General features: G+C 42.0%; 2 protein-coding genes across 5 annotated transcripts; both read left to right on the top strand.

Annotated features, from left to right (window-relative positions):
• The first annotated feature begins 14,292 nt into the window (after positions 1-14,292).
• Positions 14,293-33,482, top strand: ARHGDIB (Rho GDP dissociation inhibitor beta). 2 transcript variants are annotated; one of them, XM_006044865.4, is made up of 6 exons: positions 14,293-14,445; positions 25,212-25,395; positions 26,225-26,308; positions 28,251-28,327; positions 29,883-29,946; positions 32,818-33,482. In XM_006044865.4, the coding sequence occupies exons 2-6, from the start codon at positions 25,218-25,220 to the stop codon at positions 33,015-33,017; spliced, it is 603 nt and encodes a 200-aa protein (XP_006044927.1). In that variant the 5' UTR covers positions 14,293-14,445; positions 25,212-25,217; the 3' UTR covers positions 33,018-33,482. The 2 variants fall into 2 exon arrangements, with proteins under 2 accessions (XP_006044927.1, XP_006044926.3); XM_006044864.4 differs by lacking the exon at positions 14,293-14,445 and adding an exon at positions 14,501-14,839.
• Positions 33,483-33,928: 446 nt separating this feature from the next.
• Positions 33,929-59,131, top strand: ERP27 (endoplasmic reticulum protein 27). Of its 3 annotated transcripts, none has more exons than XM_044941196.2 (7): positions 34,370-35,500; positions 36,066-36,163; positions 38,384-38,530; positions 51,675-51,791; positions 56,202-56,327; positions 57,915-58,112; positions 59,004-59,131. In XM_044941196.2, the coding sequence occupies exons 1-7, from the start codon at positions 35,320-35,322 to the stop codon at positions 59,049-59,051; spliced, it is 915 nt and encodes a 304-aa protein (XP_044797131.2). In that variant the 5' UTR covers positions 34,370-35,319; the 3' UTR covers positions 59,052-59,131. The 3 variants fall into 3 exon arrangements, with proteins under 3 accessions (XP_044797133.1, XP_044797131.2, XP_006044928.3); XM_006044866.4 differs by having other exon boundaries at positions 34,393-35,500; positions 38,384-38,521; XM_044941198.2 differs by lacking the exon at positions 56,202-56,327 and having other exon boundaries at positions 33,929-35,500.
• The last annotated feature ends 12,746 nt before the right edge of the window (positions 59,132-71,877 follow it).

The following is a 71,877-nucleotide window of genomic DNA, read 5'->3' as shown; positions in this document are numbered from 1 at the left end:
TCTTTCAAAGCAATGAGAGACTACAAACTTTTCTCAAATCTAGAGAGCCTACTAAGCTTAGGATTGCCAGATTTAGCAAATCAAGATACAAGACATCCAGTTAAGTTTGAATTTCAGATAAACAACAAATGATTTTTTTGGTATAAGTATATCCCAAATATATCATGGATTTCACGGGACATACGTAGAAACTAGGATAAGGAAATGGCAACCCACTCCAGTATTCTTGCCTGGAGAATTCCAATGGATGGAGGAGCCTGGTGGGCTGCCTTCTATGGTATCGCACAGAGTCAGACACAACTGAAGCAACTTAGCAGCAGCAACTTAGAAACTGCTGTTGTTGTTTTTCTGAAATTCACATGTAACTGGGCATCTTCTATAATATCTGGCAATTGTAACTGGGGTCCAACCAAGTAAGACCCCAAATCTATAATGTGGCTCGGTGGTAAAGAACCCACCTGCCAATGCAGAGGACACAGGTTCAATCCCTGAGTCAGGAAGATCTCCTAGAGAAGGAAATGGCAATCCATTCCTGAGAAATCCCATGGACAGAGGAGCCTGGTGGGCTGCATCCGTGAGGTTGCATAAGAGTCGGACGGGACTTATCAACAAAATGACAATAGCAAAGGTAACCTTCATCAGCCAAATCACCCTTTGGGGGCAAAACAGTGTAAAGAGTAGATGCCTTTGGATCAAACAGAAATAATTTCAAATTCCTGTTCCACCAAACTGTTTAATATGAACTTGGATAGGTTGCATAACCTCTCTGGATCTCATTCTATCTAAAAATGAATCAATTTTTTTTTCTTTTTAGGGTAATGGGGAAAATAAGAGGAAACTATGTACAGCTTTTGGTGAAAAGTACTCAAAACGGAGTAACTATGTAGTAGACCTTCTGACAGTCAAGGGAACCCTGAAAACAAATTTATGGTTGCAGCACAGGTTCATCTGGATCCACACCCATTCCCCTGGGACTATGAAGAGTCCTTGACAAACACCAGAGAAGTAACTGCTATCTCCACTTCTTGGGTAATTCTCTGCATCATTCAAATACTCTAACTATTCCCCACCTCTGGTCTCAAAATTCCCTCTTAAGCTATCCTTGGATTTCTTTGATACTTCTAACAGTAACCCCAAAGAATTTGAAGTTGATATTTACGTCCCCCTGATTACACTTCCCTCTTTCTCTGGCGAGTTTCTTTTGTATGTTTATCTAATTCTGAAGTTACAACTCTAGGCCGGGACCGAGTTCAGGTCTAATTTTAAGTGCAATGCATTCTGTAAAAGAATTCTCCTCGGAAAGTTATGTAACAGTTGCCTGGCTAATCTCGATCCTCATGGCACTCAAGATTTGCCCTATGAATAACTCTTCTTACATTCATTGAGCATTTCAGGTACAGTATTTCATTTCTGAGTGTGTAGGACTGTCCACCAATCACTAGGGTGTTTCTGTCATAGACTTACCCTCCAATTTTCCCTGTAAAACCCTTGGGAGGAGCAGAACAAATATGACCCTGTCCTGCCTTGGAAGTCAGTCCTGTCAGCCACAGGTATCACCTATGGCTGAACTTATCCTGACCATGTTTTCCTGGGAACTCCAAGGACCTCCATGGAGCTAAATAAACCTGAATCCAGTATCAGACATGATTTTAGCTACAAGCAGACGTTTCACATTTTTGCCTCCAAAGGGTCAAGTAATTCATTCTTTGGGAGGCAGAATGTTTTCCTGTTTTTAAAACAATGTTAGCCCTTCCCCTTTTGAAGATTACAAAGTGTTCTCCTGAAGAGAGAAGTAGATGCAGCAATGTAAGATTTCAAGGCATAGTTTTCCAGGGCACTGAGCTTGGCATTGCCTTAGACCCAAGGCAGTACAGCTCAGTTCTAGGAAGCAAGAGGGTGATGCTCCATAAACTCCAGCTAAATAAGGGCAGTTTCTGAAGATTCTTGAGTCAGGCTCTTGGATGCTATGATTATCATCCTAGACTTCTTTTCCCTCTTTCTTAGCAAAGATATGAGCAGATAACCAATTCTGTTGTTGATGGCCAAGGATGGGGAGAAGACAGGCAGAGGACCCATCTCCTCCACTGATGCCCTTGGACCCAGAGATGTCACCCAGAGTCCTGCTGAGGCAAAGAAAATCAAATAATTCAGAGAGTCAAAGAAGACCCAAACCAAAGCCATGAAAAAACAAAAACAAAAGTCCAGCAAGTACGTTGCTTCAGCTAGGAACAAACAGACACTTTGACCTTGGAAGGAGATGGTTGGGCACACCCTCCTTGCACTGTGGTCATTCCCCGGCTGACTCTGGGCTCCTTACCTTCATCCTCCCACTCCCCTGTCATCCTCTTGATGGCTGGACCAAGTTTCCAAGCACATCCTGGGAGTAAAGGACTGTTTGTTCTGTGGTCATCGAGTGCCCCAGATCCCTCCTTTTCCAGAAAGCTGTTTGCTACAGAGCCGCCAAAAAGGGAGGGTCAGTTTGGGGTTAGTAATCAAGGTTTGCAGTGACCTTGTAAAAATGAAGTTTCACTTACTAGCTTGTTACATAAGGAAGTTTTGATGTGTTTCCTCCATGTTTTCACCCATTTCCATCCCCAACCCTGGTCCAGACCCACAGGTTCAGTGTGTTCTTTTCTTCTATTTCTTGGTTTTAGAGCCAGATTGAACCCCCAAACTCCCACAAAACCCCTTTGATTACATCCTGCTTAAACTCTCCAGAAGTTGAGAAATACTCACAGAGTTAAATGTTTCTCTTATAAGCTGTCCAGCTGCCTTCTTCACAGTAGATGAATAAAGGATCTTTGCATCCTGATTTATCTCTCTGTAATACCCTCATGCTGCCTAATCACATCGTCATAGGCTTAAGAGCATTGGCCTAGGTGCAAAGAAGTTGGAAGAGTGTGGGGTGAGACTAGGGCAGGCTTTGCTGATAATCGGATGCTCTTACAAACTGACTTGGGCTCTCTCCTATCCACTAACAGGTATTGAATTCATAAACACACACAAAGTGTTGATTTCCAAGGGGGAGATTTGCAGATTATAATTCAATACCTTTTTTCCTTCTCCATTGTTACCTTTAGTTTTTACCCCCCACCCTCCCCTTTCTTTGACAAACACACACACTCACACATACTGTTTCTCTCTCTCCTCTCTCTCTCACACGCACATACACACACACATCATCGTCGCATAATTCTTAAGCTGCAAACTGCCTCACTGAGAACTGATTATGTGAACCATGACAATGAAAAATACCAGCATCTCTCCCTAAATCATGTTATATTAATTTTTCTCTGAAAGATGAAACCACAAATCAGGAATAACCTAAGGTCCAGTGATATGTAACTGAGAAGGAGCCCAAGCTATAGCTGGAGACTCTTAACTGAAAACTATATTTGAGAATTGATTACTGGATCTTTTACACCCAAAGGGTCCAGGCTATAATCCCACTCAGTGTAACACTTGACTTCAGTCTTCCAATTGCATTGAGCCACTAGTATGAATTTATATTCACTTTATACAGTTTTGAAAGGACCTTAACTTCTATGGCTGGAGAAGGAAATGGCAACCCACTCCAGTCTTCTTGCCTGGAAAATCCCATGGATGGAGAAAACTGGCAGGTCCCAGTCCATGTGGTCACTAAGAGTCGGACACAACTGAGTGACTAACACACACAGTAACTCATATGTCAGTACCATTAAGCTCTCTTGACAAATTCATCATACAGAAATCAAAAGATTTATTCAAGACTGCACATATAAAAAATAAAAATATTGAAAATTGGACCATAAAGAAGGCTGAGCACCAAAGAATTGATGCTTCCAAACTATGGTGCTGAAGAACACTCTTGAGAGTCTCTTGGACTGCAAGAAGATCAAACCAATCAATCCTAAAGGAAATTAACTGAATATTCATTGGAAGGACTGCTGTTGAAGCTGAAGCTCCAATACTTTGGCCAGTGACCCTGATGCTAGGAAAGATTGAAGGCAGAAGGAGAAGGGGACAACATAGGACAAGATGGTTGGATAGCGCCACCAACTTAATAGACATGCTGCTGCTGCTGCTAAGTCGCCTCAGTCATGTCCGACTCTGTGCAACCCCATGGACTGTGGCCCACCAGGGTCCTCCGTCCATGGGATTTTCCAGGCAAGAGTACTGGAGTGGGTGACATGAGTTTGTGCAAACTCTGGGACATAGTGATGGACAGGGAAGCCTGATGTGCAGCAGTCCGACTCTTTGTGACCCATGGACTGTAGCCCACTAGGATCCTCTGTCCATGGATTCTCCAAGCAAAAATACTGAAGTGGGTTTCCATTTCCTTCTCCAGGAGGTCTTCCCAACCAGGGATTGAACCCAGGTCTCCAGCATTGCAGGCAGATTCTTTACCTACTTAGCCACCAGTGAAGACCATGGGGTTGCAAAGAGTCAGACATGACTGAACACCTGAACAACAATGATGATCTATACTTGAAACCAATATGGTATTTTAAGTCAATTATACGTCAATAAAAAATAAAATATTTTTAAAAGGCTACAATTATGTAAAGTTTAAAAATAAAATAAAATTAAAAAATAAATAAATAAAATAAAATGAGCAATTCATGCTCAAAAAAAAAAAAAAAAAAAAAGGCTGCATATAAAGTTAGAAGGGGAGCCAGGAGTAAGACCCAACCCTGCAAGTATCTTGCATATTCAGCTACCTTTCTACTGTATGAATACAAAGTGAACCTGGACCAAGATTCCTTGTTCTGGTCACTCTTACACGTTGCTGGAAAATTGCAATGTGCTTCTCTAAATCGTCACTTGTAAGAAACGTGTACTCTGTAAGATTATACAGAAAGAAGGTCAATTTATCCTTTCTAGGCAAGAAAAGATTCTTAACCTGCCCACCCAAGCAGATTACATGGGCAGCTAACCAGCTTAAGGGTTCTTTTCAGTAAGCTTTCCCTTGGTAGCTCCCAACATTAGAGGAGTTTTGATGGCAGCAAGCACCTCACAAAGGTGGCAGGGTGTTTTGTCTCTGGATGGGTCCTTCCACTCCCTTCTTTGTCTCCATCATTATTCAGTCGCTCAGTTGTGTCTGACTCTTCGGGACCCCATGGATTGCAGCACAACAGGCTTCCCCATCCTTCCCTCTCTCCATTATTACTCCCATCTTTCTCTCCATCAGACACATGGATGTTTTGATACTTCTCTGCTGAACCCTCCCACCATCTCCATTTTTTTTTTTTTTTTTTTTGTGAAGGACAGAGGATTTCTCGTCAAAAACAATGGGGGCTGGAAGGAAGTGGCAAATTTTTCACATCTCGAAAGAAAAAAAAATGTCAATTTTTGAATTCTATTATCAAGTGAACTGATCCTTCAGGAATGAAGGAGAAATAAAGACATCCTCAGAAAAAGGAAGATTAGAAGAATCTGTCACCCAAATACCTCATAAGAATAATAAAGGAAGCTCTTGAAACAGAAAAAATAAATGACAGAAGGAAATGTTGAACATCTAAAAAGAAACAGCAATGAAAAAAATGATGGGATTTGAGGTGGAGTGTGAAAGACAGGGAATTCAGTCACCCTCAAGAAGGTTATATGGAGAATGAAACATTGTTCAAGACACTGACATTCTAGATTTCCCTGGTTAAAACTCTGCACTTCCACTGCAGAGGGCGTTAAGTTCCATCCCCGGTCAGGGAAGTTCCCTGTGCTGCATGATGCAACCCAAAAAAAAAAAAGTTTTTAATTAAAAGAAAAACACTGCCATTCTAAAGATCTGGTCACCTTGTACTTTCAGGAAGTGCACCCATGTTTTCCTGCTCCAACTGATGCTCTTCCTGCCACTATCTCTACGACTCCTGCTACCACTGAGTCTTAGAGGATGGGAATAGACTGGTCAGTCAGTCAACATGCTCTGGCTTTGTTGGACAGAGTTCTCCTACCATGTCACTTCACTGGTCATTGCCTTGCCTAGTGTGGCATACTTTTGGTCAGTTATCTGTCTCTGATCTTACCAATCAGGTAATAGGGTCACACAGCCTTGTTTAAAGCTGTTTCATCTTGTTTAAGATGATCTATGGCCAAGTAATTTCCTGAAAGAAGTTTGAGTGTGCCTTGATTTCATAGGCAAAAGAAACAAAGCCAGCAGCTTCCCTGGTGCTCTAGTGATTAAGACAACCTGCTTCAAGTGAAGGAGATGTTGATTCGATCCCTGGTCGGGGAACTAAGATTTTACATGCAGCATGTTGTAGCCAAGAAATAAAGGAAGAAAGCCAGTGCAAAAACACTAAAAATGTTTAAAAGAGAGAGAGAAAGAAGAAGCAAAGCCAGCAGGAAACTTGTTGAGTGAGAAGAAAAAGAGAGAACTTATGGACAGATGAAGTGACATAGATGTAATGACATTATTTAATAGATAAATATTAAGCACATTTTTCCAAGTGAAAGAATCAAAGTCAAAGGCTCTATGCTGTCTGATTTTATTTATGATATTCTTGGAAAGGTAAAGCTATAGCATGGACAAACAAATCAGTGATTCCCAGGAGTTGAGAGGAGGAGCTGACTATAAAGGGAAATGAAAGGAATTTTTCAAGGGTAATGAAATGATATTAGAGGTAGATATACAACTCTGTGCACTTGTCAAAACCTATAGAATTGTATACCACATGAGTTTTCCTAAAGCCAGTTTAAACCTAAATATCATAAAATACCTATTTAAAAAAAATCTTTGCTCCCTAGTTCTATAATCCTTGGTTCTTGATCTTTTCCAGTGCATGGGGAAGTGTTATTAATTATATACAGGAAAAAAGTTAAAGGGCAGGTACTAAGTCATTAGAATGTGATTAAAATTTTAGCTATCCTATAAGCTGCTTACACGAATGCTAATCTCTAATCTTTCTTTAGTGTTTCTTAAAATACCAGTGAGTCAGAAGACACATATCAAAGTCACTTCTCTTCCACATTTTGAACCTCCTAGACTGAACTTCTCCCTCTATTAATGCACAGTGGACTCTAGAGAGGAACATTCTAAATGTGAAGGAGGAATGTACAAGGCTGGTCCCTCCTTCCCTTAACACTTTCCATGCTTAGGAATTCTCCAGAACAACATTTTTTTTTTTTTTTTTTACTTTTTATTTTGTATGGGGTATAGCCAATTAACAAACAATGTTGTGACAGTTTCCGGTGAACAGTGAAGGGATTCTGTCATACATATACATGTATTCATTCTCCCCCAAACTCCTCTCCAATCCAGGCTGCCACATAACATTGAGCAGAGTTCCCTGTGCTACACAGTAGGCCCTTGTTGGTCATCCATTTCAAATACAGCAGTGTGTACATGTCCCTCCCAAACTCCCTAACAATCCCTTCCCTGCATCCTTCCCCCTGGCAACCGTAAGTTCATTCTCTAAGTCTATGAGTCCTTTTAGTTCATTTGCATTATTTCTTTTTATATTCCACGTGTAAGGGATATCATACAATATTTCTCCTTCTCTGTCTGACTTACCTCACTCAGTATGACACTCTCTAGGTCTATCCATGCAAAATAACACTCTTAATCTTGAAAAAATAACCTCATTAAAAATACAATATTCTCTTTCAGAAAATAGAAGAGTACACTTCTCAACTCATTTTATGAGACCAGTTTTACCCTCATGGATTTTTAAAATTATTTTCATGTAAGATTCAGGTGGAAGAATTATAGTTTAACATCTGTATACACTACAAAGTGATCACCACCACAGGTCCAGTTACCATATATCACCGTATAGTTGACCCCTTCACCCGTATCTTCATGAAACATTTTGACACCAAAATCAAACAAAAACAGTAAAAAGGAAAAATACAGACCAGTATCTCCTGTGAATTCAGATGTAAAACCCTTAAAATATTACCTTATCTAATACAGTATTATATAAAAATGCTAATACATCAAGACCTAGTGGAGTTTATTCTATATATGCAAGATTTGTTCAATAGCCAAAACTCAGGGAACATAAGGCTTTACATCAACAAACTAAAGAAGAAAAATTGTATGATCATATTAACTGATGCAGGAAGCATTTCACAAAATCCAGCATCTATTAATGATAAAAACTCTCAACAAACTAGAAATGGAGAGAAACTAATAAAAAGCATCTACAGAAACAGCACAATTAATTGTGAAAGCCCGAATGCTTTCTCTCTAAGATAAGGAACAAGTCAAGAATGTCTGCTCTCATCACTCTTACCAACATGGAACCGAAAGCTCTGGCCAGTGCAACCAGGCATAAAATAACAGAAACCACAAAGATTGGAGACAAAGAGAAAAAAAAAAAAAAAAAAAAAAAAAAGCCTGTTTCTAGTCACAGATGACATGATTAGAAAATCCTAAGAAATCTATATTTTAAAATCTCCTAAAGCTTATAAGTGAGCTCAGCAATGGAATATCTCATCCATTTTCATGGTTTAAACAAGGGTTTCTCAAACTTTACAATTTACCTCAGAGTTTTTAGTTTGTTTGTTTTGTTTTTAATTTTATTTTATGTTTAAACTTTACAAAATTGTATTAGTTTTGCCAAATATCAAAATGAATCCGCCAACCCTTGAGATTCTGATACAGTAGGCCTGAAATCAGGCCTAAGGATTTCCATTTCTAAAATTCCTGGGTGCTGATCTGCTGATCCTCAAACCATACTTTGGATAACCTGGTTTAAGTTACTGCCTATAACTTGATGAAGTGTAAATCATCAATTTAGGGTTGAAATTCAGTTTTCTATATCTCACTTACAGTCTGAAATCACTTCCTAGAAAGGACCCAGTGTCTTTCAGACTTGATGCTCAACATCTTCAAACTCAAGTCTTTATCTCCCCCAACACCTCTGTTCCTTCCTCTGTGTTCTCTGTCTCAACTTGTTTTCCTACTGAAGGACAGTTACCTGGCTCAAATAGCCTGGAGTTAAAACCCCCCTCAGGTTCCCTCTACCATTCTATGCAAAACAAAGAACTCTCTCCCCGATTATGCCCAGATCGAACTCTGGCCGATCTCCAGAATTCCTTGCCCCAGCCGTTTAAGAGATAACTACTCCAAACAACCCTGGAGAAGAACAGGCCCCCTTAAGACGGTAGATTTCCACATATATGCCTATATATACTTACTCTTTTCTTGGGTTAGTGCAGCACTCACTAATCTAACTACTGCCCCTTCTCGCCTTATTAAAGCTGATCAGTTCCTGTAAAGTGCCAGTCTCATTCTTTTTGCGCACCTCACCTTCTCTAACTCCCTTACCCTACACCTACCAAGGACCCATTCATTCTAGCAAGAAATCCATAAGTCATCTTTGATTCCTCACTCCTCTTCACCCTCATCCTTCACATCTCATTAACCAACAAGCCAGGCCAATTTCACTTATATATTTCTCAAATCTGCCTCTGTCTCTGAGCGCTGTAGTTCAGGCCTAAACTGTCACGGAGAAGGCGATGGCACCCCACTCCAGTACTCCTGCCTGGAAAATCCCTTGGACAGAGGAGCCCGGTAGGCTGCAGTCCATGGGGTCGCTAAGAGTCGGACACCACTGAGTGACTTCACTTTCACTTTTCACTTTCCTGCATTGGAGAAGGAAATGGCAACCCACTCCAGTGTTCTTGCCTGGAGAATCCCAAGGACGGGGGATCCTGGCGGGCTGCCGTCTATGGGGTCACACAGAGTCGGACACGACTGAAGTGACTTAGCAGCAAACTATCACCAAACAGTTTTTGTTCCCATCAAATTTATCCACACAGCTACCAGAGTAAACTACAGAGGAAAACGTATTCTTTCTTCACTTTCAATGGCTCTGAACCATGGACAGGATCAAAACCAAGCTCCTTGTTTACCAGCATAGGTCATCTACTTCGATCTGTACCTGCACCTGCCCACCTCCAGGCATGCTTCTTTTCCTTGTGTGATGCACATTTTGAGGTCCAGCCACCTTGAGGTGCTTTCTTGTAAGCCCCTGGACATATCATATTATTTAAGGATGCTGCATCTTTGCTCATGCTTCCTCTTTCCTCCTAAGGCTTCCCAGGTGGTGCTAATGGTAAGGAATCTGCCTGCCAATGCAAGAGACACGGGTTCGATCTCAGGGGATGGGAGATCCCCTGGAGGAGGACATGGCAACCCACTTCAGTATTCTTGCCTGGAGAATCCCATGGACAAAGCAGCCTGGCAGGCTACAGTCCATAGGGTCTCAAAGAGTCGGACTCAACTAACGCAACTTTGCACGTATACATGACCCTTTCCTCAAATGCCTTCTCTTCCTGTTCCAGCCCTCCCCATGTCAACTACCTACTATCCTTTGAGACTAAGAGCTGTAGTCACTTCCTCCAGGAAGCCTTCTCTGATATGGTAACAGTGCTCTCATAATACCCCAAGTATATTACTTTTCCTAAACGAACAAAAGTTTTCCATTTGTTTGTTTTCCCCCGTTACATCTTTGGCAACTAGGACTAGCTGCACAGATGTAGGACTGTGTCTTGTTTATCTCTGTACCTGTGCACAAGTCCTGGCCTGGTGTACACTGGGAATGATCAAGGGTTTGTTGACTTAAGAAATGAGTTTTTATGCCAAGGCTATGAAACCCTGAATAGTATAGTTTAAAATGTCATATATATAAAAGACAGGAAGAAAAAGGAAGGTTGGTCTCAGTGACCACTTTCATGCTCATCCTTTCCCGAAGCAATATTCTTACCCCAGAAAAGAGATAGAATTGATGGTAGCATGTAGGTAACTCTAATTTATTTTATTTAATTTCTAAATTTATTTATTTATTTATTTGGCTGTGTCAGGTCTCAGCTGAGGTATGCAAACTCATAGTTACAGCATGCAAGATCTAGATCCCGGATCAGGGATCAAATGAGGCCCTGCATTGAGAGAGCGAAATCTTAGCCACTGGACCTCCAGGGAGGTCCCAATTCTATCTAATTTAGATATACTTCTACTGGTGGTGGTTTAGTCACTAAGTCGTATCTGACTCTTGGGACCCCATGGACTGTAGCCCACCAGGCTCCTCTGTCCATGGGATTTCAAAGGCAAAAATACTAGAGTGGGTAGTTATACCCTCCTCCAGGCGATTTTCCAGACCCAGGGATGGAACCCGCATCTCTTATGTCTCCTGGATAGGCAGATGGGTTCTAAAAAATGAACTACAACAGAAGAAAGTGAGAAATGGTAATTTCAGGTAGACCCCAGCCCTGACAGTGATGCTGAAAGTCATTTTAGAAGAATATGAAATTGTCCTCCAACTTCCTGAAAGTCCACCATTGTATCATCAAGAAGAGACTCTAGGGGCTTACCTGGTGGTCCAGTGGTTGGGATTCCTCACTTTCACTGCAGGGGGCACAGGTTATATCCCTGGTCTGGGAACTGGGATCCTGCATGATGTGCAGTGTGGCCAAAATAAATAAATAAATAAAACTTTTTTAAAAAAGAAAGAAAAGAGGCTATTCATTAGCAACTCTATCCATTTGAGGTCATGAAAATTTGATGAAAGTTAGGAATGCTCTCCCCTCCCCCCCACTCCAGTAAATGCACAGAAACACTGCATATATATATTGATATCACAGACACTTTTAGGGGTTTCCATATCTTCTAATGTCTGTGCCTAAAGCAGCATATTAGGAATAATTTTGACAACACATTGAGCTTAGTAGGAAAAAACACCCTGTTTGACTAATGATGTCTTCCCTAATAGCATAAGAAATGGGTAGTGGCACCCATTGAATCTACCATTCCGGATTCTTCAAGTCCTTCTTGTTCCAAATAATGTATTCTACCTATGTTGTGGTTTTTTTTTATTGAGGTATAGTTGATTTACAGTGTTGTGTTAGTTTTAGTTGTATGGATTCTTCTTCAGATTCTTTTCCATTACAGGTATTACAAGATAATGCTTCCCTGGTGGCTCAGATGGTGAAGAATCCACTTGCAATGCAGAAGACCTGGATTCAGTCCCTGGGTTGAGAATCCCTGGAGGAGGGCATAGCAACCCGCTCCAGTATTTTTGCCTGGAGAATCCCCATGGACAGAGGAGCCTGGCAGGCTACAGTCCACCGTGTTGCACAGAGTCAGACATGACTGAGCGACACACACAGTGAGCACAGCACGAGATACTGAAAAAGTTCCCCATACCACCCAGTAGGATCTTGTTGTATAGTAGTGTTATCTGTTAATCCCAAACTCCTTGGGGTTTCCCCTTTGGTAACTATAAATTTGTTTCCCTTGTCTGGGAGTCTGTTTCTGTTTTGTAAATAAGTTCATTTGTATCATTGTTTTTTGGATTTCACATATAAGCGGTATCATATAATGCTTCTCTCTGTCTGACTTACTTCACTTTAGTATGATGATCTCTAGGTCCATCCACATTGCTGCAAATGGCATTATTTCGTTCTTTTCTTATATCTGAGTAATGTTCTATTGCGTGTGTATATAAATATATAAATATAACATCTACATATGTGTGTGTGTGTGTATACATCACACCTTCTTTATCCATTCATCTATCAATGAACATTTAGGTTGCCTCCATGTCTTGGCTATTGTAAACAGTGCTGCTGTGAATATTGGGATGTGTGTATCTTTTCAGATTAGGGCTTTTGTCTTTTCTGGAAGTGTGCTCAGCAGCGGGATAGCTGGATCATATGGTAACTCTTCCTGTTTTAAAACTCGACCTATTTTTAAATTATCTTCTCCCAGATCATAAATTCCACAAGCCAGCAGAGATTTTGAGATTATGACTGCTGCCTGCAGCTGTATCTTGATACTTTGTATTTGCCGACCCTGTATCTAGATGCAGTGTCTAGAACAAGACCTGGAGGAACTATGTGCTCAAGAAATATTCTTGAAAGAAGAAATATGTCCTCTCTTGAGAGTTCTGTGCTACAAAATTTACTGTCTACTGAGTAAATTAATATTTGCTTCTATTTATAATATGGTCATCCTCTTTGTTTCAAAAGCTCTTTCGTATCTACATCATCCTGAAATTTATAGACTAAATCTGTTTTTTGTTTTCAGCACTTTTACTGTTTTTCTTTTCATATTTTTCTAGATTAATCTCTTTTCTTCCATCAAATAATCACCACTTCCTTGATTACTTTAGTTCCACTGACTAAAGATAAGATTTAGCTGGTGCCATCAATATACAAAATGAAGTAAACAAAATGCATTACATTTCAATGACAACAAAATAAATGTCAGTTTCTTTGAATATATTTGCATAATTAATCAGCTCTAAACATATTGGAACAATGTAAATACTGAATGCATGTGTACTAAGTCACTTCACTCATGTCTGATTATTTGTGATGCTATGGACCATAGTCCATCAGACTCTTCTATCCAAGGGATTCTCCAGGCATGTATACTGGAGTGGGTTGCCATGCCCTCCTCCAGGGGGTCTTCTCCACCCAAGGATCGAACCCACATCTCTTACATATCCTGTATTGGTAGGTGGGTTTTTTACCACTAGCACCACCTGGGAAGCCCCAAAATACTGAATATTTAAATATTAATAATAACCATTTATTATTGGCAGCAGTTGTGGAGATGTCTAATGAAAATGTGGTTTGGGTGCTTTAAAAACTTCCCTCAAATGATTTAAATATGGCCTCTGTAACTTGTTCCCATTCAAATTACTTCACAAGCCATTTCCTCAAATAAGGTACAAAGTCAGTTTTAGCACTTGTTAAATTATAACAAGTTCTGACTTAGAAGACTATGAATTAATGAAGTTTTATTTTGCTATCTGCAATCCTTAGGTTTAATCAAAACAAGGCTTTGACTTTTTAGAAGAAAAATTAGTGAAAACTACAATACATAACATGTGATGATTTGTGCTGGCATACAAGCCACATCTTGAAATTCTGACCAACAAAACTCTAAAAACCAATTTGAGGACCAATGTTAAGATTTAGGGCTAAATACGTGTAGTTAAAATTCATAATTTCTTAGCACCCCTTAGCAGTATTCACTGCCAGCAAACTTGCAACATATCTGGCTGATAAGGGAGCTGGCAGAGACCCCAAAGGAACAGAAGGTAGTCATACAAAGTAAGGCCTATGCGAATTTTCTGCTACTGGTTTTAGACAACTTGCCTCAGAAGTGTATGCACTGAAATGGCTTGATTTTTAGGTGCAGCCACACAATTATTCACAGCACTCACAATGATAGGCTGCAGACCCTTGTCTGAATCCTCAGGCAGCTGTGTGTTCACCTGGGTGGTCATGCTCTAGCCTGCACTATGAATCGTCAAGAGTGCTGCTCAGAGTTGGCTGATCAAGAGATACGCAGCCTGAAGGAACAGGATTTGAGACAGCCCAGGGTTTCCTCTTTGAGTAGGTTTAAAACATTTTTTTTTTTTCTCACAACTTCCTTCCTGTTCTAACTGCCAGTACTCAGAAGTCAGGCTTGAGAGACAGAGGCACCCAGGACGGAGACGTGGACCACTGACAGTAAGTTGAGATCCCTTCGGGGTGGGGAAGGCTGCAGGTGAGCACAGACAAATGCAAGAAATTTCTAAACCTGGCTACCGCCTGTACAGTTTATTTATTTTAAGAGGGGTTGTTCCTCTTTAAAATAAACCATGATAAGAAAGTTATTAAGGAGGCTGCAGAGAAGGGGAAGTCCGGGCAGGGAATGGTAACAGTGACTCAGGGGAGGCTGGTCTATGAGGGAGGGCGTGCACGCCTGCCCAGGAGCCCCATCCTTCATGTCCTGGAGAAGGATTCCAAGGGCACCCGCCAGCAGTGCCTGGCCGGGTTCCTACAAGGTCGAAGCCGGCATCTGGCCAAGCTCAGAAGCAAAAAGACTGTAGAACCAAGCTGTTACGAACCAAGCTGGTGCATGGTAAGTTGGTTGGTGCTGGGGTGGAGATGTGTGGTTTCCTGTTTTTAAGCAGACTTAAAGAGATGGGTTGAAAAGAAAAAAAAAAAAAAAAAAAAAACAACATGAAACTGTTCTCCACGGGAAGAATTTTCTGGGCACATAAAGGAAATATATAATGAAAGCCTCCCCTGGGGTCCAGTGAGATTTAACAATCCAGTGGGGAGCATAGCAGAACGCATGGCTATTGATTCATCATCAGTCTACCGAGATGGCATTTTTACCACTAGCAAAAGCCAGTGAGGTGGGCAGAAAGAGAACTGCTGCTGTTGCCAAGACCAGCTCTTTACATCTGAGAGGGCTAAAAGGAAACCCAGAAGACACCCAACAATTTATTGAGAAATGCACGCTTGGTTGCTCTTTGCTTGCATGCTCTATCTGACTCTTTGAGATCCCATGGACTGTAGCCTGACAGGCTTCTCCCTCCAGGGGTTTTTCAGGCAAGAATACTGGAATGGGTTGCCATTTCTTCCTCCAGGGGATCTTCCCAACCCAGACTGAACCCTGCGTCTTCTGTCTCCTTCATTGCGTGTGGATTCTTTACCTGCTGAGCCATCAGGGAAGCCCCTTATTAAGAGATGCATTCTAGTAAAATTCAAGTAGGCTCAGCTAGGACACCCAGTCAGTGGGCCTTCCAAATGTTGGGGTCTGGTTTTGGCAGTCATGAGAAGTGCTTTAGGTGTGACCTGAAATACTTTCTTCTCTTTTAAAGGATGTTCCAGGTAGCACATGTTACAAACATGGTCTGTACTTCAACTCTGGTGTTTTGTTTAGTTGCTAAGTCCTATCAGGCTCTTTTTGTGACCCCAGAGCACACCGGGCTCCTCTGTCCCTGGCATTTTTCAGGCAAGCATACGGGAGTGGGTTAAACTCTGGACCTAGGGTAATTTGTGGTATAAGTCTGATAAACACTGAGGTGTTCTGTTCAAGGTAGGGGAAGGTAGATGCCCTGACTTGGAGGTCCCATGGTTGTATCTTCATGGAGAGACCAAGAAACACTGGATTCAGAGTTAGCATATTGGATGCTCAAGCAAGGGAAGTCAAGAGGTCTGTGCTGGCGCCCAGGAAGTTCAGTCATAGGCAGTTGCCATTTATTTTCGCCATTGCTTGATTTCATTACATTTATAAAAAAAGGCCCCTCCCATATCTGGATATGACACAAGCACAGTAAGATTGTTTTATTCTTTCCTGATATGTGTGCAATTCTGAAATAAAAGTTCATTCACCACCCATACTACACAGATACAGCCTGTGAGGAATAACCAGGTTATAGCTGAACAAAGGCCAACAACCTCCAGGCACTGGACTATGTTCCTCTCTTATTTGGGAGAGCATGAGCTTGTCCCTCAGGCAGTATGCTCTGAGCAATGAGGTTTTGTTCTCAGCGGAAGCTCAGAATAGCTAAGTCAGTCTGATGGGAACATGAGGGGGCCTTGTCCAATTCACGGGAGCACAATAGAGTCCAACTTCAGCAGGCCGATAGACACCCTGAGGAGTGGGGGTGGGGGGCAGTAAAAGTTAAGAAGATAAAGAGAACCAGCTTATATGGAGGGCCTTCTGTGTGTCAGATCTGGTGTGAGAAACGTATAAAACTGAATCCCATGAGGACGTTGAGAGGACAAGAAGGCTCAGAAGTATGCAATGACTTGACTGAAGTCACACACTGATGCAAAAAACAATCAGTAGCTATGCTGCCTCGGAAGGACATTTTAGGAAATGCCCCATGGCAGAAATGTTCTTTAAGCCCCCATTCTGAACACCCTTGTTCTAGATCAGTATTATTGTCACCCCAGATCTAGTGTTAGAGTCCATACTGGCTCCCCCCACAGATAGGTCTCATGTTCTTTTTGAAACTTCAATATTTATCCACTTAATAAAAGAATTACTGAGTCCCTCCCTACTGGTTTCCACATTCTGGTCCCACTTGGGTTTTCTTAGAAGAGTTAATATTCACCATGTGTGCTTATAAAAATTGTCTTTGGAAAAGTGTCAGTTGCTCAGTTGTGTCTGACTCCTTGTGACCCCATGGACTGTAGCCTGCCAGGCTCCTCTGTCCGTGGGATTCTCCAGGCAAGAATACTAGAGTGGGTTGCCCTTACCTTCTCCAGGCGATCTTCCTAACCCAGGGATGAAATCCTGGTCTCCTCTATTGCAGGTGGATTCTTTACCGTCTGAGCCATAATTTTTCATGTTTAATATAAAACCTCTGTGAGTGGACTGAGTAATTGCAGTGTAGTCTTTTGCCCAATAATGGCTGCCTTTATGCAATTTTCTTTGCAGATTATTTTAAATGAATATTCATGAGAGCACCTAGCACTGTGACTTTACATAGTAGACACTCAGAAAAGCTGAATGCATCCACTGAGTTCGCTCTCCTTTTGCATATGAATCTAGGTGTCCACGGGGCATTGGTTCTAGGACCACACCCGTCCTCCTTGATACCAAAATCCATGGATGCTGCAAGTCCCGTGCTCTTGGTATCAAGAGAGGACCAACCGTACTATGAATGCCCAGGGAGGAATAACGTATTATATCTTGGGAAATAATTACTTCAAGGGAATCACTAAAGAATTCTGCTTCTAAGAATCTGTACCCTGCTCTGGCTTGATCTTATGCATGTAAGAGGACACTGTCCTCTCAGGCACTGGGTTGGTTGCTGTCTTCGGGCTCTGCAGTGGCAGTTGCTTTTGGTGGGGTGGAGGCAGTAGAGAGCAGCTCCTAATTGGAAGCATCAATTTCTCCGGGTCATTAGGGAATAGTGACACACCAGAAAGGAACTTAGAACCGAGACAGCGTGCTGTGTCCTGAGGGTTAAAGTTAGATTTCCCAATGAAGCCAAATCACCAGGCAGCAGAGCAGACCCAAATCCTCCTCAACTGGCTCCGAAACGTCTGTGGTCCTTCAGAGACGGTCCAGCTCACCATGACCTGCTGTAGACCAACGACCTCCAGTATGGGGAAAGTGAGCATATCCTAGACATCAGGAAGTAAAGATGACCGGGTGACATAGAATGCTGAGGCTCACATAGGTACTTCTCTGCTGGAAACCCCCTACTTCTGGCACTTCCCCATTTCTTTCTATCCCTCCCTCAACTCTAACTCTTCTGTCTAATCCTCCTGGCCGGTGCATCAGGTTGTGTGATTAGGCAATTTCGGGGCTTGAGTTAAGTCTCCACTGCCCTTTCCTCCAGAGCCAAAGGAAAATCTCTCTATTTGCTGTGCCTGTGTCTCCTATCATTTCCCATCAGTCCCAGAATGACCTCTGGCTTCACTTAGGAAAAGGAGCAATAAATAGAATCTAAAATTAAATTGCTCTTTAAAGAACTAGAATAGTGACGATTGCATTTTACAGGCTGATTCAGTTCCTAAACAATCCTGGCAGTTCCCAGAACCTCTTGTCTCTTCCATGCTCCTCAAAGAAACCAAATCTATTTTTAAGGAGGAAGGAGAGGACTTTGTCAACATGGCAGAGCCCAAAGAAAGCCTTGGTGTCTGGCAGTCAGGTACCTCGCTGAAGCTGAAACCAGCAAACACGGAGTATCATGAAAAAGGGAGGAGAAGAAGGGAACAGAGGGTAATTGAACATCTACCGTTGGCCAGAATAGTCCTAGAACTTTTCACGTCTTCTCTAACTCTTCAACTCCATCAGAAAAGCTTATGATTCCCACTTTACTGGTAAAAAAAAAAAAAACTCAGGCTCAGTGAGGCTAATAACACCCTTACATCCTGGAACATCAGTCATGGACACACATTTTGAATCTCTAGTCTATCTGACTCAGTGCTCAAGTCCCAAGAGACACAACAAAGGGTCATTGCTTTATGAATTAACCAGGTGGTTTGTTTCGTCTAAATTCAAGAGTTTTACCTTGTCTTTGTCTTCCACTTATTCAGAACTGCATTATGAACCAGAAGAGTGTGCTGCATCCTGAGACTGGTAAATTCTTAGGTGTATGTCACTTCTGGTGTCTTGGAAATTTCACTGAATTTTTAAGCAAAAACACTGATTTGTGCTGCTATACCTGTGCCATGAATACCCACCCTAATTTAATTTGGCATTTTAATTGAGCCTGAGAGGATTAAGTTCCTGCCTCAGCCCATCTAATGCTTGACCCTGTTTCGCTGAGCAGTAAACATGGGTGTGTGAGGGTTCGCTGTGAAAATTCACCTGTATAGGCATCTGTGAAGCAGGAAATAAAGATAACTAGAGAGGTGAGCACATGAAAACAGAAAAGAAAAGTGTATATGCTTTGGGACCTTATTAAATATGTAATTAATAATTCCCCATTTCACTTTAGGGCTTCCCAGGTGTCTCAGAGGTTAAAGTGTCTGCCCGCAATGCGGGAGACCTGGGTTCAATGCCTGGGTCGGGAAGATACCCTGGAGAAGGAAATGGCAACCCACTCCAGTATTCTTGCCTGGAGAATCCCATGGACGGAGGAGCCTGGTGGGCTACAGTCCACGGGGTTGCAAAGAGTTGGACACGACTGAGCGACTTCACTTTCACTTTCATTTCACTTTTACTGTGTAAAAAACTGTAATCAAACACAGCATGAAAACAAGCGACACAGCCCTGCTCTTTGTGGAACAGGGTATAAGCCCCAGAGGGAGGTGAGCACAGCCCAATCTAGAATGTTCTATGCTGATGATCTGGGTTCTCCCCAGCCTCACATCCACTTCCTCTTCCCTTTCTTGGTTTACAACCTTGTTTAAATTAAGGACAGCATTAGAATCATTGAATTATGAAGGAGCCTCAGAGATCTTTCAAGGCATCCGTTTCACTCTGCAGAGGCCAAAACTGGAGCAGAGGTTTAGCAGCTTGCGCAAGGGGACATGGGGTACAGTTGCACCGAAATTCTCTTTAGATGACACTTCCCTGACTTGCTAAAGCTGCCCTGCAGAGTTTTGCAAGGCAGCACTCACCTCTGCCTGTGCAGCATCCCCCATGGAGATTCGCAAGATAACCAATGAGCTTTCTAATTTCATTATTACTTCTTAATAAAGACAGCTGGAGTGACAGAGCTTAGAGCCTGCTGTCAGAAACCTCCCCCCGGGCTCATATTCATGCTGTCACTTACACAGCATGCTTTCTCGGGCAAGTTATTTACTTCAAGTTTGGTTCCCTAATCCGTAGAAGGGATGATGATAACAGCCATCCTTAAGCCTGTGGTGAGGACTAAGTGAGATAATCCTCGGGACAGGGTTTAGCGCTATGTGTGATAGCTGGTAGAATTATTGTTATCAATAACAAAACCAGATGTTCTTCACAGACTTACAGAATGAATTTATGGTTTTGGGGTTGGTGGGTAGTGGGGGGAAGGAATAATTAGGGAGTTTGGGATGGGCATGTACACACTGCTATTCCTAAAATGGATAACCAACAAACACCTACTGTACAGCACAGGGAACTCTACTCAATGTTATGTGGCAGCCTGGATGGGAGAGGAGTTTGGGGTGGAATGGATACATGTGTATGTATGACTGAGTCCCTTCACTGTTCACCTGAAACCTTCACAATGTTGTTAATTGGCTATACTCCAACATACACACACAAGCTGTTCGTTAGATGATGCAATTGGAGAGCAAACTGGCATTTCCCTAAAATTCCTACAAAATGGAAGGATAAAAAGAGAAAAATGAGGGAGTTCCCCAGTGGTCCAGTAGCTAGAACTCTGTGGTTTCACTGCCATGGCCAGGGTTAAATTCCTGGTCAGGAAACTAAGATCCTGCAAGGCACATGGTGCAGCCAAAAAACAAACAAACAAACAACAAGAAAAACAAACAAAACACACACACACACAACACAAACAAAAAAGTTTTAAACTATTTTTAAAAGGAGAAAAATGATACTTGTAGTTCACTATACATACACAGCTTGGGAAACTGTTGTCAAGATATATTAACCAGTTGGGGCCTTGGGAGAATCTGAAATTTCCCGGAAATGAATTGTAAAATTGAAAATGCAGACTCTTTGGGGAATTCACATAAATAAACAATATGAAATAATAAAACAGAGGCAGATAGCCTTTTATGCAGGTGAAATTTTATACAGGTGAAATAAGGTAACTGAAGGACAAGTGAGCTGACACCTGGCTACAGGTAGCAACCTTAGAAAAGGAAGCACCTAGAGATGGTCTCCCCTAACCCGTCACCTCCCAAGATGAGGAAAGGAAGATCACAGTGGTTGGAACATGTGCTCACAGGGTCATAGCTAGTTAGTGGCAAAGCCAGAATGAAAACTCATGCATGATGAGGCCTAGTTCATTGAGGGGATAATTATCCAAAATCAAGTACATTGACCCAGAACTCTTCCCAAACCACAGCTCTTCTGCTGGACTATGGTCATGTTCCCTGAGATCCAGACGTTACTCAGTATCTCCTCCTGCCTCTGCAGGTCCAGGGTTTCAGGTTCACAGACATGATCCTTGGCTTGAGGCTGAGTTGTGTCGTTGGTCTGGCCAGGCTTCGGAGAGAAGCAAAAAGTGAAAAAGAAAGTGAAGTCGCTTAGTTGTGTCCAACTCTTGGCGACCCCATGGAATGTCTGTCCACGCTCCTCTGTCCATGGGATTTTCCAGCCAAGAGTACTGGGATGGGTTGCTGTTTCCTTCTCCAGAGGGTTTTCCCAATCCAGGGATCAAACCTGGGTCTCCCGCATTGTAGGCAGACGCGTTACCATCTGAGCCACCAGGGAAGTCCATGCTTAACACTCAATGCTTTGCTTCACTGTTTCCAAAAGTTATAGTTTCAAGGTCATGTTCTTAATCATGGACTCCAGTAGAGTCTATGAAGGACTTCAGGGCTCCACGAATCCCTGTGCTGCTTGCACAATTTCATGGGCTTTTGCTTTTCTCCTTTTATAAAGACCATGACTCTTACTAGATTTTTAAAGAGACTTGCAATCTCCAGAAAGATTAAGAACCACCAATCAAACCAGCTGGGCATTTTTGGTATGGCTAGATTGCTCATCCCCCAACTTTTTCCACTTTGGAGAATAACTTAGACATCAGTATGTGCTAAAGAACAGTGTCTTGTAAATGCTAGATGCTCTTCAAATATTTGTGACCTTCATTTTGCTTTCAGAAGGGCTTTCCCTAAGAAGTGCTTTGCAGTCCTTTCTTTGTCATTTTATGACATTTTCATCTTTTTTTCTTTTTTCTAATCAGCCTCTCAGAGTGAACTGATTTGGAGTCATCTGACTTCATATCTCTATTTCTTATGCTATATAATTAGACCAAATTATTTTCATGTGGTCCCAAATTTCCTCCTCTTGACTGCCACAATTTCATATCATAATCCCACATTATTCTCTGTTCTTCAATGTCTTTAAATAAATGTGTGGCTCATTTTCATTGAGCAATTATTATATCTGTTTGCAGTGGATCAAGGAAATTTAAAAGTGACATGTCTCTGATTTACCAATTAAAAAATCAAGATCTAGATGACAGATAAATTATGTTGCCAAGTATGACACTATTAAAAGTTAGAAAATACTGTCCTAGATCAGATCTTTCTCTCTCTCTGTCTCTGTTTCCCTCTCCTTTCAAAATTGAGATTTGAGGGTACAGAATTACAATTCCCTGTGTGTGTGCTCAGTCACTCAGTCATGTCCGACTCTTTACAACCCCATGGACTATAGCCTGCCAGGCTCCTCTGTCCATGGAATTTTTCTAGGCAGGAATACTAGAGTGGGTTGTCATTTCCCTACAGATTATTAAAATCACCTTGAGCTAATTAGTGCCTGGATGTGATGTCATCCTCTCATAGTCAAACTTCAAGCACATGACTTGTGAGAACCAAGTAATACATTCCAGAAAGGCCTCTCTACAGTGCTGAGATGTCCTCATATGGTGATAGCTTTGCTGATGCTCTGTCTGCAGTTTTTTTATGTGACCTCTACCCTGGGTATTTGGTCAGGCTCCTGGTGTCACCAGAGGAGAACCTGTCTCATCTAATTAGTCTCATCTGCGTTGTTCTTTATCTGTGGCTTAATGGTTGTCCTTAAACTACCCACAGCCTACAACCTCCACCAACTACATCCTTCATCGTTTTTCCAGCCAGTTTATTCACTTTCCCTGAGTGTTGTTTGGAATAGGACTTGAATTAGTCACTCTGTTTATTGTGCTGTTCTCTAGAGGCTCAGCTCTGAGTGGTTCTGGTTCTTCGGCAGAAGCGAGAGTTGCCATAGCAACAGGCCTACAAGCTTCCTTCCTGCCCAGGAAGTGGACCCAGGCAATGCAACACTGTTTGCAGAGTTGATCAAGGCTCATAGTGTTCAGCTTGTTGTTTTTCTGGAAGAGGATAGATGAGCCAAGAGATATCATTTCTTTTCCTTTCCTTTTTTTTCTCCCTGTTAAAATTGCTTTTGTTTAGCTTCACTTCCAAATTATTTTTCTTCCCATTGCCAATAATAGCAACATTAAATTTGAAACCACAACTGATTTTGGCCACAGATAGCTTCACTCTCAGAGGAACCTTATAGAACTTGGCAGGGTCACTCAAGAGGAGATGTGATAGGTATTGTCTTAGAGTTCTACCACTTCGGAACAGTAAAGCCTTTACCCAAAGCAGGGAAGAGAGTTACCCTGGGAGCAGAATGAAAGGAAACCAGGAAATTATCTCCTTGTCTAAATATCTCCCTTGTTTCCCCCAAATAGCTCCATTTCTGCCAACCCCAGGCCTGAAATTCTTCCTAGAGATTCCTTCCTCTTTATTAGGACAGGGCATCTCATTGAGATACATGAACTTGGGCAATTCTCTTAAGCTCTGGGTTTCAAGTTTCTCAGTGATAAAACGAGGGGAAGGGAATGGCTACCCACTCCGGTATTAGGTGTGAAGAATTCCATGGACAGAGGAGCCTGGTGGGCTATAGTCCATGGGGTCACAAAGAATTGGACACGACTGAGTGACTAGCAAGTTTTTGGACTATGTCACCTTCAAGGTTCATTTCAACTCTGAAAAGCTCTGACTATACCTGCTTTAAGAAAAATAATTTTAAAATTTACAATCAGTCATTAACACTTAAGTGTAAATAATTGTATTAGATCTTCCCTTGATGTTTTAACACAAAACAAGTAAATGTAGATGATGAAGGAAGAAAACAGGGTATGCCCAGGTGAGGTCTTAGAGCATAAGGTCACAGGAGATCTGGAGAAGGGAAGGAGGTACTAAAGGAGAAGTGGAGATGGACAGAAGGGTACTAAAGAGACAGTTGCAATTTGTCCAGAAGTTGGAGTCCTTTATTATTTTGTGTTATTTCAAAAGAACAGAAGCTCATTAGATATAGAACCTATTAACCCAATCAATGAGCACTTATAAAATGACAAGTATTCAAGTGTTTCGGGAGATTCAAGAGACTTTTTGGTGGTCCAGTGTCTAAGACTCTGCGCTCCCAATGCAGGGGCCTTGAGTTTGATCCCTGATTGGGGAACTAGATCCCATATAATGCAGTTAAGACCCAGGGCAGCCAAATAAATTTTTAAAGTGAGAGAGAAACAAAACCCACTAGCTGGCCTCGGGGAATTATTAACAATGTTGGGAGATGGGGGAGGACACTCAGGCAGATATCACAGGGGCCTAAAACTTCTCATGACTGGCTTTTGAGCTCTTGCAGGAGTTCAGGGAAAGATGCAATGAATGGGGAAAAACTAACTTGCTTTACCAAGTACTTGACACCATTATGACTGGGATTGTATTGATACATGCTGAGCACTTTGACACCTGCAAGACTGGCTGGATTTGTAGGACTATGATCATTTCTATAACTCTCTGAACTGGGGCTGTTCGCTCATTATTCAGGACAGCTTGTACTATGTTGCTTCACTTGTTTTATAGAATTCACAAGTGAGTTACTTACTGTCAGTTTCATTGAATGAATAGGAGAGATTCATCACAATATGAAAACATTCAAACATGTCAAAGGAAAACCTAGAATGTGTTATATTCTTATTTTGTGAAATAGAATGAGGCTGAATCAGAGGGAAATCTCCTGTAAAATCATTGACAATTACAGAAGTTTATTAGGGCAAAAATAGCACTAAGAGTGGGCTTCCCTGATGATTCAGTGGTAAAGAATCCACCTGTCAGTGCAGGAGATGTGGGTTCAATCCCTGGGCCGGGAAGATCCCCTGGAGAAGGAAATGACAACCCACTCCAGTATTCTTGTCTGAGAAATCCCATGGACAGAGGAGCCTGGCAGGCTATAGTCCATGGGATCGCAAAGAGTGGGACAGGACTTAGTGACTAAACAACGACAAGACTAAGAGCAGCCCCTCAAGCATAGCTCATATCCACAGACTTTTGGCCAATAGATCATCACTGTCTCTCTTTCTGTCTCCCTCTAGATCAAAATGACTGAAAAGGCCCCAGAACCACACGTGGAGGAGGATGACGATGAGCTGGATGGCAAGCTCAACTACAAGCCCCCCCCACAGAAGTCCCTGAAGGAGCTGCAGGAGATGGACAAAGATGATGAAAGTCTAACTAAGTACAAGAAAACGCTCCTGGGGGATGGTCCTGTGGTAGCAGGTATGTGTATGTGAGGAGACAGAGTGGGGCTGGTCGAGGGGCATAGAAAAGGCAGACATTTGAGCTACTCAAGAGCAGGTGCAAAGGAGAGGGTACCAAGTGCTTCTAAGCTTAAGGGAGTGAGCTGCAGTCTCCATGTGCCAAACCAAGTTATAGATGGATAATTAAGTTTTCTTTGGAGATAAGGGGTACGTTGCCTTGAAATAGGCAAAAATAACACATAGGACAGGTTTAGGAGTTTCAGACTATAACTCGGAATTGGATTCTCTCCATGGTCTCTCACATTCTCTCTTTCTCCTTCTCATTCCTTACCTAACATCCATCATTTCCAATACACAATGGCAGAGTCAGACATGGCCCAAAGATATGGATGCACCCTGCCCAACCAGCAGAGTACTTTACTCCTAGCCACTCGGGAAATGTTTGCTATTGATGAATAAGGTGGGCCTACAAGTACCCAGGTTCGATCCCTGGGTTGGGAAGATCCCCGGGAGAAGGAAATGGCAACCCCCCTCCAGTATCCTTGCCTGGAAAATCTCATGGACAGAGGAGCCTGGTGGGCTCTAGTCCATGGGGTCGCAAAGAGTTGGGCACGACTGAGCGACTAACACACTTACAAGTACCTGAAGCAGAAATAGCTTCACAGGAAGGTCCAAGGTCACTAAGACCAAGCCTGGTGAATCTGCCACTTCCATCTTTATTTCTCCTCTAGAGACAGAGATCCATTTTTCTTTTTCATCTTCTCTCTTTCCTACTTGAAATGGATACACACACACACTGTATGTATATACCTCTTCTCTGTGCTCACAGTGCCTTATAATTTCTGCAGACCCAACAGCCCCCAATGTCACTGTCACCCGCCTGACCCTTGTTTGTGAAAGTGCCCCAGGACCAATCACCATGGACCTCACTGGTAAGTGGTCACAGCTCTTCTGTTTGGTGGGGCCTCATGTCATCATGAGGACAAGGGCATGGTTTTTGTCCCTTGTCCCAGCCAAAAAAAAAAAAAAACCTAGTAAGGTAAACAGCTTCCCAGGTGGCACAGTGGTCAAGAATCCACCTGCCAATGCAGGAGACACAGGAGACTTGGGTTTGATCTTTGGGTTGGGAAGATCCCCTGGAGAAGGAAATGGCAACCCACTCCAGTATTCTTGCCTGGGAAATCCCATGGACAGAGGAGCCTGGCAGGCTACAGTCCATGGAATCACAAGGAGTCAGATATAACTGAGTGCACACACACACACACACAAACACACACACATACAATATAAAGATCAGAGAAAATATTGATCCTGTGTCAGCTATAGAACTCACCTGAAGGCAAGAAATCTAAGACCTCTTGATTAATGCTAGGAAGTCCATTGTGAAATATGCAGGATTTTTTTAGCTTAAAACTCTGATTCTTTGAAAGAAGCAACTTCCCTCACTAAAGATGTACAACTTAACATGTTATTTTCTTTCACTTTATTGCTGCCAAGGTCAAGTCCTTTCCTGAGACTTAGGTCTGGAGGACATGATGAGACACTGGAAAGGTGGCTGATTTGGGGGAAAGTAGGCCACTGGGAGAAATAAGGAAAGGGCCACCAAGCCAGGGGTTGGGAACATCAAAGGCAGGTCTTTAGTGAAAAAAAATATATATATATATTATTATTACCAGATTCATAAAATAGACTCATGAGACAGAACAGAGCATGCCTCTAGAACAGCAAGCTTAGGAGCAAGGTAGTTCCCCTCTCATAAGACAACCACTCTTTACCTTATATGGGCTTTTTGTCAGAGGGAGGAAATTGGAGGCTGAAAAGACACACTTCCTGTTCAACTGAAATCATTAGAGCAGAGTCCCACATTCAACTACCCCCACGTTCTAGCATCTCTCAGAAAGAAATTCTCTCTCTCTCTCACCGGGCCTCAGACCTCTTCCTGTGAGAAATTGTGTAAAGTTAACAGGTACAACCGTCATTTTGCAAGATAAGGTCTGAAGTAGTACTAAGGAAACCTGCTCTGTTCGGAAAGGCTCAATGATCGATCCTGCAGGGAAAACGTGGTCCCTGTCCCTTTTTCCCAGCAACAAGAAAAGCTTGGTTTTCTATCAGCAAAAAAAAAGCCACTGAAGTGAATCCTAGATGTATACAGAGGAGGCTGGTGCCAGCTATATGCATGAAGCATCTGCACAAAACTGTGCAAAACACACACACACACACACACACAGTCACCCCAATTGTCAAATTATACAGGATCACTTTGGGAAAGGAACAAAGACCACCTCTCTAACCAAGGTACAGGAATTAGGGGGCAGATCCCAGTTTTATGGAGCCTGAAGCCTTTAGAACTTAAGTGATAAGTTTTCTTTTCCTTAAGAAAAAAAAAGTATGAAATTGCAAATGCAAAAGCAAAATTAAGTACAAAAGTCTATTTTTTTAATTTTTAAATTTTACATATTTTTTAGAATGATAAAAAGGACCCAAACAAGCACATTTTCTAAAGCTTAGAAAACACAACACACATTAACAAATCTACAAAAACAAAGAGCTGGCATTCTTACATAATATTTTTCTCCTATATATTTGAGGACTGGGGGCAGAGTCTTTAAGCATAAAGTCTTGCGTATTCTTAAGGCTGTAGTCAAACTTGGAGGGAAAGCTCTATCATGTTTCTTTCATATCGGCTATAAGATTTCAGGAATTCCAAATGTGTGTTTGTGCAGCGACTAATCTCAAACATTGTTTGACCTGAGGACCGTAGGGACTGTGTTGCTCTGAGGAGTCCAGAAAATGGCTCAGGAGCTTTGACTTCATTCATCTCCTTGTGAATGTCCTTTCAGTGAGAATTAACTCTTATAAAATTCACTTCTACAGGGGATCTGGAAGCCCTTAAAAAAGAAACCTTTGTCCTAAAGGAAGGTGTTGAATATAGAGTCAAAATTAACTTCAAAGTAAGTATCTGGCCCTGTATGTTTGTATAAAGTTTAAATTCTTCCTGTAATCAGAAGAAGAAAAAAAATCAAATTTATTACATTATCACATTGGCATATGTTTGTTAATTTCTATTTCTCCCTAAATCTGGGCTCTCGGTTTTAGTTCCCAAAGCTTCTTCCTCATGGGGTGGAAGACAATCGGGAAGGGTGGGCAGGCAGAGGCAGGGAATAACAAGGAATATTCACACTTTTCTTTTGTTCATCTCAACCATGTTTATATTAAATGGACGATCTGTGGAGCAGTAGAAAAACAGGAGTCTTTCTTTTTTGAAGTCCTTATTACCACTCCACCACCATTTCCGTCTTTTTTTGGTCTTTTACCCACCAGACCACATCTTCTACTATGCCCAGGAGACCAGCTTAAAGGCTTCTAGAAGGATGTGGGTTTTTTCCCTATATCTATGAGTCACATGCAGAAGTTAGAAGAATTAGAAAGCGGGTTTCATTTTATCACACTTTCTTCAATGAAGCTGTTTTCCTTCTGTCTGCTTTCAATAGCTTTATGCTACAGGTTTTGCTGACTGACTGTTCCAAACCTAAGCAAGAAGTATTCATGGCTATACTACCCCATTGCCAACAAAACAAAATGTATCACTGAGATACTGCTCTAATTGTTCTGTCCAAAATAAAAACAGAGCCCTGGTTATTGTCAAGGAGAAACAATACTCTTTCATTCTTACATGGGTGAACAATTAACCAAGCCATCCAGCTAATGGTGTTGTGCCCACTTTAATTTGCTTGTATAAACATGACCATGGTATAAAATTAACAGACCGGTTCAGCTCTAGATAGAATGAATCATGGAAAAATAAAGTGATCAAGCTGTCTATATTTTCATTCCACTTTAGTAAATTTTCTCTGAAAGGCTTGGGAAAGTGGCAAGATTCCAGACAACATCTGAGAACGACAGCCATCCAAACTATATGCCAGAGGCAAATGGATTTCACCCATTATTTTCATCCGAGGGGGGTGTTTTCCCGTGACTCATCTCATCTCTAGACTCCAATCACAGTTATGTTACAAGCAAAATCATCTTCTAGGTCCAACCTTCCATTACAACTTTTACCCCTGTTTGTTCTTCATATGTTTGGTGGATCATTTCTGAGATTAGGATTTTCAGATATTTACATAATAATTAGTTTCCATTAATGCCTTTGTAACCTAAAAACAAGAAAGGCCTTATGGACAGTCTTCAGGGAGAAGGAGCTCAAGACCCTTCTCTGGGCCATGGAGGAAGGAGAGTAATGTAGACTATTGAGACTGTTTTAATTAACCATCCCCTCCCCCACACCAAAAATCATAGTATTCAACAATTGGAACCAGCTTCGGTAACATTGAGTCTTGTGACTTCCTCTCTTTAATCTCTGCTTCATCGCCAGGCTAAATGATGGTAGTAACTTATTCTGAACTAAATCTTCAGTCCAAGCCTCAGCTAGGTCAGATCAGCATGAAGTATGAGGAAAAATTGAAGACCCTCTTTAATCTGAATCACTTGGCTCCTTCCCACCTACAGGTGAACAAGGATATTGTGTCAGGACTGAAGTATGTTCAACACACCTACCGGACGGGGGTGAAAGGTAAAGTACGCACACTTGCCACTGTACCAAACTCCGCTTCTCAGGGACACGTAAATGTCGGGTTATCAGCGATGTTTAGTCCTAAATTCACTGAAGAATCTGATGACAGCTGTGGACATTCACCCTTGGAGAGGCACACATATACTTATTTCCATGTTAACAGAAACCTAGTTAAGACTGGCTCAGCCACCAACGTTCAGCATTCTACTTCTGAAATCCAATTTTATTACTTATAAAGGGGAAGAATAAGAATTCGATCCCTGGCTCGGGAAGATCCTCCGGAGGAAGGCATGGCAACCGACTCCAATATTCTTGCCTGGAGAATCCCATGGACAGAGGAGCCTGGAGGGCTACAGTCCATAGGGTCGCGAAGAGTCGGACACGACCTAAGCAACATAGCACGCAAGCGAACACAACCAAGTTTGAATTCAAGTACATAAATGTACTCTTGAATTTTTTCAAAAAGCAGTTCACAAGTAAAAAACCTGCTGCTGCTGCTGCTGCTGCTGCTAAGTCGCTTCAGTCGTGTCCGACTCTGTGTGATCCCATAGACGGCAGCCCACCAGGCTCCCCCATCCCTGGGAGTCTCCAGGCAAGAACACTGGAGGGGATTGCCATTTCCTTCTCCAAAAAAAACCTGAGTGTCAGAGAAATCCGAGAGGAAAGACCTACCCAAATGGGAGGTGCTCGTAACATGTGATAGGCAGGTGGCAGGGGAGTGGGGAGCGGTGGGCTGAAGTGCTCAATTTCCTAGCCAAAGAATAGGGGGGAGAAAACAAAACAAAACCAAACCTCTTTCTAGAACTGAGAAAAGCGGCTCAGATGGTAAAGCGTCTGCCTACAATGCAGGAGACCCAGGTTCGATCCCTGTGTAGGAAGATCCTCTGGAGAAGGCAATGGCAACCCACTCCAGTACTCTTGCCTGGAAAATCCCATGGACCGAGGAGCCTGGTAGGCTACAGTCCATGGGGTTGCAAAGAGTCAGACAGGACTGAGCAACTTCACTTTCACTTTGTAACTGAAACAAATATCACATTACTTAATCTACAGTTTCCTTGACAAGCTGCACCTAAACGGTGCATGTTCAGTTGTGTTCTGTTAATGAGAGCAGAGAAAAATGAAAGGTAGAAGGCTGATAAAAGCACTTCCAACTTTTCGTTAACCTAATGGTGTGAAACAGCGTCCCCTAGAGGTGTAAAGCAGTAATGCATAGGTCAGTTCCACCAAATCCATCAATGAGGACTAAGGAAGACAAAGATCAATTAGCATGGAGTAAAGACCCACTTCGGAGAAGGCGATGGCACCCCACTCCAGTACTCTTGCCTGGAAAATCCCATGGAAGGAGGAGCCTGGTAGGCTGCAGTCCATGGGGTCACGAAGAGTCGGACACGACTGAGCGACTTCACTTTCACTTTTCACTTTCATGCGTTGGAGAAGGAAATGGCAACCCACTCCAGTGTTCTTGCCTGGAGAATCCCAGGGATGGGGGAGCCTGGTGGGCTGCCGTCTATGGGGTCGCACAGAGTTGGACACGACTGAAACGACTTAGCAGCAGCAAAGACCCACTTAATGACTCAAATCCCACAGAAGATAGTTAACCTGAAAGATCGTCCTTGCTCTTCCAATACTTAGTCTCACGAAAACATAGTTCAGTTTCCTATTTTCCTTTGGATGTAAAGACTCTGATGTACCACTTGGGCAAAAGGTTGTCAAGAATGTCTGCAGCTATTCCTCCAAACTTATTCAAAATAACAGCCAATTTAAACATCACCTGCCTGCCTGCCCACCTACCTTTACTTAAACTTTCTAGTCCTTATTATTCCTAATATATATCCCAGTTGCTCACCTTTTAATAACTCTGGTTGGCTATTTTTACCATCTGTTTCAGCTTACCACTATTTAAAAAAAAAACAACCCACAAATTATTGGTTTTCCCATTTCATCTTATTCCATCCATGATGTCTGTTCATTCTGATCACCAGCTGTTACCTTATCTCTTGAAACTATCCACAGAATGATAGTTTGTAGATAGAAGATCCTCAAGGTGTATTATATAGAAAAGAAACTGAATCCCCGAAACGTAGATGGTAGCAGGGCTGAGATCAGAACTCTGGTCTCAATTAGTTTCAAGGTTTTTTTAATTGAGATATAATTGGCATATAACACAGTGTTAGTTTTAGGTATACCACATAATGACCTGTACCTGTACATATTGTAAAATAATTACTGTGATTAGTCTAATTAACCCCCATCACCACACAGTTTCCATTTTTTTTCTTGTGATGAGAACTTTTAAGATCAACTCTCTCTGCAACTTTCAAATACACAACATAGTATTGTGAACTATGGTCACCACACTGTACTTTAGGGCTTCCCTGGCTCAGTTGGTAAAGAATCTGCCTGCAATACAGGACACCCACGTTCGATTCCTGGGTTGAGAAGATCCCCTGGACTTACTTATCTTGTAACTGGAAGTGTGTACCTTTGGAGTACCTGGAATTGTTTTTGTTTGTTTGTTTTTTATGATATAATCTGCTACATCTTCATAGAGTCTTGATCCCCATTGATTTAGGGCACTAATTCCTCAGCTTTCCTAAATCTCAGAGTTAAAGACACTGATTCTTGGGACTCCACGATAGTACTAACCATAGATTGAGAGTGGGTCAAAGTATATTACATTATGAAGAGATTCCAACTTTAAAAAATGTTTTTTAAGGAAAAAAAAAAGTTGCTCCAGGTAAATCTGATATTTAGCCAGGCTTGGAAACTATTACTCTTGGCTTTGATCACAGTGAGCTCTGCTCCAAATTGTCACATGCAGCGTTTCCATCTAACAGGCTCTCACCCTAATGAACTTTTCTTTCTTCCCAGTGGATAAAGCAACGTTCATGGTGGGCAGCTACGGGCCTCGGCCAGAGGAATATGAGTTTCTGACTCCAATTGAGGAGGCCCCCAAGGGCATGCTGGCCCGAGGCACTTACCACAACAAGTCCTTCTTCACCGACGACGATAAGCATGACCACCTCACCTGGGAGTGGAACCTGTCCATTAAGAAGGACTGGACAGAATGAGTGCCTTGGCCCTTCGCTCTGCCTATCTTTGCCACCCAGAAGAGCCCTTGGTCCCTCCTCCCTGATCACAGTTGGGCCCCTTCCCCAGCAGCCTCCACCCTCTTAGCACTGCACCTCTCCCACATGGAGTCTCCCAGTGATAGGTGAACAAGATGCTTAAAATTGGGCTTTCATCCTGCCCTCCTTCTGATCATGCCCAGATCTCCCAAGTTCTCTGTCCCATAGACAATCATTTAATATTCCTTCTTTTATTCCCATTTGAGCAACTGGAGATCAGAAAATGGGCAAACTAGCACAGTCCTGTCTCAGGTCCTTGTCTCTCCCTCCCACCCCTGGATTCTCCTGTGGTTACTGCTGGTTCAGTGAAGGTCGATCATCACGTTCCCTGCCAACTGGGGTTTTTCTTTTGTGGGAGACACTGTAAACAGCACAAGAGAACAAGAATAAAGCAGTTATAAGAGCTGACTGAGACCCTCCTTTCTCTGCATTTTCCCTTCAAGCAAATATGGTAATTGGAAGGTTCCCATTCATGCGTTTCCTCAGAAGAGGTGGGCAGAGCTCAGTACAGGAGGTTTTACATCACTGGGAGCAGTTTCACCCCCCTGTTTCAGTGCAAATGCTAGAAAAATCTCAATTTATTTATTTATTTTTTTAATAAGCGTAGTATTCTTCTTCTTCTTCTTTTTTTTAAAATTTGCTTTGCTGTGGCTTCCCTGGTGATTCAGATGTTACCATCTTTACAGAATCTGCCAGCGATGCAGGAGACCTGGGTTTGATCCCTGGTCAGGAAGATCCCCTGGAGAAGGGGATGGCAACCCACTCCAGTATTCTTCCCTGTAGAATTCCATGGACAGAGGAGCCTGGCAGACTACAGTCCAGGGGATGGCGAAGAGTCGGACACGACTTTCACTTGCTGTGGTGGATATTAGTTGCAGCACGCAGGATCTAGTTCCCTGACCAGAGATCGAACAAGGGTCAAATAGAAGCAAGGAGGCTTTTTTTTAATTAATTTTTTTTTAATGTTTGGCCCTGCTGGGTCTTGCTGCACACAGTCTGTCTCTAGTTGTGGTGAACAGGGGCTACTCTTCATCGTGGTGCTCAGGCTTTTCATTGGAGCTGCTTCTCTTATTTCAAAGCACAGGCTCTAAAGTACAGACTCAGTAGTTCCAGCTCCTAGGCTCTAGAGCACGGAGTCAGTAGTTGTGGCTCATGAGCTCAGTTGCTCCAAGGCATGTGGGATCTTTCTGGACCAGAGATGGAATCTGTGTTCCCTTCATCTTCAGGCAGATTCCCATCCACTGCACCACCAGGGAAGTCCTTCAGTGTATTTTATTATCATATAGTGCATGCATGCTAAGTCGCTTCAGTCGTGTCTGACTCTTTGCAAACCATGGATAGAAGTTTCTACTAAGCTTGAGACTTATATATCCCCTGCTTATGAGAATCCCTTGGATTTCCACAGGCACTTGAGCCACATTAGGCATTTTTTCTCTCCTGCTTAAGCTCTTCAGTGGCTTCCCATCACCTGGAAAATATAGCTGAAGCTCCTACACTTAGTATACAAAGTCCCCTGGGATCTGGCCTCAGAATGCCTTTCTGCCCAGATTTATTATTCCATTTTCTGGTAATACTCAATTACTAATAATTCTCTTACTAGTAATTTGCACATCACATTTGCATCTCAGTGCTTTGGCTCTTTACGTGAAACTCCCTTTCCACCTTCATTGCCTGGAAAAGTTTTATTTACCCAGGACTCTGCTTAGGCATGCTTCCCACATGGCGCAGTGGTAAACTGCCTGCCAGCGCAGGAGATGCGGGTTCGATCTGTGTGTGGGGAAGATCCAAGGAGAAGGACACGGCAGCCGATTCCAGTATTCCTCCCTGGAGTCAGACATGACAGAGTCTGCACACACGCACTGCTTGGGCACCCCCTGCAGGAAGACAGCTTTTACCAGACACCATCATTGTCCAAAATGTCCTTAGTTCATCTTCTCCTAGCACCCTATGAGTTTCCCAATTTTTTAATCACGTTCCATTTTACATTTAAATGATCTATTTAATTGCCCATTTTTCATATTAACAATCTAAGCTGGGAGAGGTGATCAGATCACCATTATTGCTACGTCCGTAGTGCCCAAGTCAACACTTGGCATAGAATGTTTTGTTTTATTTAAAGGAACTAGCCTGACTTTCTTCTGATTGGTTTCATTCTGAGGCCCTGTTACCGAATCCTGTCTCTTATCTCAAAAGTTGAAGGTCCCCCTGCCCTGGAGTCAGCTGCAATGTTCCCAGAGCACAAATTATGCCACAATCCATTAACTGCAGAGTGGGCTGCCCTGAGTCAGAGGCTCCAAACACCAAGGCCAGGGCGTGGAGCGAGAGCAGGAAAATGGAAGCCATGCCGTCCAGATGCCTGTTTCTGTTATTTCTCTCCACATGCAAACTGTCCCCGGAAGTTGCTGCAGAAGTTCAGGAATCATCAGGTAAAAGAAAAGAGCACTTGAGTGACCAGGGGGTGAAAGTGTTATTGGGAGAAGGGAAGGGAATATTGGTAGAACTCTGGGTATTTGTTCCCCAAACCTAGGAACTTTTCAGGAAATGCTAGATAAAGATCTGCCTTGCCTAGTAGAGAAGAGGAGAGTCTGACATCCTTCAGAAATGGGCTATCATGGACTTCCCTGGTGGTCCCATGACTTAAGTCTCTGTGCTCCCAATGCTGGGGGCCCCAGGTTCGATCCCTGGTCAGGGAACTAGATCCCACTACTGCAACTGAAGATTCTGCATGCCACAACTAAGATCTGGAGCAGCCAAATAAATAAATAAATATTATTTTTAAATGGGCTATTATGAGAGGAGTCCCCCTTCCACAAGTTAGTAAAGAAAGAAAGCCTTGGAATGACAAATGCACTCCTGACTCTCTTTGGCCTTAAGAAGAGGAAAAATAGAGATGCCCTTGTGATTTAGAGCTGCTTTTTCTCCACTTGGTACCTGCAAACTCTCTGTCTCTCTCTGTCTCTTCCTCCCACCCCTACCCTCATCTCTGTCTAGATGGTCCCGGTGCCCAGGAACCCATGCAGCTCACAGATGTCCAAGCTGCCATGGAATTCATCGCTGCTGCTGAGGTGGCTGTCATAGGCTTCTTCCAGGTTTGTTCAGATATTGCCACCTGCCCTTCTCCCAGTTCAGTTCAGTTCAGTCACTCAGTCGTGTCTGACCCTCTGTGACCAGAAATATGCTACCTTAAGGGAGCCATGCTAGTCACTTGCTGGCCGGATGATACTGCCTTAAAAGTCAAAGGGCAGAGTCTAGTTTTAGCTTGTCAATCAAGATCTCACAATTTCTAGATGTTCCCAGTCTCTGAATCACATCTTTCTCATATTTGTTTTGAGAGTTCTGAGGCTGCTGTCTGGGTCTCCCCATCTGTACATGCTTTGAAGCGTCAGTCAGTATTTTAATTTCCAAGGCAGGGCCCAGAGTAAACCAACTTGTATCAAGCAGGCAACACATTTGTGAGTAGCTGCCTCCAGTCTAGAACCTCTTACCAAGTAAGGAGTCCCCCACTCTTCTTTTGCTTCCCAGGTGGCTCCATGGTAAAGAATCTGCCTGCCAATGCAGGAAACACAGGTTCAATCCCTGGGTCGGGAATATCCCCCGGAGTAGGAAATGGCAACCCACCCCAGTATTCTTGCCTGGGAAATCCCACGGACAGAGGAGCCTGGTGAGTTACAGTCCATGGGGTCGCAAAGAGTCCGACACAACTGTGCAACTGAGCATGCATAAACACTCTTTTTTTTTTCATCTGTTTGCTCTGAAATGTTGAATAAGGATGACATTTTGCATATTGAAGGTCTTAGCCAGTCTTCCAGATTGGCTGCCTGCTAAAAAAAAATCAACCATAAAGGAAAAGGCATTATTCCAGCATTTTTCTTTTTCTCTGGAGGTAACATCTGGTGATTTCACAGCTAATTAATCCCCTACTCTCTCCTCTCAGACCTTGTCTGTTTCTATTCATTAATTCCAAATCACCATCATCTTGTCTTTTCTGCGTACACAGCTGGAAATAAAATCGATGAGATATGAGTAGGGGAGGAAGACGGGAGTGGGGTGGGGAAGTGGGGGTGAGGCCTGGGGGCAAATTTTTCAGTAATGAGAGATCAGACCTGTAGACAAAAACAGCAGCCTACACTCAGGCAGGAGTGGCAAGGAAGTGGAACTGGAGGAGGGTGCGATAACTCAAATGGCCACCAGGTGTCGCTGTTTGCTCCGAGAGCAATTCCATTCTAAGGAGCAGATTTTTTTAAAAAAGATGAAGCCTTGAAGAACAATTGTTCATAACCTAAAATGAACTCCACACGCCCTTTCGGATGAGCAAAGTGCCAACTCCCTCTACTTGACCCCAGCTGCAAGGCTAACCATGATCTTTTCTCTGAACACATTTCCTTCTCTGGCCAGAGAAATGTCAAGGACATGTTCACGACTGTTTATTGCTCAGAGCTTCTGGGGACGAGGGTCCCATGACTGCAGGGAAATAAGGCCAGCTTGCTGTAGAAGGCCTGGAATCATCATTCAGAACAGGCTTCCCTGCTCTGTCTTGCAGGCCTTGGTTCTAGAGTTGGAGCAACGCCTGAACAGTGTCTTCATGGCTTACACACAGTGGAAAGAGCACCCCAACGTCCTACACAGCCTTGTTAATAAAATTTCTAAGCTTCCACTTTAATTTCTCTTATTTTTATTTTCTCTTTTTTGGTTCTTTTGACAGCACCTATTTCTGATTTTTACATTTCTTCTTTCCTCTACAAATTATTCCCCAAATATTTGCCTCCTTTGGTTTATCAATGACTGTGGAGGCCAACTCTTCAAGTCTTTGTGATTTTGAGATCCCACTCAGCTATTAACAAACTAAAAGTTAGTCATTCAGTCATGTCTGACTCTTTGCAACCCCATGGATGGTAGCCCGCCAGGCCCCTGTGTCCATGGAATTCTCCAGGCAAGAAAACTAGAGTGGATAGCCATGCCCTTCTCCAGGGGAATCTTCCTGACCCTGGGTCTCCTGCATTACAGGCAGATTCTTTACCGGCTGATCCACCAGTGAAGCCCAACAAACTACAAGTTCTATGGTAAAGCCAGATAGGTGTTCTAGACTTAGCCACTATGTCATAGTTACCTATTAACCCACCCAGCCTGGAAAATTCAACCATGTCCCTGAGAAGCCAGCCTACATTTTTAGAGGTAAATGTTGTCTCACTGGATGCTTCAATTTGATAAGTATGAGCATATTTCTACTCCCTAGTCTCTTTCCTCCAGAAACAACCTGTGGGTTTTTTTTCTTTTTTTTTTTTTTTTTTTTTTTTCCCTCTTGTCTTTAGGATTTAGAAGTACCGGCAGTGTCCCTAATCCACAGTGTGGTGCAAAATTTCCAAGACGTGTCTTTTGGGATCAGCACTGCCTCCGAGGTTCTGGCTCACTACAACATCACTGGGAACACCATTTCCCTCTTCCGTCTGGTAAGTCAGGTGGGCAGCTCCAGCCTTCTAGTTCTTCCTTGGGTTGTGAATACACAGACTTCTGAGACCAGAAAGGAGTCTAGATCTTGAATCAGAACAGTGATGCCAGCGTCAGGGACCATATGAGGAGGATGGCTCAACTCAAGCTTCCTAAACAGATGCTGTCATGAAATAGGAAGAGGCCTGGACTGAGGGTCAGCACATAAGATTTACAGCACTGCTTTGTCACTGAGCATCCATGTGACTTGGGCAGGTCACCAAACACTTTCTTGGCTTCAATTCTTTCATCTATAAAATAAAAGGGGAGTGGGAGGGAGGCTCAGGAGGGAGGGGATATATGTATACATGTAGCTGATTCATGTTTTACAGCAGAAATTAACACAACATTGTAAAGCAATTATACTCTAATTAAAATAAATAAATTTTTAAAAGAAAAAATACCAAGAAAAAAACTACTGCATACAGCGCCATAATTTGGACATGGCATAGCTTAATTAGCCATTTTCCTATTTATAGATAATTCGGTGTGTGTATTAGTCCCTCAGTCGTGTCTGACTCTTTGCAACCCCATGGACTGTAGCCCATCAGGTTCCTCTGTCCATGGAATTCTCTAGGCGAGAATACTGGAGTGGGTTGTCATTCCCTTCTCCAGGGGATCTTCCCAATCTAGGGATTGAACTCAGGTCTCCTGGTTAGCTCTCTACAGATAATTAGATAATCTCAAATATTTTATATTACTGCAGTTCTATAATAAATGCTTTTACGGGGCTTCCCTGGTGGCTCAGACAGTAAAGAATCTGCCTGCAATGTGGGAGACCTGGGTTTGATCCCTGGGTCAGAGATTTTTATATTTTTATATTTCCATATATATATACTTTTTAATATCTTCATATCTTTGAGAGTTTGCTTACATTTATCAAACATATGTTAACAACTACTGGGTTCTCTATGCAAGGTAATGATCCTTAAAACACATTGAGTATATTCTCCCCTCTCATAGCTCTTAAAATATGGTAGAGATTGTAAACATAACATACAAGTATCTATAATACAAACAGCATTACCATGGGTAAAATATTGTGTGTGTGTGTGTTAGTTGCTCAGTCATGTTCGATTATCTGAGACCCCATGGACCTCCAGGCCCCTATTTGAGCCCTCCAGGATCCTCTGCCCATGGAATTCTTCAGGCAAGAATACTGGAATGGGTAGCCATTTCTTTCTCCAGGTGAAACATTACAAGAGTTTAACTGGTCAAAGCAGGATAGGCACTAAATGACTTGGCCCAAAACATCAGCTTTGTAACCCATGATCCAAGTTCTGGCTGAATGGCCTTAAGAGTTATTCCACATTCTGGACCTTCTGTATTGCCTGCACACATTAAATCCAGAAATGTGCAAAATATAAAATGCCATTTTCTTCCTTTGAGCCATCTCCCAAACCCCTACAGTTTCCCTGTCTCTTTTACAATGAAGAAAATCAACAGTAGGTTAAGAAGATTTCAGTGAGTATTGGAACACAGTTCCTTTGTTCCCTTCTTAAGGACGTTCTCAGTACTGACATCAACACAGTTTCTAATGTTAATGCCATTATCAACAGTGTTAAGGGTAATATATTCTAATAAAAAGAATAAAAAATGGATTAAAAAAAAAAGCAGAGTAGGAATTCTGACCAAAATAAGTTATGAAGGAGACAACTGAACTGGGATTTAAAGAACAGATAAAATTTGGACAACATAAAGGAGAGTTCATGGCCAAAATGGGGGAAAAAAATTAAACTTGGGAAAGAGTGATCAAGCCAACTTGACTGGATCTCAGGGAACATGTTTTGGGCAGATGAATAAAAGAGCAATTTGATTGGAACCATATTGTCGAGAAATTTGAATACCAGCTTAATGAGTTTGCACTTAAGTTGACTGGCGCTGGGCAGCCCCTCAAGCCTTTAGATCAGGGGAATAACATGAACAGAAATGTGTTTGCACAAGATTATTTTGGCAGCAATGAGTCAGATGGATGATTAGGCAAAAAATACAAGAATAAAGAGAACTTTTATTAGGCTGACGAGATAGATCGTGTACTAAGGATCTGCAGCGAAGAGGAAGCAGCAGAAAGTGAAGAAAAGACATCATATTCTCTCTTTCCTTGACCTGGGAGCCTGCTTCTCTGGGTCCATCTCTTCTTTTAGTCTCCTTGAGTTCTTCTCTTTCTCTGTCCACGCTACTGCAAGGATCAGATATCAAATTATGGAAAGGAGGAGAGGTTGGAAGTCACAGTATCTAAGGAGTAGTGAGGTTATAACAGAAGTAGGTATTTCTGAGGCTTTCTTTGGTTGTTGAGTTTATGTTGTTGGTGGAATGTCATAGTGAAGATGACCAGAGTCCACTGGAAATAAGAAACTGAGCAGACATTAAAGTTTCAAAATTTCTGGTCTGAATGTCCTTCCCTCTCCTCTTTATCCTCTCTCTCTCTTACATTCTTCATCCAAATCTCTTTAAAATGTATTTTGTATTGTCTTCAGCTTTCTTTAAGCTCTTAATACATTGTTATCTAATTTGCATATCACTCCATTAAAACTGCTTTCAACCAGGTCACCATGGCTTCCATATCTCCAAACCCAACCAACATTGTTTAGATCTTATTTTACTGACCATTTATGCCATATTTGACATTGTTAGCCACTCTTTTCTCTTTAATATTCTCTCTTTCCTTGATCTAGGAACCTGCTTCTCTCGGTCCACCTCTTCTTTTAATCTCCTTGAGTTCTTCTCTTTCTCTATCCACACCACTGCCTGACCCAGTGCTCTTCCCAATCAAAGTTATAGAATCCATGGAGGCAGAGACTGTCTTATTCACTACTTCAACCACTGAGCATTTAACAGCATCTGTCAGGACTTCCTTGGTCGTCTGGTGGTTAATAATCTGCAATTCCATTACAGGGGCATGGGTTTGATCCCTGATCAGAGAACTAAGGTTCTGCATGGGGTGATCTGTGGCCAAAAATAAACTAAAAATAAATTTAGGTAAGCATCTTAAAAAAAAAAACAAAATAAAAAATAAAAGTGCCTGCCCAGCAGGTACTCATAAGTATTTGTTGAATAAATGAATATGTGCATGAATCATTTTTTTTAATTTTTGAAAAAGGCTTTATTTATTTAGAGCAGTTTCAAATTCAGAGCAGAACTGAGAGTAAAATGCAAAGATTCCCCTTATATCTCCTGCCACACACATCCATGGCCTCCCCCATCAGCAGCATCTCCACCAGAGTGGTAGACTTGTCACAGCCGATTAGGCTACATTGAAATGTCATAACCACCCAAACGCTATAGTTTACATCATAGCTCACTCTTGGTGTTCTACAATGTATGGCTTTGGACAATGAGTAATGGCATAAACCTATTGTTATGGTATTCCAGGATTTTCACTGCCCTTAAATCCCTCTGTGTTCTGCCTGTGAATGAATCAATTAATGAATGAATGAGTAAGTCTTCAGTAACAGGATCTTTTCTTATGTTTGATGGTTATGTGTTTGTTGAGAATTTGGCATGTTTTATCTCTAGCCTAGACCTCTCCATGATTCAGATGCTTGCTGGATATAACCATTTGAATATCCTCATAAATACTGCAGGCCTGGAGTTTGAGCAAGCTCCAGGAGTTGGTGATAGACAGGGAAGCCTGGTGTGCTGCAGTCCATGGGGTTGCAAAGAGTCAGAGATGACTGAGCAACTGAACTGAACTGACTGACTACAGTCTTCACTTAGTCAAAACTGAATTTGTCATCTTCCCTCGCTGTGTCACGTTCTTCCCACGAAAACACTATTTTACTGAATAGCTATGTTCATTCAGTCTCTAGTCTTTGCCGATCATACCTCCCACCCTGTATTTGGAGCCTATGTTCTCCTTCACTCTTCTTTTTACTTTCTATTACATCAGTTTATTCAGGCACCATCAAAATATTTGTAGAGACACAAAAAACACAAGTGATACTTCTGAAGGAAGACAGTAATCAACAATATTGAGTTCATAAATGTAAGGGAAAGGGTTAGTGGCTCAATTATGTCCAACTCTTCAGGACCCTATGAACTGTAGCCCACCAGGCTCCTCTGACCATGCAATTCTCCAGGCAAAAATACTGGAGTGAGTATCCATTCTCTTCTCCAGGGGATCTTCCTGACCCAGGGATTGAACCTAGGTCTCCTTCATTGCAGGCAGATTCTTTACTGTCTAAGCTATGAGGGAGGTCCCTTAACAGCAATGAAAACTCAGTGTTGCCGCTGGTGAGGCTCCGTGATAGAAGTCTGATTTAGCCAGTCCCACAGCCATGGCCATTACACGTTGTTTTATTATCCAGTTAATACTTCCATCTTTATTAAATAGATTGAAGTATTTTCTGTGTCTATAGCTGCCCGAATCTTACTGTTGCTCCTGTATTATTATTATTGATTCAATTAATGTACTGATGGTGTTATGCACAAAATTGACTTTTCCTCTGCTCTTTCTATTTTGTTCCTCACTTAGACTCTTAGCACCTTTGGCATAAACACTTTCAATACCTTCTTAATAGGTTTCCCTTCACTATTTCTTATTCAGTTTCTAGATTGGTATGACAATGATGGATTTAAAATGGACATTTGACCATGACACCTCCTTCTTAAAAAACTCTTCAATATTCCCCCGTATTACAAGAACAAAATCAAGACATTTAAATGTGTAGTTTTTATGACCAGGCCACTACCTGCTTTTCCATTCCCTTTTCTAGCACATTCCCACCCTAGTCTCCACCGTTTCAATACCCAACTATACACAGTATGAGGACATGATTCTATCATGTCACATGGGCTATTTCTCTGCCTAGAATGCCAGCCCCTCTCAGGCCCTTTTCTCTTAGGCTCACCCAACCAACTCCTCCTCATATTCCAGTGAATCAGTTCCAGCAGCTTATACTTCAGAAAGGCTCCCTGGAATCTCCAAATTGTCCTAACTACTCCTCTAAAGCTTCCCAGGTCGCACAGTGGTAAAGAATCTGCCTGCCAATGCAGGAGATGCAGGAGACTCAAGTTTGATCCCTGGGTCAGGAACCCCTGGAGGAGGAAGTGGCAACCCAGTCCAGTAGTCTTGCCTGGAAAATCCCATGGACAGAGGAGCCTGGCAGGCTACAATCCATATGGTCTCAAAGAGTCGGACACGACTAAGCACGGACAGAGTTTCTGCTAAAATCCCTTGTAACTGACCACTTTAGAGTGCATGTCGTGTATTTCTGTGTCTGTCTCACCTTTACCCTACTAGACCATGATCTTATGCAAGGCAGGAACCATGACTCATTCATGTTTGTGTCCCAAAGGTCTACAGTAGGTCTCTGGTACCTTGAAGACACTCGGAAAGTGTTTGAGGAATTTACTCACTCCCAAAACTCTGAAGATGCCTGAGTCCCTTCAGCAGTTCTTCCCCCACCTGGACAGAAGCTGCTGGTTTGCACTGTAAAATAGGATTAAATCAAATCCTTCTGTGAAGAGTTTTGGTGAGAAAGATATAGACTATGTATAAAATAGACCAATAATAAGGTCTTAGTGTATTTCACAGGGAGCTATATTCAATATACTATAATAAACCATAATGGAAAAGAATATGAAAATACACATACATTATATATATAAAATCTAAATTTAATCACTTTGCTGTATACCAGAGACTAACATAATATTGTAAGTTAACTATACTTCAGTTAAAAAAAAAAAAAAGATGCTTTTTTAAAGAAAGATATAGAAGGTTACACTAATGCGTTTCCTGGTACCGTTGAACTATTTGTAGAAACCTGTCCATACAAAAAACTCCAATTAGCTACAGATCCACAAGTACTTCTTTCCCAGTTTGTTGTTTATAGTCTTATGAAAGCCTGATTTAAAAGTCCTAGTTCCACCAAGATACACATTTGGGAAGAAAAACAAGTGCTTGTTGCTTCCAGTGTCTCTGCAGGTTTTACAACCTCTAACGAATGCTTTGTTTACGATTTATTCTCTACAAAGCCCTGTTGATGACTTCCCAGAGCTGCTTGCGCTTCTTTAGAATCTGCTGGTTGTTTCCCACCAGTGACAGACCTACTCCAAATGAACTCTTGGAACCTCTGTGGACAAGGTTATTTATGTGCTATACCGAAAACAAGCACCCTGCTCCATTGGCAGGTCTGTGGCGACAACTCATAGATAAACATGTTTTCCTCAGTTTCAGTTCAGTGGCTCAGTCGTGTCCGACTCTTTGCGACCCCATGAATCACAGCACGCCAGGCCTCCCTGTCCATCACCAACTCCCAGAGTCCACCCAAACCCATGTCCATCGAGTCAGTGGTGCCATCCAACCAGCTCATCCTCCTGTCGTCCCCTTCTCCTCCTGCCCTCAATCTTTCCCAGCATCAGGGTCTTTTCCAATGAGTCAACCCTTCACATCGGGTGGCCAGAGTACTGGAGTTTCAGCTTCAGCATCAGTCCTTCCAATGAACACCCAGGACCCATCTCCTTTAGGATGGACTGGTTGGATCTCCTTGCAGTCCAAGGGACTCTCAAGAGTCTTCTCCAACACCACAGTTCAAAAGCATCAATTCTTCTGCACTCAGCTTTCTTTATAGTCCAACTCTCACATCCACACATGACCACTGGAAAAACCGTAGCCTTGACTAGACGGACCTTTGTTGGCAAAATAATGTCTCTGCTTTTTAATATTCTGTCTAGGATGGTCATAACTTTCCTTCCAAGGAGTAAGCATCTTTTAATTTCATGGCTGCAGTCACCATCTGCAGTGATTTTGGAGCCCTACACTTTCAAAAATTCAGTCCAAATTTTACTAGGATTATTATTCAAGTTTTTGGGATAATTTTTTTAAAAAAGAAAAAGAACATCAACCAAAACTTTTCTCTTTTTTTTAGTGTTTTCTTACATTGAGGTATATTTAAAAGTTTGGCATTAAACAAACTGAGGCTTTTAATATACTTAAAAAAATACCATACAGTGTGACTGTGTCCTTCAGAAGAGGATCCCAGTGTTTAGAAATGATAATCAGTTCCTGTGTCCTGCAGGGGTGGACTGGGAGTGAACAGACATACTTACACAATGGACATGGTCTTCACAGATTCCTGCCCGTTGGTCTCTGTGGCTCTGTGTAGACCCATTAGGAGGCCCTTTTACGTCTGCAGTTAAGACTTCTTGACACTGGGAAATGTGAACCAATTGCAGATCTTCTGATACTTTCTTTTATTTAAGATCTAGAATTTCATCTGTTTGTTTTAGAGCCTAATTTATGATAGGCACTAGAATCTGATGAAATTATTATTATCATCCCTGTGTGCACTTAGTCACTCAGTTGTGTCTGACTCTTTGCAACCCCATAGACTGAAGCCCACCAGGCTCTTCTATCCATGGGATTTTCCAGGCAAGAATACTGGAGTGAGTTGCCATGCCCTCATCCAGGGGATCTTCCTGACCCAGGGATCGAACCCAGGTCTCCATCACTGCAGGGGGATTCTTTACTGTCTGAGTCACCAGGGAAGCCCATTATCGACCCTGCATTATCAATAAAGAAACTAAAGTTCCATGAGCTTGATTCTGATGTCTAGACTCTCAGAACTATAGAGTCACAAACATCTAACTCATATGCAGCATTCTCCAGGCCAGAATACTGGAGTGGGTAGCCTTTCCCTTCTCCAGGAGATCTTCCCAACCCAGGGATCAAACTCAGGTCTCCCGCATTGCAGGAGGATTCTTTACCAGCTGAGCCACAAGGGAAGCCCAAGAATGCTGGAGTGGGTAGGCTATCCCTTCTCCAGCGGATCTTCTCAACCCAGGAATTGAACCGGGTTCTCCTGTGTTGCACGTGGATTCTTTACCAACTGAACTAAGAGGGAAGCCCATATCCAGTATGGCCGACTCCAAAGCTACCTTTTCTACCTTATTATAGTGACTTTCTACAGTATTTAACTCTGAAAAAAGCCTGTTTTTACTCCTATATCCTACCTACTCTAATGCTCCTCATTAAATAAAGCCTTATTAAATAATGCTAAAGAAAACAAAAAATGTTTTCCTAAACAGTTTCTCTCTCCTTAGCACTATTTAATCAAACCCCCATCTTATTTCTCAAGATTTAACCTAGGCATGACATATTTTGGGTTTTCCCAGGTGGTGCGGTAGTGAGAAGGAAAAGGCAACCCGCTCCAGTATTCTTGCCTGGAGAATCTTGCCAGAGACAGAAAAGCCTGGTGGGCTGCTGTCTGTGGGATCACACAGAGTCGGACACAACTGAAGCAACTTAGCAGCAGCAGTAGTGAAGAATTCACCTGCTAGTGTGGGAGGTATAAGAGACGTGGGTTGGATCCCTGGGTCAGGAAGATCCGCTGGAGTAGGAAATGGCAACCTACTCCATTATTCTTGTCTGGGAAATTCCATGGACAAATAAGCCTGGTGTGCTATAGTCCATGGGATCCCAAAGAGTCAGACATGACTGAATGACTGAGCACACACACACACACACACACGTATGACATATTTTGGCAAAGAAATTTCAGAATTAGCCCATACAGCAAATTTCCACTGTAAGAACATGTTTAGAAATAAGCTGAAATAATAAGTGGAAATATGAGTTGACAGTTATATGGGAGAGGAAAGAGTGCAGCATTTGCTATATTTATGGAATGCATCAGTCTGTAAAAATAGTTCAGGCCAACTATTTAAACGTGACTGAGAAAAAATTAAAATGTCGTGTATGACAACTTGTCTGTGTGAGGACACAGCTTGTCTTAGCACTAGTGTGAAGTCCCTCCCCACTCTCCCATCCAAGCACTAACCAGGGCCGACCCTGCTTAGCTTCTGAGATCAAGTGAAATCCAGGGCATTCAGGGTGGTATGGCCATAGACAGCCCCCTACTCTCAATAGGACACACTGTTAACCTAATCCTGTGTTGAATAAACCGTAAGCCTGTCCTAAAATGGAATCTCAGATATTATTTGAATGTGTACCTCATTTTGAGTATTTTCCATCACTTCTATTTGAAGAAATAGAATTAGTTTAACTTTGACCCAACGGGATAGTAATAGAAATAGAGTAGAGGCATCCTTTCACGCCTTTCACAATTATTCCTGGAAACCTGTTATAAGAAATGCACCTAGCCAAGCAGAGAATCAGAGCAGAGTACATAAAAATAAACTGATAAGGAAGGCAATAAATAAGATTTGCCAAATTTTAAAATATTTTTCTAAAGTATATATATATATATATATGTATTTATTTTTGGCTGCACAGGGCCTTCACTGCTGTGCACGGCTTTCTCTAGTTGTGGTGAGCAGGGACTACTCTCTGGTTGCAGCGTGTGGGCTTCTCATTATTGTGGGCTAGAGGGCACGTGGGCTCGGTAATTTCAGCTCACAGGTCCTGGAGTCCAGGCTCAGTGGTTATGGTGCGTGGGCTCTGTCGCTCTGCAGCATGTGGGATCTTCCTGGACCAGGATTAGAACCCATGTCTCCTGCATTGGCAGGCAGATTCCCAAGCATTAGACCACCAGAGAAATCCCAAAGTATATATTTACCAAGTATATGGTAACCAATTAGCTTATAAAAACAAACCCCAGAGACAAGAGGGCATGTACTGAACAAATGATTTCTCCGTGGTAGCCAAGATATTTAATATTGTAGCTGGTGCAAACTAAAACAACTTTAATGTTTTACAAAAAGCTGGGTTGTTAATTACAGGAATCTACCAGAATTAATTCAAAGGAGTATTGCCGAAATACTAACAAACAGCAAAGGAATGATGAAATCCATTGGTATGATACAGTGTCTGACTCATATAATAATCTACATCTGATACTCTTGGGGAACCTCAAAATTATATTGTAAGGTAACAACCCTTCTGGTTTACTGTTTCTGTTTTTCTTCTGGTGCCCCTTTTCTTGAGGAGAAAAATAATATGATTTTTCAAGGAAAATTCTTTCCAAAAACTGGAAAAATATATTAAAAAATATTTTCTCCCACTCCGGGATCCAGGGTCGGATTTTCTTTCCAGGGCATTATGCAAATGCATTCCCTTTACAGAAGGGAGGTTTCCTGTTTAAATGTTTCCAGGAACCCTACACATGAGCGCTCCAGAGTTTGTTGGTTTAAGAAATAGAGAAATAATCAGGTATGCTTCATTTAAAGAGCCATGACCAACTGGAGAGGCTTCGGGAGGATGGCTTTTATGAAAGATCTTCGCTTCTTAGAGAATGTTATCACCACTTCACAAACTCTGCCTCCCATATACTGCATTCCTCAAGTCCAGAGCCACCTGGAGTAGCTGGCATTTCCTGTTCATCCTGTTCTGGGAAATGCGAGGGTTTGCCGGGAAAAGAGAGCAGCGAGGGAGGAGCTCCTGGCTCTGAGCACGGTTCTATCCACTGTGGTGTAGACACCAGGCTTCCAAGTTTCTAGAAAAATAACCAGAAAGTATTTAAACATGTTAAACATAAAAAGGACCCTGGTTGTGATTACAGTAATGATTCTGATGGTTGTGCAATTAGCAAAACCTTAGGAAGGAAACGTACATTGCTAGGTCGCTTCAGTCGTGTCTGACTCTGCAACCCCATGGACTGTAGCCCGCCAGGCTCCTTTGTCCATGGAATTCTCCAGGCACGAATACTGGAGTGGGTTGCCATTTCCTCCTCCATGGGATCTTCCTGACCTGGGGATTGAACTTGTATCTCCTGCCTCTCCTGCATTTGCAGGCAGATTCTTTACCATTAGCACAACCTGGGCATTATGCAGCTTTAAAAGTCCTTTGTGCTCACTTTCTTTTTCCTGGAGGAGAGGGATGGGAGAAGGGTGGGCGAGGCCCCACCTAGGATGACTTTTTCTCCTGCTTTCATAGTTCTCTCCCAGGCTTTCTCTCCAATAGTGTCAATTTTAAAACAATTAAATATGCAAAGGGAACTCACATTTTAAAATATCCTGTAGTTTCGATGATTTTTTTTTTCAAGATTCTTTTTTTAAAGACAAATATTTTCTGTACTTTGGCATTTATGTATTTCATAAGTTTGAGTTGTGGAAAAAAAAAACCACACAATCATAAGGTGAGTAAGTCGCCAGTTGAGTGAATGTCAGCACTTCCGGATCTCAGCACTTTGGTGTAGTCAAAGCATTTTAAACAAAACAAAACAAAAACGCACACTAGTTATAAACAAAAAGGTTGATGACTACATTGAAATTAACTTCTATTCATATGCAGTTACTATTAAAATAGTCCCCAGTGAGAAAAGATATGTAATATAGAACCATAAAGGGCTCATATCCATAATATGTAAAACATCTTCAAATCAACAAGGAAAGGATCAACTCAATAGAAAAATAGGCAAGTGACTTGAACATAAACTTCAAAAAAGATGATATATAACTAGTTAATTGGGGAATTGGAGGTTAAACCACAATGAAATACTACCACATATTCATCAAAATGAATAAAATTAGAAAGGCAGATAATACCAAGTGCTGGCCAGGATGTGAAGCACTGGGATCTTTCAAACAGTACAGATGCAAGTATACATTACTATTCATTTAAGAAAATAGCTTGGCCTTCTCTCCCAAATAAACATCAAAATGCACATCAAAAATATACATATCCTATAATTAAAAATTTCAATCCTAAATACATGCTCAATAGATACAGAGGCATGAGTTCCAAGAGAAATGAACAAGAGAGTTCATTGCAGCATTATTTTAATAACCAGAAACTGGAAACAACCTCAATATCCATCAGTAGTAAAATAAGATTTTGCATATTTATACAATGGGATACTATTACAGCAAGGAAAATTAACATATTACAGCTATATGCAATAATATGGATAACTCTTAAAAACAAAATAATTGAGATACACACAAAAAAACCATTGCCTGTTTCCACTTACATCATTTTTTTTGTGCATCCCCACTGCATGTGGGATCTTAGTTCCCCAGCCGAGAACCAAACCCACACCACCTGCATTAGAAGCACGGAATCTTAACCACTGGACCACCAGGGAAGTCCCTACATAATATTTTTAAAAAGAAACTCAACTGTAATAGAGAGATGCATTTTTAAGCAGTAAAGCTATAAAGAATGAAAATCGTCATTGTAAAAGTCAGGATAATGGTGAACGTTGGCAGAAAAATAACAGATTATAAAATGGACATGAACTTGAGCAAACTCTGGGAGATCATGGAGGACAGGGAAGCCTGGCGTGCTGCAGTCCATGGGGTCGAAAAGAGTCATACACAACTTAGCTACTAAACAACAACAATAGAAAGATCTCAGAGGGCTTCAGACATTCTGGCAATATTCTATGTCTTTCCCTGAGTGGTGGTTCCACAGTTGTTTACTCTGTGACAATTTTCTGAGCTTTATATTTTCCATTTTGTGCTTTTATCTGCATGTGTGTTTTATTTCACATTAGAAATGTATGTAAATAAAACATAAATCTGATCCTCTAAGTGGCTCCCCTTGCCCTCAGGTTAGAATTTAATTACTTATCTTGACCTCAAGGTTCTTTGGGAATTTGCCCTGCCTACCCCATTGCCCTGATGGCTCAGATCCTAAAGAATCTGCCTGCAATGCAGAAGACCTGGGTTTGATCCCTGGGTCAGGAAGATCCCCTGGAGAAGGAAATGGCAACCCACTCCAGTATCCTTGCCTGGGAAATCACAAGGATAGAGGAGTCTGGCCAGCTGCAGTCACTTTCCACCCCGCTGTCCATGTCTCTCTCCTACTGCACTTAACATCCACTGCTATAGTCGAGCTAATCTAACCGCGGCTTCTAGAACGGAACGTCTGTCATCTTTTTGCCTTTTGCAAACACTGTTCGTTATTTAAAACTCCCATCCCATCCTCATTCATCTGACCAAGTCTTAGCCGTTGATTAGGAGCTGTCTCTTCCTGGAAGCATTTCTCCTCTTCCTTAGGTGACATACGGGTCTGTGATGATACTTGTCACCTTCTGTGGGATGTTCCTGTTTACTTCTCCGTGCCCCACAGGACAGTGCATTCCTCGAGGGCCAGAAACCTTTACCTTTCTGTCTTTGGAGCTTGAGTTAGTGCCTGATTTGAGGTTAATAGTTCAGAAACATTTACTGATGACAGAACAGTGACAATTTTATCCTTTCTGTGTGATCCAGGTGGATAACAAACAACTGGATTTAAAGGGTGAAGATTTTGAAAGCATGGATGCCACCAAGTTAAGCCGTTTCATTGAGAGCAACAACCTCCACCTGGTTACAGAGTACAATGCTATAGTAAGTAGCCCCTGTCTCTAGACCCGGAAGTCCTTTTGTCAGGGAGGGTAGTTGCCTTCATAGGAGAAATCTTTTCCTCCAAGCATTCTGATCTTTTAATGAATAATAACGGTTGTTATTGTTGTTTAGTCACTAAGTCATGTCAGGCTCTTTTGGAACCCCATGGACTGTAGCCCACCAGGCGCCTCTGTCCATGGGATTTCCCAAGCAAGAGTACTGGACTGGATTGCCATTTCCTTTTCCAGGGGATCTTCCCAACCCAGGGATCAAACCCAGGTCTCCTGCATTGCAGGTGGAGTCTTTACCAGCTGAGCCACAAGGGAAGCCCAAGAATACTGAAATGGGTAGCCTATCCCTTCTCCAGTGGATCTTCCCAACCCAGGAATCAAACCAGGGTCTCCTGCACTGCAGGCAGATTCTTTACCGACAGAGCTACCAGGGCAGCCCATAATAACAGTAACCACCATTAAATCAACTCGAAATTGTTTATATTGCCATCCCTACTACAACCCTTAAGATTGATAAACTTGTTCCTACCCAGCAAAGAAAGAAAGAGACAAGTGAGATGACACGTTACATGACAAGTAAGAGAGTCAGAATGCAAAGTTGAGGTGACTAATCAAAAACTTCTGAGTTTGGTTGCAAGAGAGTTCAGTGAAGCAACTCTGATGTGACCAGCATTCTAGACCATGCTTCTCAAACAAGATGGCAAGCTTGCCACAATTGCAAAAATGCTGAAGGTCAATTTTTTTTTTTCCTAAAGCATTAGAGACCAATATTTTTATAAAATACAAATGAGCTGTTTAAAAACACTGATCACATATTTGGATGTTGCAGCAATGTAAAATTTCTAAAAAGTTTTTACACATCTATTCCCATTTTCTGTGTCTACCTCCTTGCAGACTCATGACCAGCAGTTCTGTTGGGTACAATTGGCACTTGCCTAGACCCTCCTGGAGTCTCAGGTTTCTTTCTGGGTGTGTTCCTTGGTTGTTGCATTCTGTGTACAACCTGGGTGAAGGTGTTGGTCCACCCGTCCGGATAATCTTCTGGCCTTCTAACACCTACAGCTTATAGAATTACCTTATATGTCCTACCTTTTACCTTCCCGAACTTACATCATTAAGTGATGGAGTGTTGATTTCCAGTGATCTACCTCGGCTCCGAAATGCTGCATATTCTCTCATAACAGTACTTTATATGCATGTCATGCTTTTCAGAACTAACAAAACCCTTTTATGTCACTTTTTCATATAATACTCACATATTTTTTTGAGGTAGAAGAGAGGAGATTATTATGTCCATTTTATAGAGGAGGGCTCTCAAGTTCCAAGCAACATTCAATATTACACAGTAAGTAGAAAAGACATCACTGAAGGCAGAAAATTTGATGATGCATGAAGTCATATTGTCTATTTCCATTTTATAGGAGAGGAAACGGGAGTTCAGAAAAGTGAAGTAACTTCCTCAAGCCCTACAACTTGTCATTTGAAGTTCAGTGACAGCCCTGTCCACTTGACCCAGCATTTTTCACGACTGATCTGTCTGACTGAGTCCTGTGGTTTTTCCATTCCCCCACATAGCCTACAACAGAAAACACCTCTCTTCCTGTTGACTACATTCCTGTCCGCCTCTCACACCATGTTTGTCTCCATAGAATGGTGATCCCATTTCCACTTCTGCTAAGATTGCAAACACATGCATCCCAGGGTCACTGGTAGCAATAATTTAAAAGGCATTGAAAAGTGCCTAGACCATTATCATTCTGGTCATTGTCTATAAGGCTACCAGGAGTGCATTGGGGACCAGAAAAGATGATCCAGTGCCAGACATAAACCAGTGCCTGGTTTATGAGCCAGGGTCCTGGAATTCCACAGGTGAATGAGGGCAGAGGCAAAGACTAGCCTTCCTAAGTTCTGATGATTGCGCCGTCTCTCATCTTAGAGAACAATGACACATTTTGTTAAGTTCTACATTAGAGGTGACACCAACTCATATCAAGAAGAAATTAGGAAAGAATTTCTCCAGAGAACCAAGTTTTATCATGACTTTTTCATTTCCCAAAAGTACCGTTTTTCTCTTATTGAGACCTGCTCACACTACTATGGTTATTTCTCATCTGTTTCTGGTGCAGAGGTTTGTACCACTAGCAACTGGACAGAAATCCCCAGTCCCGTAGTTGACCTCCTGTGCACTGGTAATGCATACACTCAACACTTGGCTTCAAGATGAAAATCGGACTGTGTCTATTAGGATTAAACTCATCATTTCTGCAATGTTCAATCTCTTCCTCTATCCTTTCACTGTATCATTTGACTCTTTAGCTTTGGTTTCTTGACTCTTCCCAAGATTTATCCTCTATCTCTGTTCTAGAAGGGTAGATTGCATTCTATAAATTTAAATAACAAAACAAGAGACAATTATTTAAATTTCTAATCTTCCAAATTTAAAATTGAAGCCCTGTTTTAAACTCCAGGGAGAAAGTTTCTGGAAAGAACTTATTGGATCCTCCTTGCCTACACGTCAGCCAGTAGAGCTGAAAATTCTCTACAGGGTAGTATGTAGCTTCTGCTGCTACTGCTAAGTCACCTCAGTCGTGTCCAACTCTGTGTGACCCCATAGATGGAAGCCCACCAGGCTCCCTGTCCCTGGGATTCTCAAGGCAAAAACTCTGGAGTGGGTTGCCATTTTCCTCTCCAATGCATGAAAGTGAAAAGTGAAAGTGAAGTCGCTCAGTCATGTCTGACTCTTAGGGACCCCATGGACTGCAGCCTACCAGGCTCCTCCTTCCATGGGATTATTTAGTGACTCCAGTTCCCATCATTTTGGGACTTTGTTCATTAACCTACAGCTCTCTCTGTGCACATGCTAGTTTTACAGCAATACTCTCTGTATTTAGAAGGGAGAGGTAAGAAGAAATGGGATTTTGTTTAAAATAGAGACAGTTGCAGCGCTGTTTCTGAAAAGGGAAATGAAGGGGGCTAGAGTCATAGTTTTACAGTCTCCCTTCTCTCCTCCCTCTGCCTCACAGCTGTCTCCTCCTCTCGACCATCCACAGCCTCAGGGGAAATCACCATCTCTAATCAGCAAAGAAGGGCCAAACTTCCCATCTCCTGAAGCAGTTATCTTACGGCTGACCTGAAATGAACTAACTCAACCGCGCTTAGGGCTGAGTTGATTTTGTTGAGGTTTTGCCATCAGCTGAATAGGAGTCTCATGGATAGTCTCATGTATAGAGTCTCTTGTATAGAGTCTGTACTTAAAGAGTACTGTACTTAAAGAGTCTGTACTCTGTAAGTACAGACTCTCAAGTCACTCTGCCTGCTGAGAATTCCAGCTCATCACTTATGTGACTTTTGGAGATCTTGCACCTCAATGTCTTTATTTATAAAACTGGGACTTTGAGGATTAAATTAGTTGTTATACGTAAAGACCTGAAAACACTACCCAGCACATCATCAGCACTCAAAAGTGTACACTACTAAGAAGGATTCAAAATCCTATTTTAAGTGTATCTGGCTTCTCTTGGTTTTTCATTTGTTTTGCTTTGTTTTTTTTTTTGTTTGTTTTTTTTTTTTTTTTTTGCTGTGCTAGGTGGCCTAGCAGGATCTTTGTTCCCTAATCAGGGAATGAACCCACACTTCCAACAGTGAAAGCTTGGAGTCCTAACCACTGGACCACCAGGGAATTCCCAAAATCTGACTGCCCTTGCCACATTTCAAAAGGGGTTGAAAAAAGTGACTAAAATATTCCATGGTATATTTGTTGTCTAATGATGCATAACAGTTTACTCCAAAATGTAACAACTTAGAACAGAAAAATAATTGATTATCTCATACAGTTTCTGTGGGTCAAGTTTGGGAGTGGCTACGGATGGGGGCCTCTGATCCCAGGGGCTCATGTGAGGTTGCAGCCATTGGTCAGGGAGGCAATCACCTGAAAGTTTGATGGGGGCTGGAAGGTTTCTTCCCAGATGATTCAGTCACCTGATTGGCAAGTCAGTGGTGGTTGTTAGCAGGAGAACTTAGTTGCTTCATAGGACCTATGTGAATCTCTTCCCAGGGCTGGTTGAGGGGACAGTATAAGAGAGTAAGTGATACAGGAGAGAACAAAGCAGATGCTACTATGTCTTCTATGACCTAACCTTTGGAGGTCACACTGCATCACTACTGCAGTATCCCTTTGGTTACTCAGCTCCACCCTGTTCAGTGTGGGGATGAGGGATCTACTAAGTTGCATGAAAACTAGGAGAGTGAAACTGATCCAAAGCCATCTTCTAGGAATTGCCATTGGTGTGATGGGTGGACAGCTATCGTTTATGGTCCAATGTACCTAGTCATTGAGTCGCCACTAATATTTTTTCCCCTCCTTTTCTCTTTCATTCTGCTTTAATACATTTCAATTTGCCAGACTGCAATTGGCCTATTCAATAGTATGATTCCAATTCATCTTCTACTGATTATGAACAAGGCCTCCTCAGAGTTTGAAGAAAACTTGCACAGATTTCAGGAGGCAGCTAAGCTCTTCCAGGGGAGGGTAAGTCTGGACGGGGAGATTCCCTTTTGAATAATCAGCTGTAGGACACCAGAAAAAGAGACATGGGGCTAGGGAAGTGAGAGAAATGTGGAAAAAAATTATGGTTAAGAGATAACGAAGGGAGAACTGGAGTATAATAAATCCCATTACTCTGCCTTAAAACTTAAGATGTATTTTAAACTGTTAAAGATGTATTTAATCATATCTTCCATTAGCAGTAAGTCTATTTCTTTTTTATTCATTGATGGTTGGACAAAAAATAGAGATCCAAAGAGACTGAACATAAAAATCACCTGTTAGTCATGATAGCTTCATGTATCTATGCTATGCCAAGCAGCTTCAGTTGTGTCCGACTCCTGGTGACTCTATGGCCTGGTAGCCTGCCAGGCTCCTCGTCCATGGGATTTTCCAGCCAAAAATCCTGGAGTGGGTTGCCATGCCCTCCTCCAGGGGATCTTCCTGACCCAGGGATCAAACCCATGTCTCCTGAATTGCTGGCAGATTCTTTACCACTGAGCCACCAGGGAAGCCCCGTGATTTATTTACTCTTACTATAAACTCTGAAGTTTTAGACCTCAGGGCTTATTTCTCACATAAAACACATATCTTGTACCTACTGCCCACTGGATAAGCAATAAATATTTTTCTTTCCCTTCCCCACTTTGTGCAGTTCTGCTTATGTCACTGAAATAGTAAAACTTCAACTACTTCAAGTCTACTGCATTGAACTAGAGACCTCAATGATGGGCTGTTTGGTAAAAAAAAAAAAAAAAAAATCTTTCTGGTGGTTGTTTCCCTAACACTGGAAGTTTTCAGTGTTACTAAATATAGATAACTCTCTAACTAGACTGTTATCAAGGAGATTTCCTCATTGGGCAGAAGGTTTGATTTAATAATATAAAACAGTTAACAGTTATTTACCGTCTGAGCCACCAGGGAAGCCCTATCAAGCACTTACTATCAGTTCAGTTCAGTTGCTCAGTCGTGTCCGACTCTTTGTGACCCCATGAATCTCAGCACACCAGGCCTCCCTGTCCATCACCAACTCCCGGAGTTCACTCAGACTCATGTCCATCAAGTTGGTGATGCCATCCAGCCATCTCATCCTCTGTCGTCCCCTTCTCCTCCTGCCCCCAATCCCTCCCAGCATCTTACTATATATGCTAAAAACTGTATTAGAAATATTATCTATTCTCTCATTCAATCTCCTCCCAACAAAACCCAATAAGAACACTGAATCTCAGAGAGGCCGAGTAATGCACCCAGAGTCAGACAGCTAGAAAGTACTAGAGGCAACATTTAAAAAGAATTCTCCATGTTTAGCCATTTAGATCATACTTTCTCCCTTAGCTAATCATGAAACTGTCTTCCAATGCTATGTTCTTAAAATTAAATAGACCTGATCCAAAGGGAAAAAACTTAAAACAATGCAAAGTAAAAGAAGAAATTCATTTTAATTCAATGAAGATTTAAATTGTGCAGCACAGACCCTAAGTTCAATCAGTGTAAACTGCAACCATCACCAAGTGTCTCTTTCTTCCAAGGACCTCAGACAGATCTTTCTCTTTCAAATTTCCCCAACTGCAGATTCTTTTTATTCTGGTGGACAGTGGAGTGAAGCAAAATGAAAAGGCGATATCATTTTTCAAACTAAAGATGTCTGAACTGCCTGCTTTAGCAATTTACCAGACTCTGGATGATACGTGGGATACATTGCCTATAACAGAAGTCTTAGTAGAGCAAGTGCAAAATTTTTGTGATGGATTCCTGAAAGGGAAGGGATTGGTAAGTATGAAACTGCAGGTAAAGCAAGTTGAGGTTTTTTTTCCCTTTCAGTTTAGTTCAGTTCTGTCGCTCAGTCATGTCCAACTCTGTGCAACCCCATGGACTGCAGAATGCCAGGCTTCCCTGTCCATCACCAACTCCCGGAGCTTGCTCAAACTCATGTCCATTGAATCAGATCCATTTTACCTCTCAGTCCCTTTAATTTTCTGTTGAATAAAAATTCTTTGACCTCCACTGGATTTGATTAAAAGTAAAGGAGTGGGAAGATATGGTGGTCAGGATCAAGACTCTTTTTAGGATGTAATCATGGGAGTGAGTGAACGTCGCTCAGTCATGTCCGACTCTTTGTGACCCTATGCACTACAGTCCATGGGATTCTCCAGGCCACAATATTGGAGTGGGTAGCCTATCCCTTCTCCAGGGAATCTTCCCAACCCAGGGATCGAACCCAGGTCTCCCGCATTGCAGGTAGATTCTCTACCAGCTGAGCCACAAGGGAAGCCCAAGAATACTGGAGTGGGTAGCCTATTGCTTCTCCCGGGGATCTTCCTGACCCAGGAATTGAACCGGGGTCTCCTGCATTGCAGGTGGATTCTTTACCAACTGAGCTATCAGGGAAGGCCATAGTCATGGGAACCAAACCAAAATAGAACTCCAAAAGCACTTGGGGGAAGATCTTGCATATTCAAAGGAGCTGAATTTTGGATTTTACCATTCTGTGTACAATATCGATGGGAAACGAGTCAAATTCATATGAGGAGTTCAGGAGATAACAGTGGAAGATGGATTTAGGGCTTTCAAGAGGGATTAAATAGCTCAATTTGTTAATCTCAGAGTTCAAAAACAAGATTGGGCTCCAGAGCTGAATATCCATGTCATGATGTTTTTCAGAGAGAAAATCATGAAGCAGAAGAGAAGACGTCAAAGGTGGAACTCTGATTGCTTCCCTGTTTCTTCTGCATACAATCAAGTAACTACTTTATGCTGAATAAAAAGACTCAAATCTCAGAGACACTAAATAACAGACTCACCAAGCTTCACATGCAAACACACACACACACACACACACACACACACACACACACACAAAACTCCAGTTTGTTCCTTAAAATCTCAATTACTCTACTTGCCCTTTCTTTTAAATTTTCTATATTCTCTACTACCCATCTGATTTTTCTCTTCTACATTCATACTGAGGGGACCCATACACTGGATGGAGGTTTTAGGAGAAACACTGTGCTCTTGCTGTAAAGTGGAGGGCAGGGGAAGTTGGGGAATGGGGAGCATTCCTAGAGGGAGACTGTTCTGATGGGTCATTTAATATTGAATTCATACTGCACGAGACTTACATACAACCTCTTGTAGAGCTGCCTAAGGGTTGAAACCCTACTCTTCATAAGCCCTTGTCCCTCTCTGACTCAGAGCCAAGGACACAAACATGGTTTTAGACACCTTTCTGGAATTGTCTTCATGCCAGAAGTCTAAAGATATTTCCAAGTCTCTGAACTTGACAGAAACAGACCGTGTACAACTCTATGCTTGTTTGCATTCCTAACTCCCCATATGAATCAACAACCACATGATAAGTTAAAAGCCCTATCTTATAGGAAAAGGCTGGCATCTCTTTGCAGACCTAACCTCTTGTAAATACCCCCTGCCCAGCTCAGCAGAATGGACCTCCCTCTTCAGTGCCTACTGTTTAGAGTCAGGCCATGAGCCACCTCTGTGTCATTGTTCCCCGTGGGTGGTATGGGAGCTGGTGGAGATCATCCTGCAGGACCACTGGGATAAACATGATAGTGGAGCTGGGGATTGAACTAGGGAAGAAGTTGGGGAAGAGGGGGGAAGAGAAGTGGGGCGCTTGGCCCCTGGAGACGAGCTGGGGCTGACTGAGTATGGATTATTGCAGATGAGGTGTGCGATCCAGCCCATGTGGGACAGAGGGAGAGTTTGGCTGAGTGTCTCTGGCCCACAGGCTGTTACTGTCAACACACAAATGCTGCATTGTTCCCAGGAGGCCTTTGGCTCCGAAGGAAAGTGCCCAAGTGCTGAAGAGCTGAAAAACCACAGTGTATACCTAAGGGCTGGTCCAAGTGGGGAACAGACACTGAAAGACTTAGTTGTTCCTTTCTGGGGGAAAAACTCCATGGCCTGTGAACTGGGAGTTGGCTGCTGGCTGGGAGTCCATGAAAGCAGCTGTGGAGGGCACGCCCCTCGGCAACATGAGACCAGCGGATTCCAAGGAGGCAGACCCATCCATCCACAGGGCTGCTGAAAACCACCCAAACAGTCTCCTGCTTGAGGCTGAAAAATATTCCTGGGATAGGCACATCCCAGAAGCTGTCCTTTGATCCTGCGAACCAGAACTCTTGACATTTACCATCAGGAAATTCTTCCTGATATCCTGCTGAGGTCCACTAACCACACAAGCTCGTTTCTTCTAACTTATACTGCATGGAAATTCCTAATGGCTGCCAATCACCATCTCTAAATAGTACCTTTAACTCCTTGCTAATTGCTCTTAAACCTTCTTAACCTGTCTTCTTTCCTCCATGTTCATCGTAATCCAAACTTTTCACCTTTTTAAAAAATTTCCAAGTCATTTGATTGACTTTATTATTTTCTCTTTTCCTCTCTTGTCAACATTCTCTGCCTTCTGCTTAAAAGAATGGGATTCCAAACCCTGTAGGTATTTGGTAAATGCTAACACATAAATAGGAGATCCAACCAGTCTATTCTAAAGGAGATCAGTCCTGGGTGTTCTTTGAAAGGAATGATGCTCAAGCTGAAACTCCAGTACTTTGGCCACCTCATGCGAAGAGTTGACTTATTGGAAAAGACTCTGATGCTGGGAGGGATTGGGGGCAGCAGGAGAAGGGGATGACAGAGGATGAGATGGCTGGATGGCATCACTGACTCGATGGATGTGAGTCTGAGTGAACTCCAGGAGTTGGTGATGGACAGGGAGGCCTGGCGTGCTGCAATTCATGGGGTCACAAAGAGTCAGACACGACTGAGCGACTGAACTGAGCTGAACTGAACTGAACTGAACACATAAATTCCCATGAGCTATATTCTTTTCAATATTGGGTTCATTTTTCAATTATTTTACTTGAAGTCTTCCTGCCAATAACTATGGTCAGCATTGACTACACAGATCTTAACATCTTTACAGGGTATTTTTCTCTTGATGACCTTCAATAGCAATGTCATTATACTTTGTACTTTGTATGTTTCTTTTTATCTTATGGTATTTAATTATTCCTTTTAGGTTTATGTTTCTCCAAAACTGAAAGATATTCTTGTCTGTCTCCTTCACGGCCAATCTTGTTCTTTGTATGGGAAAGTGTTAGTTGCTCAGTTGCGTCTGACTCTTTGCAACAACATAGACTCTAGCCTGCCAGACTCCTCTGTCCATGGAACTCTCTAGGCAAGAATACTGGAATGGGTAGCCATTCCCTTCTCCAGGGGATCTTCCCAACCCAGGGACTGAACTTGGGTCTCCTGCTTTGCAGGTAGATTCTTTACCATCTGAGCCACCAGGGACTTATGAGCAAAGAATGGAACTTCTCTAGAAAGAAGAAATTTCTAAAGGTTCTCATTCATTCACTAAAGATCAGACTTAGTACTAGAAACTTCTGTCATCTCTAGATCCTCTCTTTGTGTAATTATCTTCCTAAGACTCTATATTCCTTTCCCCAAGGCTGTATTATTGTTGAAATATCTAAATATTAATATGTCACAGCTATTTTTCACTGTGGAACCAACCATTCATTAGTCCTAGTTGGCAAGACTGCCATATTTTTGTCCTTAAATTATGAAGGAAGTGGTGATGTTATACAATACTTTGTAAAAGCTATTGGATGGTTTGGAAGACTATGACAGAAGGAAGGAGTGGGAGCAGCATGAGTCAGAGGAATGCCAGGAAAGTTTGTATTTGAGACTTACCTCTCTGTGACCTTGGAAAAACCACTTAGAACTTCCACTCATCAAGGATAATACAATAATAATTCATAGGATTTTTTTTTTTTTGAGATCTCAAGGTGACATCATATATTAAATAAGGTTTGTCATTACTTTTTTTGAAGACTTTTTCTGATGTGGACCATTTGTGTAAAGTCTTTATTGAATTTGTTACAATAATGTTTTTGTTTTATGTTCTGGTGTTTTGATCCCCCAACCAGGGATCAAACCTGTACCCCATGCACTAGAAGGTGAAGTCTTAGCCACTGGACTGCCAGGAAAGTCTCAATCATTACTTTTATTTTTTTAATTTAATGCTACCCTCCCTTTTCTGGGTAATAATCATTTCTCTAATCATCTGAACTTATAGCAAAGGAGAGGCTTCCTTCAGAGTCTTAAAAGAATTAGCATGGGGGCAGAGCCTCACACCTGAGATTGGATAAATAGTTGAAACTTTAAAAGTTTTGGTTTTATCAAACATGGAGGTACTGGGAGTTGAATCCAAGGCCTCATTCCTGCTATACATGTGCTCTACCACTGAGCTCCACCTTGAAATAACTATAACATGTAAAATGTAAGCTTTATTATCACCCAGATATGGTGAAGCCAACAGATCAGGAGATGATTGCCACTGAAAAGAGAGCTTGTTACTCACAGTTCCCAAGAGGAAGGAACAGCTCTGTCACAAAGAACCACATGGAGAAGCACCAGGTTGGTCAAGAGACAGAAGGACCAAGGGGGAAATATGGGCAAGGGCCTTCATTGTGGCTTTTGTGGGAAGGAACAGTCAAGGCAGGGTATGCTGGATGGACTGATATAAATAATTTCAGAGACTCTGGGCTATACAAACTGTCCTTAGTTGCCTTGAACCTGGGCCTGGTGTTATTAGAGCAAATGGACCGTGTCCCAGAATGTGATGAGAGTCTTGTGAGAGCTCAGTAAAGAAAGTGGTTGGGGTATAAAGTATGGATTTGTTGGTTTGCATATGAAAGAAACTCTATCAGGTAAATTGTTTATTATTGATAGGATTAGCTAGCTCTGGGAGGAGCAATCTCTCCAAGGGCAGCAAATTCCCAGATGTCAAGTCATCAGAAACATTCATTGTTTATCTACAATCTTCTACCACTCACCTGTCATGAGGTTTCTCTGTCAACTCATCTGGTTTGGTCAGGCTACAAAGGAAGGCATACTGTCTTTATCAGGCCCTTATGAATACACATATACCTTGGGTGTGTGGGGATAAGATGGGTGCTAAGTGGCCCATTATGAGAGAGCACTTCACTTATTCATATGTCCACTCATTTATTTAAATACTAATCAACTACAAGTAAGTCAGGCAGAAATGCCTCCTAAGAGAGAAAGTTGGCCTTGACTGATGAACGACAGAACAGGGAAGTTTCAACAGTAGTGACAACAGGCAGCACAGAGTCCATCAGACTGATTCTGGGTCATGGATAGAGAAAAGTAGAGCAGGGAAACCTGGATAAAAAGGAATGGAGAGCTATGGGGAGAGATGGGTAAGAGGCTGGCGGTGGGCTGGGGAGACCCCAGAGTCAGGGGAAGAGAAAAGGCAAAGTGACAGGAGTATCCCACAAAAGGGAAGAGGCTCACCACAGACAAACTTTATTTCACAATCGAGTTTGCAACCAGCCCTATGTGGTTCAGATGGTAAGGAATCTGCCTGCAATGCAAGAGACCTGGGTTCCATCCCTGGGTCAGGAAGATCCCTTGGAGAAGGAAATGGCAACCCATTCTAGTATTCATGCCTGGAAAATCCCACAGGACAGAGGAGCCTGGAGGGCTACAGCCCACAGGGTCACAAAGAGTCAGACACAAGACACAACTGAGCGACTAACAACATTTGCTATGTATTTCACCTTCCTGAAAGGATCTGGTTTCCTAAGCAAGGAAAATAAACAGGAAGTGGGATGGTATCTGACACATGCCCCTAATTATAGCACTTTTACATCCAGAGACATAAGAACAGAAAAAGAAGAACATTTAAAACTTCTTTTACATTCCAAACCTTTGGAGAAAATATACTTGAGAAATCAAAGAAACAAAAGAATTTTAAAATCATACCTCTGTAAACAGGTGTGAGATTCACCTGCATTCAAATCATATCTAAGGTAGGTCAGAGTGTCATTCTTTTTTTTCTATTCCACAACCAGAGGTCATTGTTCTGTGAGTTTCACAGCAAAATCTCTGAGTGACACTAGAGCAGAAGGTTAGGGAGAGTGAAGGATGAGGAGGTTAAGCTGCATGTATGGGTTTTGAAAATTTGTGTGGAATCCAGACTTTAATGTGTCATTGTCCAAATAGTTGCACTCGGTCTTAATAGCAGGATTCGATGTCTACATTAGACCCACTATTCTTAATATGGTAACATGGTTTTAGCCTAGGCTCAAGGAAGAAAAAAATAGATGAGATTTGATGTAATTCCAGCTGTAGTGAAGTAAGAATTTAAAAATTAACAAATATGTAGTGTTTCAGGTCCTATTTCCCAGAAAGAAGACTCTGAGACTGAATTTCCTTACAGGAAGTTTATTGCAGTGGGGCGGAGGGTGGTGGGCAGTGTTCTTAGGACCTATGAGGAAATGAAGAAGATCGGATTGGGCAGAAGGAAAAGCTGGTATGTGATATTGTCACATACGTCTCAGATTATCCCATGGGGCTATTAAGTGCTGAAATGTCTTTGCAGGGTCATACCAAACTGGAGAATGGAGAAGGCACCTTTATACCCAGACACTGATCATTTGATGCAAATCATGTTTCCCAGGTGGCTCAGTGGTAAAGAATCTGCCTGCCAAAGCAGGAGCCCCTGGAGACAAGAGTGAGATCCCTGGGTCAGGAAGATCTCCTGGAGGAGAAAATGGCAACCCACTCCAATATTCGTGCCTGGAAAATCCCATGAACATAGGAGCCTGGTGGGCTATAATCCATGGAGTCTCAAAGAGTTGGACATGACTGAGCATGCACGCATGCACATTGCTTGTTAAATATCTTTTCCCTTTACTTGGGAAAAGATATTTAACAATATCAACAGTGCCTTACCTTCCTGTCTCCACTTCCTGTTCCTCATTCCTTCTTGTATGTTCACTTTCTTGCTAATAATTGCCAACCCTGAGTTCCATCCTTTATTACTTTCCCACTAATGCATGGTCTCTGTCTCCACTTCTTCCTCCATCTTTACCTATCCTAGGATATTGCTCCAGGTGACTACGTGGGGGAGAGGTTGAGACAGGTTGAGTTATAATATAAGTGCTGAGCACAAAGGGTCATATTCAGGGAAAGAAGTATCTGGAAGGAAGCAGGTACATGTTGAACAGTATATTGAAAGTCCTGGCCCTGTCCCACACCATCCACTTTTATCACCATGACCATGAGACTCTTACTGGTCTCAATGGGCACTCCACTGCACTTGGGCAGATGTGCCACTGAATGAAAATGGGAAATAATTACTTGCATTGACTCATTCTGCTCACTCCACCTGCTCGTTTCCCTTCACACCACTAATAATATGCCAGGGCTGGAGAGGGGAAGAGGCTAAGTCAGTCAACAAGTGGAAATGTGAGGTGTTTGTGGGCAGGCAGGTGGTTTTGTGGTAAGATATTTACACGATGGTGCAATGCAAGAATGGCAGCAGCCAATGATGGGATGTTGATTTGCAAGGCAACAGGCTAACGGGTCAGAGAATGATTGCAGGGCTGGGGCTAACCAGTGTTTGGAAAAGAATGGTAGTCAGTGAGGTTAAGCCTGGATATAATTATGGAAGCTAGACCAAGTGTTAAAATGGCAATTTACCAAAGGTGACAGTTTTAGAATTGCCATCAACTTATGACCCTCTCTTTCTCCTTCCACCGTCTCATTTTCCAATTTGCTAAATTACAGCATATTCAAGTTCATCAGGACTTCTTCAGGGAGAAAGTCACCATTTTCTAATTGCATGATTTTAATTACATTTTAGCATCTTATTAGCACAAGCCATGTCTGAAAAGTCACAAAACACATTTTTCGCATAGTTTTCAAAATATCTGGTTTTAACCACAATGTTCTCAACTTCCAAGAAGAGATAGAAATTTTAAGAATAAATTTTAAAAGGACTTTGTTGCTATATAAGTAAGGAATGAATGAGAAAGACTGTAATAACCATCAAGCGGGATCTTAAAAGGGATGTATTTGGAATAAACCACATAATAGATACAACTCTTAGTCACCAAAAGCAGAATAGAATCCAAACCACAGCAAAGGCTTTTTCATTTGGGAAGCCAACGGTGATTTCTCATGCATCTCTACAAATTCTTGACCATGTTTCAGTTTATCCTTAAAAAAACAGATACTCAATAATCCATCGAGATAAAAGATTTTATTTTTTTCCTATGAGGGATTGACCCCTTAGAATCTGAGCAAAGTGGTCACAGTTGTATGAAAAGGAAGAAAAGTCAAGGGAGTAGGAAATCTCTTAAGGAAAAAATCACCTCTCCTGGCAACTGTCCCTTCCATCAGAGTTACTCCTCTGTTCAGCACTTAAAAGATGGTCATGGGGACTTCCCCAGTAGTCCAGTGGTTAAAACTCCACCTTGCAATGCAGAGTACATGGGCTCAGTCCCTCATCAGGGATGTAAGAACCCACATGCCCTGGAGCACCTAAGCCCATGTGCCGCATCTATTGAGCCCACGTGCCACAACTAGAGACTCTGTGAGACACAACGAAAGATCCTGCATAACACAATGAAGATTTCGCATGCTGCAACTAAGACCCAATGCAGCCAAATGAACAAATAAACAAACAAACATTTTTTAAGAGACTGTCACAGGTTTTGTTTGATTAAGACATCTTACCTCTAATAATTTGTCATAATAATATGATTGGCCACTAGAAGTGTTGGGTGTGGATAGTCCACAAAGAGGATCTGTCTCTTTAGACCAGACATGGAGAATTAAAATTTAAAATAGAGTCCAAAAATGAAGTAACTCTTAAGAATCCAAATGCTCTTCAAAATTAGCCCAACATATTGAAGAAACAGAAGTATCTCTTGTGAAAATAAATCTAGGAGCACACATACCTTCCAGTCTTCCTTTAGTAGACAACTTCTCTAATTCATATTAATAGGAGGGAACAGTAGAAGAGGGACATGATGAAGTCCCTCTTCATCATGAAGAAAGGGGACATTTGGGTTTGAATCTGGACTTGCCCATTAAATTCAGCATGTCATCTTGGGAATATCGTAGGTCTCATTTTCCCAGCATATAAAATAGGGTTGTCATAACTTTCTTAACTCCTCACATTTATATAGTCAAGATTAAATGACTTGAGGAATGTAAAACATTCTGAGATGTAAAAATACACATTGACTTTGGCCTGGACTCACACACACACACACACACCCTTGTCCAGATGTACTATAAAAGGCAGTCTTGAATGGCTAAGAAGGAGAAGGGACAAAACAGGAGAATCCTCAAACATGGAGTCTATCAATTCATAAAGAGTTAACTCAGAATGTATGATCAACTGTATTTCAAGCCAAATTGTTTCTACATTAATTTCTCAACCCAGAAGAGCCAAAACTGAAACTCCTCCTTTGTAGGTGCTATGCTGTGCTTAGTCATGTCCGACTTTTTTGAGACCCCATGGACTATAGCCCACCAGGCTCCTCTGTCCATGGAGATTCTCCCGGAAACAATACTGGAGTGGGTTGCCATGCCCACCTCCAGGGGATCATCCCAACCCAGGGATCAAACCCAGGTCTCCTGCATTGCAGGCGGATTCTTTACTGTCTGAGCCACCAGAGAAGCCACCCCCCACCCCCACCCCCTGCCCCTTTGTAGGTACTGTTTGAGACAAGGTTTGATCCAGCACTAGCAAGGGAGACATCTTACTTCTCTGAAACCTAGTTCCCACCACACAAAATAGGTGATGGGAAACGTGACTGCAAAGATTCCTTGAACTAACATTGTCAGTTTTGGAAAACTGAAGGACAAAGAGTGCACAACGGACTGATAGTTCCTGTCCTGGGCGCCAGGCCAGACACATCGCTTCTTTATTGTCTCCTCAGAATGAAAATAACTTTGGTTCAGTTCAGGCCAGCACAGCCTTAATCTACCACTGGTTTGTAAATCAATTATTCGACTCAACTCAAAAGCAGCTGATTCTATTCCTGTCCGACTCTCCATGCCAAAACTCAGCCCCCAGTTTGTTTGACTTTAATACATTTATTCTGTTGTTGTGAACATTGTGCAAAATGGAAAAAACAAGTCTAGACGGATTTGAGTTCAGGAAGGGAGGGCAGGGTCTCTTTATTAAAAATAAACATCCTCCTCCTTGCTTCCTTTCCACTCTTTTCTCACAAATCTGCTCCCCCAAAGCCTTCAGAATCCAGGGCTCCGACCCGTGCTTATTCCCTCAGATCTGTGTAAAGCACCTCAGTGAAAAATAGAGCCCAGAATACAAGAAATTCCTAAAGGCAACTGGCAGTAACATGAATTACCTAAACCCTAGCAGGAGCCTTTATCTTCCTTTGATGAAAGTTGGCACATTCATCCCAGTGAACGAGACACATTTTTGTCTGAATCTTGCCTTCCATGTTTTTTGAGCTCTCACTAACCTTCTAGTGTTAACCAGGGATGGTGGTCTTTATCACTTCCTGTCCCAACATGATATTCAGACCTATAACTAAACCCAGGATTGAGTTTATTTTTGGCCCTCTCCCTTCCACTTTTAAGGGTTTTCTTTTGCTTTTAGGTCTGCTTTTTTTTCTCTCTCTCCTCAGGAGATGTTATGAAGGGCTATTAAAATTTAAGGATTTATAGGATATTGCAGCCCTATTTACAACAGCCAGGACATGGATGTCCATCAACAGAGGAATGGATAAAAAAGATGTGGTACATTATACAATGGAATATTACTCAGTGATAAAAAAAAAGGAACAAAATAGTGCCATTTACAATGACATAGGTGAACCTAGAGATTGTCATACAGAATGAAGTAAGTCAGAAAGAGAAAGACAAATATCTTAAAATATCACTTATATGTGAAATCTAGAAAAATGATACAGATGAACTTATTTGCAAAGCAGAAATAGAGTCACAGATGTAGAAAACAAATTTAAGATTACCAAGGGAAGCAGGAGTGAGATAAATTAGGAGATTGGTATTGATATATATACACACTATTGACACTATGTATAAACAGACAACTAATGAGAACCTACTGTTTAGCACAGGGACTTCTACTCAGTGCTCTATGATGACCTAAATGGGAAGGAAATCTAAAAAAGAGGAAATATGCATGTAACTGATTCACTTTGCTGTGCAGCAGAAACTAACACAACATTATAAAACAACTATGTACCTAATCACTCAGTCATGTCCAACTCTTTGTGACCCCATGGACTGTAGCCCACCAGGTTCCTCTGTCCATGGGGATTCTCCAGGCAAGAATATTGGAGTGGGGCACCATGCCCTTCTCCAGGGGATCTTCCCAGCCTAGGGAAGATCTTCCTACATTGCCAGAGGATTCTTAACCACTGAGTCACCAGGGAAGCAACTATACTACAATAAAAATTAATTAAAAATACATAGGGGTTTACAATTAGTGAAAGACACAAGTGACCCACAGAAGGAACTAACACTAATATTTATTTCTAGTTCAAAAAACATATGGAAGGAAGTATAACATAGCATTTAGCACACAGACTCTGGGGGCAGACAGTCTGATTCTACTACTTATCAATAGTGTAATAAAAGTATGGACTCTCAAAACATTACTGGTTTCTCTGTGCCTCAGTTTCTACCATGTAAAATGGGAATCATAACAGAACTAATTTCCTCAGGTCAGTTCAATTCAGTTTAGTCATTCAGTCATGTCCGACTCTTTGCAACCCCATGAACCGCAGCACAGCAGGCTTCCCTGTCCATCACCAGCTCCTGGAGATTACTCAAACTCATGTCCATTGAGTCAGTGATGCCATCTAACCATCTCATCCTCTGTCATCCCCTTCTCCTCCTGCCTTCAATCATTCCCAGCATCAGGGTCTTTTCTAATGAGTCAGTTCTTCGCCATCAGGTGGCCAAAGCATTGGAACATCAGCTTCAGCATCATTCCTTCTAATGAATATTCAGGATTTATTTCCTTTAGGATGGACTGGTCGGATCTCCTTGCAGTCCAAGGGACTCTCAAGAGTCTTCTCCAACACCACAGTTCAAAAGCATCAGTTCTTCGATGCTAACTTCCTAAGTGAAGATTAAGTGAAATAGCACAAGTAAACGACTTAGCACAGAGCATGAATCTGTTATCCTACTTGAGAAATATTTAAAAATGGGCAGATGTCACACACTTCACAAGCTTTCTTTGTTTTTCCCTTGGCTGGTTTGTACTAAGGTATTAACTGTTCATTTTACCTAGAAATGCCCACCCCCACCTTTCCTTGTTGGCAGTCCTTCATCGATCATCAAGGGCCCGACTCAAATGGGTTTCTCTGGAGCTTTCCTTGGGTCTCGTTCCTCTTATTGCCATTATTAATTTATTATATATTATATGTTTAAATGATATATATTATATATGATAATATATATCATGATATATGTATCTTTACAAAGCATATAGCACACACTGAGAGCACAATACATAGCTTTGATCTCTGGGAAACATCTCCAAACCTGTTTTCAATAGTTTCTTTCCACCATCACATCTGATGCTCTGATAATGTATGAGCACATGCCCATGACCATCAAAAGACTCAGAGCCATCTGGGCATAAAGAAGGCTCTTGAACACAGGGCTGGAGCATAGTAAGTAGAGCTGTAAACCTCAGGACCAGATCTGAACAAATCAAGAGACTCCACAGAGTTTATCTATTCAGTTTAGAAAATTAGCTTCACTGCCTCCAAGAATACATTTGCTGGAATCTATTGGTTTTCTTCTCTAAGACACCATATGTATATTTCCCTCCCTTTTGGAAGGCCATAGAAATTAGCAACACCTGCTAAACAAATTAACTTTTTAAAATTTAACTCATTATCTAAAGAGCTTTTGCAAAATTTTTAGATTAGACCAGCCATTTACTGATGGAAAATTGTATCAGGGAGGTGGTAAGAAGGATCAATATGCAAGAAAATTAATTTTCTTAAAATAAATGAGCGTGTTTATGAGCAAGTAAAAGTACAAAAAGTAGAAAAGACAAAAGAAGAAAGACAAAAACCAAAAGAGAAGAAATGGAAGCTTTTCTCACTTGAAACAGAAGGCACAAAATGCGGATCTCTCTCTTTTTCTCCTTCTCTCTCTCTCATTGGCTCCTGTTTAGACTGGCTCTGGAGATGGTCACAGAAACTCTAGGAGATGGGGAACATAAATTATGTAATCAACAATTCAAATCAATCAAGTCAACAAGTGTTCCAGGACAGCCTAGCATAGAGAAGAAAGATCAAACCTGAGTTCTGATCTCAACCCCAGCATCTACTGGTTCAATCTTTGAGCAAGTTACTTTCTAAGCGATTCATTGGTGGCTCAGGTGGTAAAGAATCCGCCTGCAATGCAGGAGACCTGGATTCGATCCCTGGGTTGAGAAGATCCCCTGGAAGAGGGTATGGCAACCCACTCCAGTATTCTTTCCTGGAGAATTCCAAGGACAGAGTAGTCTGACGGGCTACAGTCCATGGTATAGCAAAGAGTTGGACATGACTGAGTGACTAAGCACAACCTTTCTAAACCCAAAATGGGAATAATATCCATATCTGGAACAGTTTTTATGAAAATTAAAAATAATAAAGGTGAAATATCTGGCATATATATGGGACTTCATGAA

The sequence above is a fragment of the Bubalus bubalis genome, chromosome 4 (genome assembly GCF_019923935.1).
Source record: "Bubalus bubalis isolate 160015118507 breed Murrah chromosome 4, NDDB_SH_1, whole genome shotgun sequence".
Lineage (NCBI taxonomy): Eukaryota > Metazoa > Chordata > Mammalia > Artiodactyla > Bovidae > Bubalus > Bubalus bubalis.
The sequence above is the reverse complement of the archived record's forward strand: the minus strand, read 5'-3'. Positions and strand labels throughout refer to the sequence as shown.

What these genes read in the sequence shown, in the direction of transcription:
- ARHGDIB (XM_006044864.4), top strand. Translation starts at nt 14,630, where the DNA reads ATGGTAACAGTGACTCAGGGGAGGCTGGTCTATGAGGGAGGGCGTGCA. An exon ending in ACGAACCAAGCTGGTGCATG is followed by an intron (nt 14,840 to 25,211) that starts GTAAGTTGGTTG and finishes GTCTCCCTCTAG; the next exon opens with ATCAAAATGACTGAAAAGGC. An exon ending in GAGTCAAAATTAACTTCAAA is followed by an intron (nt 28,328 to 29,882) that starts GTAAGTATCTGG and finishes TCCCACCTACAG; the next exon opens with GTGAACAAGGATATTGTGTC.
- ERP27 (XM_044941196.2), top strand. Translation starts at nt 35,320, where the DNA reads ATGCCACAATCCATTAACTGCAGAGTGGGCTGCCCTGAGTCAGAGGCT. An exon ending in CTAAGCTCTTCCAGGGGAGG is followed by an intron (nt 56,328 to 57,914) that starts GTAAGTCTGGAC and finishes CCCCAACTGCAG; the next exon opens with ATTCTTTTTATTCTGGTGGA. An exon ending in TCCTGAAAGGGAAGGGATTG is followed by an intron (nt 58,113 to 59,003) that starts GTAAGTATGAAA and finishes GATGTTTTTCAG; the next exon opens with AGAGAAAATCATGAAGCAGA.